This window comes from Nansenia antarctica, assembly GCF_963989245.1.
Source record: "Nansenia antarctica genome assembly, contig: SCAFFOLD_25, whole genome shotgun sequence".
In the NCBI taxonomy this organism is placed as follows: domain Eukaryota; kingdom Metazoa; phylum Chordata; class Actinopteri; order Argentiniformes; family Microstomatidae; genus Nansenia; species Nansenia antarctica.
Genome location: NW_027662493.1, coordinates 205,141 through 277,229, shown reverse-complemented (window position 1 = coordinate 277,229; position 72,089 = coordinate 205,141). Strand labels below are relative to the sequence as shown.

Below are 72,089 nucleotides of genomic sequence, written 5' to 3'. Positions count from 1 at the left end.
TTACAGATGAGCAGAGCTCCAACCCAGGTTCAGACAGCGAGCCCAGCTCCACCACATCAGGAAACCATCAACAACACAGACACTCAGGAGAGAAAACACACCACTGCTCCCAGTGTGGCAAGAGTTTCAAGCATGCAGCAAACCTGAAGACACATCAGAGAATACACACAGGAGAGAAACCATACCAGTGCACACAGTGTGGCAAGAATTTTACTCAGGCAGGATCCCTAGTTGAACACCAGAGAATACACACAGGAGAGAAACCATACCAGTGCTCTGAGTGTGGCAAGAGTTTCAATCATTCAGGACACCTGAAGAGACACCAGAGAATACACACAGGAGAGAAACCATACCAGTGCACACAGTGTGGCAAGAGTTTCATTCAACCAGGACACCTAAAGACACACCAGAGAATACACTCAGGAGAGAAACCATACCAGTGCTCCCAGTGTGGCAAGAGTTTCAAGCATGCAGGACACCTGAAGCAGCATCAGATAATACACACTGGAGAGAAACCTTACCAGTGCTCCCAGTGTGAGAAATGTTTTACTCAAGCAGGACACCTAAAGAGACACCAGAGAATACACACAGGAGAGAAACCATACCAGTGCTCCCAGTGTGAGAAATGTTTTACTCAAGCAGGATCCCTAATTATGCACCAGAGAATACACACAGGAGAGAAACCATACCAGTGCTCCCAGTGTGGGAAGTGTTTCACTCGGGCAGATACCCTAAGGACGCATCAGAGAATACACTCAGTATTTCTTCAGGGAGTTTGTTCCAGGAGCATGCAGCAGCGTGACTGAAAGCTGCTGCACCGTGTTTTAAATAAATGTTTTATTTAAAAATAAATTAAAAGGCTGTAGCCAAAAATACAGATAAAAAGGGAGACAACTCTTGTAAACTGAAATCTAAAACATAATGAGATAAAACAAAAACAATTATTTCTTACTGTAACTTGTTTAGTGAAGGCAACCACTTCTTCAAAGGCCAGTGTAGGGGCTGATTGATTGGTTGATTGATTGGTGATGAGAGTCTGCTGGGCTCCAAAAAAGGCTGCTTGGATGGGTGTGGCAGTGGGGGTGGGATTGTGATGGCGAGTGGGGAGTGTGTGTGTGTGTGTGTGTGTGTGTGTGTGTGTGTGTGTGTGTGTGTGTGTGTGTGTGTGTGTGCATGAAGCAGAACCATGCCAGAATTTCCTTCCGCCATCACACCTATACTTAGATTGGCATCCCTCTAAACCAATCAATGCATCCAATCTGGCCTTCAACCAATGGGCTTCACCGGCAAGGCCAATATAAAAAGACTGGGACATCCCCTAGCAAGCCTTTTGCTGAAAGCATGTGTTTTGTTTTTTTGCTCTAGCAATAGTTGTATTTGGGGTCTTTTTTGTGCCTAGTGAATCTAGTAAGTGCTTTTAGTTCTGTAGTTTACTTTTTAGCCATATTCTTCATTGTACCACACTTTGTAGTCTTCTAAGCCTTTGAGCACATTTCTTCTCAGACCTCTTTATCCTCTAACACCCTACATTAGAAAATAAAAAACGTTTCTTCCTTTCTCTAGCACTGTGACTGCCAATGGCACGTGTTCATATCAAAGGTTTTACTTACAAAGACTGTTGTATAGTTGGTTCACTTACTTAGACAAATGTACTTATTACAAACAGGGAAGACCCATTATGCTCAGTTTGGGCAGAAGTTTTAGTTTGGTCAGCTGTTTAGCCATTCGGCTGCTTTTACTGTTCTTTCACTTTGTATTAGGAACACATAAGAGAACTTCAAACCCAATAAAGTCTGTAAATCAAGGTGCTGCAGTTCATTTCTGTCTTTTGGGATTTGTGAGAAATGTATACAAAAGGCCTCATATGTTGAGTTTAACCAGCTGACCAGCAGCACAGTAACATTCCACTACATAATAGAAATGCAGTGGGATCGTCACCGCCCTCATGTGGACAACATCATAACCTGCAACCTGCCACCTGGGTACACTGATACTGTAGCTACAAGGAGGAAAATTAGACCTCCCAAACAATTTGGATAGAATAATGGGGTGACATAAGTTGTGGAGACCTGGCTTTAATTTCCTTAATTGGGACATGACATTGTGGGAAGTCAGCCATCTTGTTGTTTAATACCTATCCAGATTAATCTGATCTACTGCAACAATCACCAGGATAGAAACAGTTAGCAGATCGAGATAGAGAGTTTGGCTTCCCATAGACTCAATGTTAGAGCTCGATCTGCTAACTGATTCTATGCTGGTGATTGATGCAGTACAGTGTTTCCTCCCGGATTTTTCACATTAGTGGCGGAGCGCTCATTTGTCGCATAAAACGCGCACTGGTGCTCAAAACAAAGCCGAGCAGGTGACTTTATATAGAAGGTGATCAAATACCAATATATCCTACAGCTGCAGCGGAACGCGCATTACACACACACACACACACACAGAAAGATCAATATGAAGTAGGCCTACATGAGAGTACAGTCAGATGGAGCATTCGGTAAACAACAACAGAAAGGTAATGCTATCAGTTGAGTTAAAGAAAACCAACTCTTACCTTTGAGGACACCAACATGAGCCCTGCTTACCCGTACCTCCGCCGTTCTGTTCGTGGTGATTTTAGAGGCAATAGATTATTTTTGCCCCGCGCATATTACTATGAATAGTTCGAAGCTAGGTGCTTGTTATGTTATGTTATGTTAATTTTATTTATAATGCGCCCCCCATCCAACTTTTACATCGGCCCGGGGCGCAGCCCGGGTAAAGGAACAGATAAAGACAAAGACAAGGAACACAGAATCAGACACAGACGACTTAAACGTAAATCTCAGGCATACAATTCACAACAAATAGGGAGTAGACTTAGGGAATGTCATTTAGGAAGAGGTGGGTTTTTAACTTGGCTCTAAAGGAGTCCAGAGTGGGGGCAAACTTGATGGCAGAAGGGAGCGCGTTCCACAGGGTCGGTGCTATCACCGCAAAGGCACGGTCACCCTTCCTCTTGAGGTTGGTACGTGGGACCCTCAGTCTGAGTTGGGCGTCGGACCTGAGCCTGGGTCTGGGCCTTGAGGAGGTAGACTGGTCCAGGAGGTCCTTGATGTAGGGTGGGGCGAGACTGTTGAGAGCTTTAAAAACAAAGGTGCAGATTTTGAACTTCACTCTCTTCTTCACTGGGAGCCAGTGAAGGGAGATGAGGACAGGGGAGATGTGGTCCCTCATTTTGGTGCCTGACACCAGCCTGGCAGCGGCATTTTGGACTAGCTGCAGGCGGTAGATGGTCTTATCAGGAAGTCCAGCATATAGTGAGTTGCAGTAGTCGAGCCTAGATGAGATTAGCATGAGGACGACCCTCCTCAGGTCGTTGGGGGTGAGGAAGGACTTGATCTTGGCTATGATGCGTAGTTGGTAGAAACATGCCTTAACGACGGAGCTCACTTGTCGGTCAAGGTTAAGCTCAGAGTCAAAGATGACACCGAGGTTCTTGACATGTGGTCTGACAAGGGTGGACAGGCTTCCCATGTTGGTGCTGAGTTGAGTGATGGCGGTGGTGTTGCCGATGAGGAGGATTTCCCCCTTGCTCTCATTCAGCTGTAGGAAGCTCTGGGCCATCCACTCCTTCACATCGCGGAGGCAGTCCATCAGGCGCTTCAGATCGGCTGGGTCGTCAGTGTTGATAGCAGTGGAATGAGATCTTGTAGCGTTGAGGGATTAGACATAGGGGGAGCATGTAGAGGGAGAACAAGATGGGACCGAGGATGGAGCCCTGAGGGACCCCACAGGTGAGGTTGGCTTGTCTGGAGGAGCTGTCTGCTATGTGGACGGCGTAGGTTCTATTGCTGAGGTAGGACTTGAACCACGACAAAGCGGTGTCGGTGATGCCAACCTCCTGCTGGAGGCGATCGAGGAGGATGGCGTGGTCTATAGTGTCAAAAGCTGCGCTGAGGTCCAGGAGGACCAGGGCAGCACATTTCCTGGAGTCTGCGATGAGGAGGAGGTCGTTCCAAACCTTTAAAAGTGCCGACTCAGTGCTATGGCCAGGTCTGAAGCCAGACTGAAACTTCTCCAGGATGTTGTTCTGTTGGAGGTAGGGCTTTACGTTAGGTGCGAGAATGCTCGGTTAACCCATTAGCGGGAACATTATTTGTTTCACAAAATAGGCTGATTTAATTGACCATGAACATCAGAGACATACATTACGAATGTTCATTTAAAATACTCTATACTGAGCACTGGTATACATTTACATTTTTGGCATTTAGCAGACGCCTTATTCCAAAGCGACTTACAATCAATACATTTGAATACTAAGCATGTGAATCATCAGTCCACCATTCGTGGCAGGAAGAGTAATTGATAGAAGGACAAACCTTCTTCTACCACCTTCTTCTAAAACTTTTTTTTATTTTTTTATACTGGAGGAACAGAGAAACAGTACAAGGGGGACGATAGAAGTTCTTAGGGACACAGTAGAGGGGAAAGCGGACGTCTTTAGGAGACGTCTTTAGTACTGAGGGCAGAAGATGTCTCAGGAGGAGCAGTTAAGGTGTAACCTGAAGAGGTGGGTCTTCAGTCTACGACGGAAGATGGGTAGTGACTCTGCCGTTCTGACAGCCGTGGGGAGCTCATTCCACCAGTGGGGAGCCAGAGTTGTGAAGAGACGTGATCGGGCAGCACGACTGCTGTGCAGAGGTGGTGGGGCCAGTCGGCCAGCCGAGGTGGAGGAGCGGAGTGAACGGGCTGGAGTTTGGGGGGTTACCATTTCCTTCAGGTAGGCAGGGGCTGTCCCTTTAGCTGCCTGATATGCAAGCACCAGGGTCTTGAATCTGATGCGAGCTGCTATCGGGAGCCAGTGCAGGGTGCGAAGGAGAGGGGTGACATGAGAGTGTTTGGGGAGGTTGAATACCAGACGTGCAGCAGCGTTCTGGATGAGCTGCAGAGGTCTAATGGCGGAGGCGGGGAGACCGGCCAGGAGTATGTTGCAGTAATCCAGGCGGGAGATGACCAGTGCCTGGGTCAAGAGATGCGCTGCCTCTCTGGTAAGGAATGGTCGTATCCTTCTGATGTTATAGAGGAAGAATCTGCAGGAGCGAGCCGTTGCTGCAATGTTCTCCCCACAGGATAGTCGGTTATCCAGGATCACTCCAAGGTTCTTCGCTGTCAGGGAGGGGGTTACAGTAGAGCTCTCCACTGTGATAGAGAAGTCTTGGAGAGGGCAGGCTTTCCCGGGGATGAAGAGGAGCTCGGTCTTGTTAAGATTGAGCTTGAGATGGTGGTCAGCCATCCATGTTGAAATGTCAGCGAGACATGCAGAGATACGGGTTGCCACGTGTACATCAGACGGGGGGGAAGGACAGGAAGAGTTGAGTGTCGTCTGCGTAGCTGTGGTAGGAGAGCCCATGTGAAGAGATTACCGAGCCAAGAGACTTGGTGTAGAGAGAGAAGAGTAGGGGCCCTAGGACAGAACCCTGGGGTACCCCAGTGGAGAGGGTTCGTGTAGAAGACAGCGATTCTCTCCAGGTCACCTGGTAGGAGCGGCCCGCCAGGTAGGAAGAAAACCAGGAGTGTGCGGTGCCAGAGATGCCCAGTTCTGAGAGGATGGAGAGAAGGATCTGGTGATTGACTGTGTCGAAGGCAGCAGACAGGTCAAGGAGAATGAGAACAGAGGAGAGGGAGGAAGCTTGGGCAGAGTGGAGGGCTTCCGTGACAGCAAGGAGCGCAGTCTCAGTGGAGTGCCCAGCCTTGAAGCCGGATTGGTGGGGGTCTAAGTGATCCATCTTCTGGAGATAGTCAGTTAGTTGTTTAGATGCCACGCGCTCAAGGGTTTTGGAAGGGAAGGAGAGAAGGGATACAGGTCTGTAATTGTGGACAGATGAAGGGTCAAGGGTAGGTTTCTTAAGGAGAGGCTTGACTCTGGCTATTTTGAAGGCCGCTGGGACAGATCCTGTGGATAGGGAGGAGTTGATTAGGGTGGTAAGGTAAGGAAGGATGTCGGCGGAAATGGATTGGAGAAGAGGGGAGGGGATGGGATCAAGAGGGCAAGTGGTTGCCCGCTTCGATGTGATAAGTTTGAGAATCTCATCGGGGGAGAGGGGGGAAAAAGATGACAAGCCAGAGACCGAGTGTCGAGGAGAGAGTTTGGAAGGGGTGTTAGCATCGTTAGTAGGAGGAGGGAGAGGTGGGGGGGGAAAGGTGCTGCTGATGTCGTCCACCTTTTTTTCAAAGTAGGTGACAAAGTCATCGGCGGACAGGGAGGAAGGAGGAGGGGTAGGAGGTGGATTAAGGAGTGAAGAGAAAGTGGAGAACAGTTTTCTAGGATCAGAGGCAGAAGAATGTATTTTGGAATGACAGTAGGATGCTTTAGCAGCTGATGCCGAGGAGGCGTAGTTGGGGAGGAGAGAGTGATAGAGGATAAGGTCATCAGAAAGGCCAGTTTTTCTCCATTTCCTCTCAGCTGCTCTGAGCTCTAGTCTACAAGCATGTAGCGTTTCAGAGAGCCAGGGAGCTCGAGGAGAGGATCGAGCTGGCTTCAAGGTTAGTGGACAGAGGGTGTCGAAGGATGAGGTATAAGAACATGAACCGGAGAACAGCAGTAAATGCAATAACCCACAGTCGTCGCTGATGATGTTGCATTTTCGATTAGGATACGTTTACGGGATTAAAGGGACCGGCGACGGGCGAAGAGAGAAATCCAAATGTGACACAGCCCAATGAAAAGGGCTACCTGTAGGCGAAATCATTTTTCAGTTTTTTACATGTGCTTAAACTACAGATTGTAAGCTTTCAAATGATGCATCATACATTGAAATCGGAAACAAATTGAAGACGACATGAGTATTTGAAAGTTGCTACACCGGAAATCACTAAGCACATAAAATCCCCATCAAAGATAATGAATCCCCATCAAACAACAAGAAACGAAGTCATTGTGTTATAGATTACACTTATTTAATGAACGTAAAACTGTTCGGAAAAATAACGAGTGGGTACTTCACATCTTCGAGTTGAATGTTAGCTAAAAAAACGAAAATCTGAAGAAATTTTTTTTTTACTTTAAAGACGAATTTGACGTCTTTCTCATTTCCGAGAGGTGTCCAGAAACACCAGGAGCAGTCACAAATGTCCCGCTAAATTCGGACCAATCACAAAACTGTTTTGAAAGCGCGTCGCCTTGCGCCGCGCGCCTGTTGAGAGCGATTCAGTCTCGATTGCAGTGCGAACACAAACGACGAGGTTAATTGCAACATTGTAACATATTGTAACTAACTACGCCCTAAATCGTAACGAAATGTAGGTCTGGAAGCGGCCTGAATCTAGCTTCAATCTGCTTTTTTTCTGTTTTCCGGTCATAATAACTCGCTGCCTTTCTGCGCAGCCTGAATCAAAGTGGACTGTCTGAATCAATTAGTGGCGGAGGAAATTCATTGGTGGCGGGCCGCCATAAATGCATATAGAGGAAACTGCAGTAGATCGGATTGAACTGGATAGGTCTAGAGCAATGGAGGATGGCAAACACACCTGCTATTTATGAGTCTAATTGCCACCAAAAACACCTGATTGCCTTTTGATTAGATCACATGTGTCAAAGTCAAGGCCCGCGGGCCAGATCAGGCCCGTGAATGAGTTCTCTCTTGCCCGCGGGATGATATTTAATTACTATTAAAACCGGCCCGCAGTATTATGTGCCCGCAGCACCATAATACTACAAGTCCCAAGATGCATTGGCGCGTACCGAGTGCCCGCGAGCGAGCGCGATCCCGCGTCTTCTCTTCACTTCAGTACGAGTCATGAGCAGCAGCAGCACAGTCACAGTGGAGGCCGAAACATCGCCGTCAATTCCCGAGTGTTCCCGAGTACACCGTTTGCTGACAAACTCGGCATACTTGCTGCCGAATTCAGGCGGAGATTTTCCGACTTTGAAGCCCAAAAAAGCAGGCTTCAACTGCTCAGCAATCCATTTGCACTTGACATGGAAAGTGCACCAGCAAATCTCCAAATGGCGCTGATTGAGCTCCAGTGTAATGACACACTGAAGGCAAAATATGAGTCCGTGGCGCTGCTGAGTTTGCTCGTTTCATCCCCGACACAATGCCTGAGCTGCGCACCCAAATTGCTCGGACGCTAGATGTTTGGCAGCACATACGTGTGTGAACTACTGTTTTCGTTGATGAAACTAAACAAAACATCACATAGCATCTTGGGCATGTGCATCTTACCAGGGCTGGACTGGGACAAAAATTAGGCCCTGGCATTTTTGGCCCAGACAGGCCCACCCCAATCGGTCGGACCACACCCACCAGCACAAAAATACTTGCCTTACTCGTATCATATACTGTGCTGTACAGTCATATGACAAACTGTAGTATTAGTCCCCCAAACCACTACAAAGACGACTACATACAGTAAGCAATGGTACCAGTGCAAGTAGACCAGTGTACTCACTCACTCTTGACTGGCGGTGGTGGCCATGGCTCAAACATTAGGCTACATATTAAACAGAAACACACATTCAACTTAAACCGTGGGGGGCGATCCGTTACACCCCTAACAGCTACCTATATTTTCCTTACCGGGTCAACGGTTACAGGCTGACTCGGCCCCGCTTCTTCTGTATCCTCTCTATCCTCTGTATCTGTACCCTGCTCCCGCTCCTCCCTGCCAGCCTCCTCTTCAACCTGTTGCCCCTGCAGCAAACATGTCCCTAATATTTACACATTTGGCAGCATCTGCCTCGAGTTTCTTTTTGTTTTTCTCCCTAAGTTTTTCCCAGCCTCCCTTCCGTTATTGTGTGCTTTTGCGCTCCATCTCTCTCAGTATCCACTATCCAGGCTAACTAAATTTATTTTGCCGGCCGGCTCGGCCCAAAACTACCGCGAAACTGAGACGGAGGTCTGGTGCTGCGTGCGTGCGTAGGTGACCCCTGACCCCCCCCCCCCTTCTCTCTGTTGATTGGGCCAGCCCAGTGTCTGTATAGAACATTGCCCAATGGGCCGCTGTCCCCGATTTATGGGCCGTTCGATGGTAGCTTTCGGCTGAGCCGGCTGGTAAAAAAAAAAAAAAAAAAAAAATACTTTTCTTAATTTTTTTTATTTTGCCGGTCGGCTCGGCCCAAAACTGCCGCGGCCCACCGGGCAAATGCCCGGTATGCCAGATGGCCAGTCCAGCCCTGCATCTTACTGATGAACACCTTAACTCAATCCTGAGGATTTCCTCAGCTCAGAGCCTGACCCCAAACATTAATGAACATGAATGAGTATCGGGCTCAGCCTCAGACAAGTGAGCAGAAAGGACTTGGACTTGATATTTCTTTGAAGGGAATTATAATTTGTTTCTCCAGTTGAATGGACCCAGGGAAATGTTGCCTAAGAAATGAATGCAACTGTTTTGCACTTTTGCAAGTTTGCACTAACTTTTTAAATTTTATTATAAAAGACAGTCATTGGTGAGGATCAGAGTAGCACACTGATTTGTTTTTAATGCATGCTGTTTCATTTTTGCATTTATCTTGCCATTGTGCTTTGAATGAAAATAACATTTTGCTGTTACCCTAAAAAATAAAATAATAGAAAACGTTTTCAATGTATTACTGAAAGAGCCTTGAGAAAATATTGCAACTGATTTTATTTATGTTTTACTTAATTTAATTTAATGATTAATGTTAAGTGCAATATAGGCTGTGTTATTGGTATTGGTTCAATATGTGCAATAATTGCGAGTTTTAATAAACATTGAACCAGCCCGGCCCTCCACTTGTACCATTTTTAAAATGTTGGCCCCCTGTGTATTTGACTTTGACATGACTGGATTAGATTGTCATTCCATATAAAGCCTAAGCGTGCACCAGACTCCTTCTAAAGAAGTGGGAATCTCTTGATTGAGATCACTATTACTAGTTCCAATGGCCGTTCTGTTTATTTTCTCAATTCCAGTATAAGCCAAAGAAATGTATGTATTTTTCCTTCCCTTTGTCTAAGTCATACCTTTGATTTGAAGACTTTCCTTTCAAGGCTATTGTTTGCCATGTGGTTCATCATTAGCCTAACCTTTTGTATGTAAATAGTTACTAGGCTTCAGCCATGTGTAAGTTTGTTCCAAGTTCCTTTAACATTGATGTTACAACTAATCCTTTGTTTATTTTCTAGATAATCATACATCATGCCACCCTTTTACCCCAAGTCATATACCAACTCTTGGTGTGCTCGATCAACTGACCATTTATTACTGTGATGGCAACCTGAACCCAACCCAGCTCCTGAACCCAACCCAGTCCAATGTGTTTCTCCTCCTGCCCGTTGGTCTGTCTGTGTTTTTTCTCAGTGTGATTTCACAAGCAAGTTGCCAGAAAAGGGTTTGAGCTGAGCCACATGTTTCAGTCTGTTGGCCAAAGTCTCTGGGGTCTTGGCTGAATCTCCATGTGCTTTTGTAGTTTATACCCAATAAGCAGTGGTGTAGTCTAGGTGATACGCAGGACTACGCCGTATACCCACTAGGAAAGGCCAAGGATTTGCGTATACCCACTTAAAAATGCGCGAGGATACGTAACGGCGTTTTGTGACAGAACTTTCACACTTTTATTCATAAAATTCACCCCGTCTGTGTTACGAAGCACTTACTTCGAACTTTCTGACATGTTTGTTATCGCATAACCAGTCGTTCAGAATGCTCTCAGTATTTCCCCTACAATTGCCTTGGGTTGGGCGGGCCAAACCTCCACACACAGCTTCGTGCCGTGCTGGAGAATGTTTTCGTTTTGTTTTGTTTTTGCACGAGTGTGCGCGTGCGACGCGAGAGAGTTTTTGCAGGGTGAAAGCTCTGCAGAAGAAAGTAAGCAAGTTGAAACGTTAGCAAATATAATTACTGTGTTCTGACAGAGAAAGTTGGTTCAAATGAGTCGTTATTATTGTGACTAGAAAGTGTCTGTGTAGCAGTTTCTAGGCACAGAGGGAGGTTGACACAGAGGAATGGTGCAGAATAATAGTTTTATTTAGTCCAACACTGCTCAGCACCGTCACTGACGTGCTGAGCCAGTCTTTCCCCCACTCCCGCTGTCTCTCCCTTTCGGGACCCGCTAGTCCGCTCCTTGGCTGAGCCCTCGCTCCCGCCCCGCTGGTCCGCTCCTTGGCTGAGCCCTCGCTCTCGCCCCGCTATTCCGCTCCTTGGCTGAGCCCTCGCTCCCGCCCGCTAGTCCGCTCCTTGGCTGAGCCCTCGCTCCCGCCCCGCTAGTCCGCTCCTTGGCTGAGCCCTCGCTCTCGCCCCGCTATTCCTCCCTTTCGGGACCCGCTCCGTCCGTCCGGCTCCCTGCACCTCACCCCCTTTCGGGGTCTCGTGCTGGCTCGCCCGCGGCTCTCTCTCTCTCGGTCTCTCCGTGTCTCCGTGCGGCAGGTACTTCCTGCCCTACTCATCTCCCGAGGGAACAAACACACACAGGTTAAATAGACCAGTGGAACAATGAGTCTGATCATTGACACCTGTCCGTAATCAGCCCATCATAACGAGCCTGATCACTGACACCTGTCCGTAATCAACCCATCATTCCCCTCCAATGGCAGTCTGGCTCCCTCTGCAGGCCAGAACGCGCCATGTTCCCCACACATCCCCACCGCCAGTTTCGAGGCCGGGGATACAACCGGCCGATAGCCTACTCCCCCCCCCCATCACGGGAGAGGAAGTCGGCCACGACCATCTGCGTCCCCGGCCTGTGAACCACCGTGAAGTTGAAGGGCTGCAACGCGAGGTACCACCGGGTGATCCTCGCGTTGGTGTCCTTCATGCGGTGGAGCCACTGTAGGGGAGCATGGTCGGAGTAGAGGGTGAACGAGCGCCCCAGCAGGTAGTACCGGAGGGCGCCGACCGCCCACCGAATGGCCAGACACTCCTTCTCCACCGTGCTGTACCTGCCCTCCCGCTCCGACAGCTTTCGGCTCAGGTACAGCACCGGACGGTCGAATCCCTCCACCTGCTGGGTCAGCACCGCCCCCAGCCCTCTATCCGACGCGTCTGTCTGCAGAGAAAAAGGAATGTTAAAGTTAGGAGCATACAAGACTGTCTCCCCACAGAGGGCGTTCTTAATCCCATCGAACGCTACTTGGCACCGCTCACTCCATTGGACCGGGTCCGGGGCCCCCTTCCGGGTGAGGTCGGTAAGGGGGCTGGCCAGCTCCGAGAACCCCGGCACAAACTGCCGGTAGTAGCTGGCCAGTCCCAGGAACCGCCTCACGTCCTTCCGGGTCCTGGGCCGCGGGGCGGCGGCGATCGCAGTGGTTTTGTCCACCTGCGGTCGCACCTCCCCACCGCCCAGGATGTACCCCAGATACCGGATCTCCCCCCGCCCGATCACGCACTTCGCCGGGTTCGCCGTCAGCCCCGCCTGCCTCAGCGACTGTAGTACCGCAGCCACCCTCTGCATATGCTGCGGCCAGGTGTCCGCATAGACGACAATGTCATCTACGTATGCCGCAGCATACGCAGAGTGCGGCCGCAGAATACGGTCCATCAGCCGCTGAAACGTGGCCGGGGCCCCAAACAACCCGAACGGAAGCGCGGTGAACTGGAATAACCCCCGCGGGGTGGAGAATGCCGTTTTTTCCCGGGCTGCCGACGATAATGGTATCTGCCAGTACCCCTTCGTGCAATCCAATGTTGTGTAATATTTAGCCGTGCCAAGCCGGTCCAGGAGCTCGTCGACCCGGGGCATAGGGTAGGCATCGAATTTAGACACCGCGTTCACCCGTCTATAGTCCACACAGAACCGTACAGACCCATCGCGCTTTGTCACCAGCACGATGGGGCTGCACCAGTCGCTATGCGACTCCTCGACCACGCCCAGTTCTAGCATAGAGTCTAATTCCCGGCTCACCACGTCTCGTCTGTGAGCCGGCAGCCTGTATGGCCGCGTACGTACCGTAACCCCCGGTGGCGTAACTATCTGATGCTCTATGAGGCGAGTACGACCGGGTATAGGGGAGAACACGTCTGCGAACCTATGTTGCAACCGATCAACGTCCGCCCGCTGGTTCGCCGAGAGATGGTCGCCTACGCAGGCCGGGGCGCTAGTACTCGTTTTTGGGACCTCCGGCCCGAACTCATCCTGCTCGGGAAGTAGCGTCACCAGGGAAACAGGGACCACGTCGTTCCATTTTTTTAGTAGGTTGATGTGGTATATTTGCGTGCAATCCCCTCTATCCGACCGCACTACCTCGTAGTCTACATCCCCAATTCGCCGTGTGACCACGAACGGCCCTTGCCACTTGGCGAGTAATTTAGAGCTAGACGTGGGCAGTAATACGAGGACTTTGTCTCCCGGTGCGAAATTGCGTAGTCTAGTCCCTCTGTCGTACAGCCGTTTCTGCCGCTCCTGGGCCTCGAGCAAATGCTCCCGTGACATAACCCCCAGTGCGTGGAGCTTTGCTCGTAGGTCCAGGACGTATTGTATTTCGTTCTTACTGTCACTAGACCCTTCCTCCCAGCTTTCCTTAATCAGGTCTAGGACGCCCCGTGGCTTGCGCCCGTATAGGAGCTCAAAGGGGGAAAACCCCGTGGAAGCCTGGGGTACTTCCCGCACTGCGAACAACAGAGGGTCTAACCACTTATGCCAATTACGACTATCTTCGTGAATGAACTTACGGATCATTGACTTAAGCGTCCGATTGAACCGCTCACACAGCCCGTCGGTAGCTGGGTGGTACACGCTCGTTCGGACCGCCTTAATGTCTAACAACCCGTAGAGTTCCCTAAGTGTTCGTGACATAAAGTTAGTGCCTTGGTCGGTGAGGATCTCTTTCGGGATCCCCACCCGGGAGATGACCTGGAATAACGCCTGTGCTACGCTCTTTGCAGAGATAGTACGAAGCGGTATTGCCTCGGGGTATCGAGTCGCGTAGTCTATGAGGACTAACACGAACCGATAGCCCTGTGAGCAACGTTCAAATGGCCCGATTATATCCATCCCAATCCGGTCGAATGGTGCCTCTACCAGGGGAAGGGGGCACAACGGTGCCCTGGGCACGGCCGGGGGATTGACTAATTGGCACTCGCGGCAGGATGCACACCACAGATGCACCTCCGCCCGAATCCCCGGCCAATAAAATCGAGCCATTATCCGGTTGAGTGTTTTGTCGTATCCTAGGTGGCCTGCCATCGGGTTATAATGCGCCGCCTGAAATATAGCTTTCCGGCGGCTCCTAGGTACCAACAACTGGGTCGTTTCCTCGTCCCTGCGAGTGTCACGACTCACTCTATACAGTCTGTCCCTAATCAATACGAAATACGGGTGGGCGCGCACAGCGTCTGGCCGTACCAGCACACCATCAATACTGATCACCTGGTCATAGGCGGAGCGTAGAGTGGCGTCGCGAGACTGCTCGAGGGGGAAGTCGGCTACTGGAGGGAACGCAGGCGGCGGATCTGCGGGTGCCGGACCCACCGCCTCCTCCGGCTCCTCGGCAGCGTCGGACGCCCTCGCATCAGCGCAGAGCACTGCGCACGCCTCACATTTCCCTGTCGGTCGTGCACGCACCCCCGTGGTTTCCCCTAATACCTGCGGAAACCCAGCCCAATCTAAACCCAAAATTAGGGGGTGCATGAGGCTCGGACTAACCGCCGCCTTGACACTATACTTTTTCCCCCCATAACGAATTTCGATGGGGACCACCGGATACTGGTGACAATCCCCATGCACACACAGTATCCCAACCCGCGATGCCTCTAACAATGCCCCGGGTCGAACCAGGCGCTGGTGGATCATGGTCTGTTGGGCGCCAGAATCCAACAGCGCCTGGTGCGTCTCACGCTGTACCCTTACTGGGATGTAAAACGCCTGTCCTGGACGCGAGGGAGGGGTCGGACTGCCGACGACGCGGATTACCTGACCCACCTCCATCTCGGGGCATTCCCGGCGGAGGTGGCCAGGCTGTCCGCATCGCCAGCATCCCTCCTCCACCGCTCGTGGGGCCGTCTGTGGGGTGGAGGTTGGCCCCCCGTGTGTGTTCCTCCCCCCGGTGTCCCGCCCCGTCCTCCGGGCTGGCGTTGGTGGCTCCCGCCGCGGCTCCACCCTAGGCCGTACCCCAGGCCGCGCCCCGCCGGCCCGGAGCCGGGGTCGGGGTAGGGCGCGGGCCCGGGGCTGGGCCCGGGGCTGGAACCTGCGGTCGAGGCAGGTGGTTGTCGGGGGAGGGGTCGAGAATGGCCTCCGGCGCGTCCCGCACCCCCCTCCTCTGGGCCCGAACCGGTGGCTCGGTGCGGTCCAGTAGCTCGCGGAGCATGGCCCGCTGCTCCGCCTGTCCCCGCATCAACTCCGCCGCCATCACCTCCTGCGCCTGTAGCATCCGGGCCAGGTGTGCCACCACCTGGACCGATGAGTCCATGGTCCTCTGGGCGTGTGTGCCGACCCCCTCTCTGTGCCCCACGTTGGGCGCCAGATGTAGCCGTTTCTAGGCACAGAGGGAGGTTGACACAGAGGAATGGTGCAGAATAATAGTTTTATTTAGTCCAACACTGCTCAGCACCGTCACTGACGTGCTGAGCCAGTCTTTCCCCCACTCCCGCTGTCTCTCCCTTTCGGGACCCGCTAGTCCGCTCCTTGGCTGAGCCCTCGCTCCCGCCCCGCTGGTCCGCTCCTTGGCTGAGCCCTCGCTCTCGCCCCGCTATTCCGCTCCTTGGCTGAGCCCTCGCTCCCGCCCGCTAGTCCGCTCCTTGGCTGAGCCCTCGCTCCCGCCCCGCTAGTCCGCTCCTTGGCTGAGCCCTCGCTCTCGCCCCGCTATTCCTCCCTTTCGGGACCCGCTCCGTCCGTCCGGCTCCCTGCACCTCACCCCCTTTCGGGGTCTCGTGCTGGCTCGCCGCGGCTCTCTCTCTCTCGGTCTCTCCGTGTCTCCGTGCGGCAGGTACTTCCTGCCCTACTCATCTCCCGAGGGAACAAACACACACAGGTTAAATAGACCAGTGGAACAATGAGTCTGATCATTGACACCTGTCCGTAATCAGCCCATCATAACGAGCCTGATCACTGACACCTGTCCGTAATCAACCCATCATTCCCCTCCAATGGCAGTCTGGCTCCCTCTGCAGGCCAGAACGCGCCATGTTCCCCACAGTCTGATTATAGTTTCATGGTGTGAATAATACTGTCAAAGAACTAGCAAGCTAGCTAGCGTGCTCAGAGGTGATTAGATGAGCTAGTCTGCTGCACACATGCCAGCTAAAGAGCTAACTGGAGGCACTTTATTATTTTACTTAAAGTAGATATACAATCTTTCTTATTCTGCTAGAATTGGGCTTTATGGTAATACCATAATGGTATATTTACAGTACATGGACAGTGGATTGAAGCATTGGAACAAACCCTCACTCGTTGGAAATGTCTGTTTTTTGTAGTTGGACATACGATTTTCTTACAGGTGAGAGAGTAAGTAAAGACAGTATCTGACTGCATTGCCCACAGCAACCCAATATTCAATTAGAATGATGTTATGATTTTATATGAATTCAATGTATACCTCTTATTAAATTATAAATACTCTGGTTGTTATATTTGCCTTTTGGGTGACAGCAAAAGAGGGAGAGAGGAGGATAGAGAGGGAGAGAAGGAGAGAGAGCAGGATGGTGTCGGCACACCAGAGAGAGAGAGAGCAAGAACCAGGTGAGAAAGTGGACATGTAGTCAAGACCACGTAAGTAGCCTTGAGAACAGATGGTTCTCGAGCCTAACGGCCCTTAGGGGGCAGGAGCCTATCTCCTGTTTCTGTAGCGTGAGGCAGCTTGATGTACAAGTACAGTCCATGCCACCACCCCCCCCCCCCCCCCCCCAAGGCAGCAAACACTGGTGTAGATGCATACTGTATGCATAAGTGAGTGTGGTGGTGCGTATGGGGTGTCGCTACGGGACAGGTGTCGCTCTGACTGGGAGGGCAAAATCACAGTATACCCACTAGAAAAAACTAGACTACACCACTGGTAGCTCCCCCTGTCAGTCACCATCATTTATATTTGTATAGAATTACATAATTGATGGGCTGAGGCTAGTTATGTTACAGTATGTATCAATTCAATTCAATTCAATGATACTTTATTTATCCCCGTGGGGAAATTCATTCTGCCACGCCACTCCACTAAAAACAACACATAACAACACAACATAAAGGACAGACAACAACACTGAGCCAGCCATATACGGTATATAAAAAAACAGCGAGATCACGATAAAAAAGTGGATAAAAGAGATGGCTATAGTTATTATATCAGGGCAGTCTCTGTGCTCACCACTTATATTGTATTTAGAGTCTTGTCCTGTGTTATATGACGATATATTACATGTATTGTTGGCCTGTGTATAGTACTGTGAAATCAAATCCCCCCTGGGACATTAAACAAACTTAGTTAGTTAGCGTTACATCTTAGGATAGATTTGAGTCATGTTCTGTATACATACATACTACCATAAGGGCATACTTAATGTGGTTACTCCATGTTTACTAGCTGTAACATTAACGTTACATCATTCTTTTTCACTTGTTACTCAGTCAACCAGAGTACAGATATCAAAGACTATCAGCCTGTTATTCACTTTATTTGTATAAGTATTATCCTTTGTTTGATTTCTTACCATGTACCGTAACAGTACCTTGCTATGTTTCATTTTCATTATAACATAACGTTATGTTATGATAGCCAGCTAGCATTAGCAAACCGGAAAAGTAGTGTCAGTGAGTCAGTCACCTTTCTAATAAGATTCACAAACCTGAAACATCATCTATGTCATTACTGCTGGTGATGTCATTGTTGTCAGCTGCTGATACTGCTGCTGCAACAAGGCGCTTGTTTTGTTGAAACAACTTTGGGATATCCATCCTTACAATTTTGCAAGTCAGGCACTGATTGAGATCACTTCTTCTTCAGGGCAGGGTAGGCTACCCAGTACGCAGGCTAATGTCGCGCAGCTGCTGCCTCTCTGTTGGACTCCGGTACTGCACGTTACTCACGAGTTTTTTTTTTTTTTTAAGTAAAACATTCGGGGCTTTTCAGAAAACATCCGGGGCTTGAGCCCCAGTAGCCACCCCCTAGCGCCGCCCCTGGACGACTCCTTGTTCCAAACATGAGCAGATTCGGCCAGAGCAGAGGGAGAGTCGTCAGAGGTGTGTGATAAAAATATATACAAAGGTGGAGAAGAGCATTTTGTGAACGCAAACCTGGTCCTAACCATTTGTTCCTGGTCAAAACAATGCCACGGCATGTGATGCTGAAGCGAAAAAAGCAGAACTTAAAGGAGTGTTTCACCGCTGGGAAGATGGTCTTTCACTGAAACTGGCCTGTCTATGGAGTAGAAAGGTGTAAATATACTTGAAATTAGTGCTACCTGACCAGATATCAGAGTAAAAGCGTGGCAAAATGCCCTTTTACAGAAATGGCAGAAAAAATACAACACCCAGAATGCAGTGGGGTTCTCCCCCTTTCCAAGGCCACTCCCCATGCCTCTTATTGGACCAGAGCAGAGCACCCACAGGCCACTCTGATTGGACCAGAGCACAGCTAGTGTGTATAACATTATTATTACCCATTTAAAACCTAAAATGTAATGATAGAAAGCTGGTTGAAAATGGGTGAAGCCGTCTTTTAACTGCGAGGGCAGAGTAGCCTCCGCACTATAGTCTCACCAAACAAGAGAAAATCTACTTCAAAGCCCATTGCACACCGTTTCACACCACTTTGAGGAAACATGCAAGTCATTAATATCTGTATTTTTCCGATTGCAGATACAGCATGTTCAATGCTCTCAAGAAACGGGCCGAGAGGAAGATCCTGCCAACCTCCACAGAGGCTGAAGTGAAAAATGTGGTTCAGAGAGCCACCAAGCTTGCTTTCAAGCATATGGGAGGGAACGGGAGGGAACTGAATGAGTCGTGCCACAGCATGACAGACGTTTTTCTGTTGGCGTGGCACAAGGCAGTGCAAAGTGATAAAGATGCACAGACCGCAGCAGTTAACGCTGTTAAAGACAATGATTTATGATTTTACTTAGATTTTTGTACAGTTTTTTTATTATTTGTTACATAAACGGCTGTCATGCTGTGGCATGACTCGTTCAGTTCCCTCCCATATTTTATAAAAATGAAATTGTATATACCGTAATAATTTAATATATTTAATAATATAATATATTTGTTATATATTTATTATATTTATTTAATTAATATTTATTATACTATTTACTTGTTCTAATATTTAATGATTTGTTACATATTTAAAAAGATAAAAATGAAATTGTATATAATAATTTAATATATTTAATAATATAATATATTTGATATCTATTTATTCTATTTATTTAATTAATTAATATTTATTATACTATTTACTTGTTTTCATATTTAATACACTGTATTTACTTGTATTAAACTATTTTGTACTTTTCTATTTAATTGTACTTGTATTAAATGTTTTATCAACTTCCCAGAGATGTCACTCGTTGTTTATGCTCATCGTGTTGAAAACACTTAAACTTCACAGTTAATACCTTTTATCCACATGACATGCATTTTTTTGTCCTGGGACACACCAATTGAATTATTATTAACTAATTAATAATGTAAAATATATAATAGGATAATTCATTATTATACTTGAATTATTCCAATTGGAACAAGATCGCCTGACTGTCTTAAGACATTGATATTCAGTGGATATTCATATTCCAAATATGGCTCTTATGCTCCATGTCTTAAGTGAGTGAATGAGTGCATGTCTTCAGGTTAGGTCTTAAGACGACTTAAGACATCTTGACAGACAAAATGTCTTATTTTGGTTAATTAAGACATCTTAAGACATCTCAAGACAAGGTGATGGCTGGGTATGTTTTGCCTAAAGCTCTTCAAAATAAAAGTCACCGATATCCTATTCAAACAACATATGAATCACATAACAGAGCAGTTTACAAATATATGGCAGGTTAATCAACATAAAATAATAACTTTTCTTGGGGTTCTTTACAAGGCTACTTGAATAATTTCCTTTGTCTACCAGTGTAGGCTACTTGAATGGTCCTGTAATACGCGATTCATGTGGCCAGAGATTATTTTGGGCGACAGTGTTAAAACGCGTCTTTGGCCAGAGATCAGATCCGTAAGTGTGTAGAGTTGTGTAGGTATACTATTCTCACACGTTTTCATGTGCATTGGTCCTAATGTAGGTGTAACCAGTGGGGTTAATTGGTAAATCACGCCCACTTGGCATATTCTCTATAAATAGCCTACCTGTGACAAGTGCCTGTGTCTTGCTCCCCTCCTCCTCTGTTACCAGCTGTGGCCTCTCCTACTGATTCCACACGGCTACATTCTGACTACAGGTATGCAGCGTCTCCCTTGGTTTCCCAGTCGGCAGTGTGCACATGGTTTAGTAGGCTAATGTTTGTTTGATATACATCCATGCATTGCAGATATCCTGCAATATAGCACTGGAGTGAGTGATTGTGTGTGACTTCCTCTTGCATGTACTTATTTAGTGGTTTCATATAGAGTGCTGTGTGTGGCATTGCCAGTGAATCTTCTAATGTGTGCTATTGTCTATTGCTACTAGTACAGTAGGCTATTATTGTGTGCTCCACTATTGTGTGCCCTATACTGGGTTGTAATACCCCTTTATCTCCAGTTCCCCTAGATACTAAGTGGCAGTCGCTCCCAGGGGTTGGGTCATGCTACCTGGCTAGCTCCATTTATACTGTGTAGTGGGTGTTTTAAAAGATGTATTTGTAATAAAGTGATCTTTTGTATACTTTTCTAAAACCGGGTCTCTGACTATTCTGTGGCCTGTACCTGCAAGAAGGGAATCCCTGTTCATGATAATCAGCCCATAGGCTTACCATATGACTAGATTCTTACCATATGACTAGGCTTACCATATGGCTAGATTCTTTAGGTGAAAGTCCTAAGGTGGCGTTGTCACACCTTGTAATTTTAGGCCCCCAGTTGGCCGGGTTACATATTCCCACACACTTAATCAGGTGCATTGGTCCTAATGTAGGCTATTGTCAATTTGTCATCATTACTCACTCGCGCGCATTATGCTACTTCAAGACTTCACTGGCAACTGCAAGATTGGAGAGAGAGAGGAGGGAGGCACACAGCCTAAATGAGAAGTCCGACATCAATATCAAGCTTTCTGTCAAACAGTTATGCTCTGCCCAAATTGTGTGTGTGTGTGTGGAGGTGTGGGGGAGGGGTGGCTCAAATATAGAACGTAGCCTAGTAGGCAGGTGCAGCTCATTAACACATTCCTCAGCATTTGATGCGCCTGTTGTAGTGTAATCCAGGCCTATAGCTTTATATTGCACTGTGCTGTTTTCTCAAAACCGGCTAATGGTCTCTTGATAAATGTGATGAAATTCTCAATCATATTACATTTATATTATTATTTAATTTCATTAGTAACCACTAATAAACTGCAGTCAGCAAGTCATATCAAAACATAATCTAGGGATGTATAGGAATACAAAAAAACACAATTAGAATTTGCCTAATTGGCAAATACATTTATAGCCTTGTTACGACCCCCTAGATGGTCTATGGATTAGCGGGGGTAACAATTAAATAAACCGGGGTGACAAGAATGAGAGGAGAAACGGTAATATAAAATAAACAAGATTTATTGTAGAATATAACAAACTGGTTTCCGTGAAACTCTCGAACTTAGAACTACTCTATAAAACAAAGAGCTAATTAATCTATAATAGTAATAATAAAGAATAAAGTATCTAACTGGCCAAGGGGTAGACAACTACCAGACATCAAATACAAATAAGACTAAAGTGACACAAACATAAGATTAACAAACACAACCTACTAAGCTACACAATACAAAACTACAGCTGTACTAACTAAACCAACACAAAACAACTCTCAAGTTGTAGTCTGGCCCACTGGCACCATCACTGTGTCTCTCCCAGGCTTTTCTCCTCCCTCCACCCTTGATTGATGATTGAGCACAGGTGTGCCCATTCCACGTGATCAGTCCACTTTGATTGAAGAAGAAGAACAACACGCACATGAACTCACATCACGGATCCGTCTGCATCGAAGCCATCATAGGTAAGAACTAGTAGTTAAGTGAATATTGGAACACACAATGTAATGCGGGGTACACACATAAGGATATTTTGATATTTCGGATGTCTGAAAACGACAGAAAACGCCCGATTATCAGATGGCTCTTAACATTTTCCTATAACAGAATCCTGGGGTGTGAGGTGGGTTAACACTAGGAAAGCAAACAAAATTCTACCATTGCACTCGATCAAATGTCAGGACCCTCCTTTCATGACTTTTCCTAGATATGTGCGTTCTACCACCCAGCATCTTTACATTTTCAAAATCGAGTTAGTATAAAGCGATTTTGCAGTTCTATATCGTGGAGCTCCGCCCCATAGGGGAGCTCTGCTCCTATTGGTTTACCCGCTACCTAAAGTAGCCAATGACTGAATTTTTCAATGCCTGCGCCCGCCTGGGGTGCTATATAAAGGGGCGTACTTCGCTCCATCATTCTCCCAAAAAGTTCAGCACGGGTTTATATCTGAAGACTGAGAAGGACGACTACTAAGACTGGAGGACCCGCCAGACTTTTCCCTTCAAGATGGATCGTCCGCCGCCTATGGAGAAGTTCCTCCGGGACGCCTGCCGCTGCGACTTCCAAGCAGCGGAGGAGACTTTTCAGCGGAGGAGACTTTTCCCTTCAGCGATGGATCGTCCGCCGCCGACCACGAAGAAGTTCCTCCGGGACACCTGCCGCTGCGATTTCCTAGCAGCGGAGGACAAGCACGACTTCTGCCACGTCTGCCTCGTCCCCGAACATGCCGAGGCGGCGTTGGCCGCCTCCCCCAGCTGCCTCCCCTTCCACCTCCTTTCCGTCGCGGAAAGGCGAAAGGGGATGGCCTGGTTCAAGGAGAGCGTTCCCCTGGCGGGCGCTATCTCGGGGATGCTATCCGACTCGAATAGCTCTGCCGATGATGCGTCCGGACAGGCCCCAGAGCGGCGTTCTGGGCAGGCACCTCCCCAAGTAGGGATGGTCCCGCCCGCTCAGCCGGCCCTGACATCACGCCGCCCTCACCCAGCTGAGTGGTCGGTGCCGGTGTCAGAATCAGAAAGCTCTGATGAGCTCGGTGCGCAGGCGGCGGCGGCGAATAACATCGCCGTGTTTAACGCCGCCATTGCGAAAATCACAACAGACCGACCCAACGGTCTATCTGCAGCGGAGGCGGAGTTTCTGAGCAAGCTCAGTGCCGCGACGATGTACCTGGTCCACCTCTTCTTCTTCCGCGTGGTGACGACTAGGCCGTCAACGGCTGCGAAACGGAGTTTTCGGCGTGATGCGGCACTGGCTCCACTACCGACGGAGCCATGCCCCACTCGGCATCCCCAGCCCCCGCCGCTGACCACTGGGAGGGCCCGCTACGGCCCCCCACGGCAGCGTGACCCGGTTTCACTGGCGGAGGGGTCGGTAATGACCCCACCACCGTTTTCCTCTTCATGACTGCTACCTCATAAAGAGGCAAAGGAAGGAAAATCCCCACCTTACTTTTTCAGTAAAGGTGATTTTCCCATGTTATCTACCAGAGCGGAGACCCGCCTGCCTTGTCAGGGCGTGGTCCAATCGCTACCGGTTAGTAACAAAGCGGTGACTAGCCCAGCTTACCAGCGTGTGGCCAGCTCTCTGCCTAGCGGACTAACCCCTATCACGACACAAAGGGGGTTAAACACCCCTGTCTGTAGCCGTATGGAGACACCGTTATTTACATCAAAAACTCCTCCATGTCTATCAAGACCTGGCCCAGCTCATGAGCGTGCAGCCGTTTTTTTGGTTATCAGGCATAATAAACCTACGTCGATAAAGGGAATTGTTACTCAAAACAAACACTCTTTACAGACGGCAAACCATCCCTAAGGAGGATTTTCCATGGTATCTACCAGAGCGGAGACCCACCTGCCTTGTCAGAGTGTGGTCGAATCGCTACCGGTTAGAAACAAAGCGGAGACTGGCCCCGCTTACCGGCGTGTGGCCAGCTCTCTGCCTAGCGGACTTACCCCTATCACGACACGAGGCGGGTTAAACACCCCTGTCTGTAGCCGTATAGAGGGACCGTTATCTACCAGAGCGGAGATCGACCTGCCTTGTCAGAGTGTGGTCGACTCGCTACCGGTTAGAAACAAACCGGAGACTGGCCCAGCTTACCGGCGTGTGGCCAGCTCTCTGCCTAACGGACTTACCCCTATTACGACAAGTAGTATAGAGGGACCGTTATCTACCAGAGCGGAGATCGACCTGCCTTGTCAGAGTGTGGTCGACTCGCTACCGGTTAGAAACAAACCGGAGACTGGCCCAGCTTACCGGCGTGTGGCCAGCTCTCTGCCTAACGGACTTACCCCTATTACGACAAGTAGCGGGTTAAACACCCCTGTATGTAGCCGTATAGAGGGACCTTTATTTACATCAAAAACCCCTCCATGTCTATCAAGACCTGGCCCAGCTCATGAGCGTGCGGCCGGTTCTTTGATTATCAGGCATAATAAACCTGCGTCAATAAAGAGCATTGTTACACATAACAAACACTCTTTATAGACGGCAGCCCATCCCTTTCGAAATGACCCCACCTTGGGCTGTGCCACCTCCTCGGTGTGCAACGGCGGCTGGGATCATACAGAAATTCAAGTTTTTTCTGTCGACTGCACCACAACAGACGGTCCAGCCGCTGTCGTTGCGTTATGCAGAATGACTAGAAGGGGCAGGTATTCTGTCGGGCTGGCTAGACAGGACATTGAGGAGGGGATATGCACTACAGTTCATTCAGCCTCCTCCGCCCTTCAGGGGCGTGAGAGAGACTGTTTTTTGTCCTGCCCGATAAAGACACGTGCGCTCCAGGAGGAGATTACGAATCTCCTAACAAAGGGCGCAGTGACATTGGTTCCGAGGGACCAGTGGGACATGAGATGGTACTCCCCGTATTTCCTTGTCCCAAATAATTCGGGAGACATGAGACCCATACTAGATTTCAGGGTCCTCAACGAGAGAGTGGCGAAACGCCCCTTTCGTAGATACCTGAGGGTCGCGTATTTCGTGTGCCAATCACAGAGTGGCACAGGAAATTCCTACGTTTTGCTTTCCAAGGGAAGGTTTACGAGTACACGCGCCTGCCCTTCGGGTACGCGCTTGCTCCTCGTTTTTTCTCCAAATGCGTGCAGACAGCACTCGAACCACTGAGACGAAACGAGATACGCATATTAGCATATCTCGACGACCTACTGGTTTTGGCCCAATGCCCAAATCGAGCCATTCGGGACGCAACCTCACTGGTGCAGCACCTCACTCAGCTGGGGTTAGCTGTAAACTGGACAGAGAGTGCTCCGTGGCCGGCTCAACAGTTTCCTATCTAGGCATTCAGTTGGATACTGCCGAGATGAGGGCCAGTTTATCGGCACCACGGAGAGCGACACTGACGTCAGCTCTCCGGGTGTGTCGAGTGACAAATACAATCACCGCTCTGTCAAGGATGTCCTTACTAGGACTGATGTCTGCAGCCCATGTAGTGGTCCCCTTAGGCCTGTTACACATGCGCAGACTGCAGAGGCGGTTCGCACGACTGCGACTGGTTCCAGTGAGACGCCGTCGCAAGTTGATTGTAATACAGAGATCGGTCAAAACCGACCTGAGCTACTGGAGAGACCCGCGCGTCATCGCGCGCGGAGTCACCTGAGTTCGCTGAAAGCTCTCCACATTCCAGGTCTGCTCAACGAAGGAGCAGATCTGTTATCACGGGGAGGCCCGAGGGACGACGACTGGAGGTTAGCACCCTCCATTGTGTCGCTGATTTGGGCACGGTTCGGGCAAGCAGAAGTGGTTCTGTTTGCGTCACGGACGAATGCGCAGTGTCACCTTTGGTTCTCCCTGCGCGAACTTGACAACCCGCCATTGGGAGTCGATACATTCGCACACCACCCATGGCCGAGGGTCCTGTTATACGCGTTCCCACCCCTGACATCTATCCTCCCACTGTTGGCACGAGTGAGGTCAGAGAGGCTAGAGTTAATTCTTGTAGCCCCGGACCGTCCCGGAGCCCCGTGGTTTCCGGAACTGATGGAGATGTTGGTAGAGGGTGTATGGCCCATACCTCATCGACAAGATGCACTCTCTCAAGCCGGAGGCTTGGTGAAGGGGCTGCCTATGAGGGGGGGCCCCTCATGGCCTGGTTACTGAGAGGGATTGTTAGAACGCAGGGGTCTGACAGACGCGGTCATTCAGACCATTCAGAGTGCGCGCGCGCAATCCACTGCAAAGGGATATGCGGCGCGCTGGCGAGTTTTACACAGTGGTGTGAGGGACAGGACGTTGACCCTGTCTGTTGTCGGGTCGAAACGTTCTTGTGCTTCTTACAGTCGCTGTTGACAAGGGATTGGCGGCGGGAACTATTAAAGTTTACGCGGCTGCCATCTCAGCTTGTCATGAGGGTTTTGCGACACCGACACTGGTTTTTTCAGTCATTCGCTGGTTAAGCGTTTTTTGACTGGAGTGTGTAGGCTTAGACGCCCTCATAGGACTCTAATGCCAAAATGGGACCTGTCGATTGTGCTAGAGGCGCTGTGCGTGCCCCCATTCGAACCCATTGTCACTGTGTCGTTGCGTTTTATTGTCTCTCAAGACGAGTCTACTCCTCGCCTTGACTACGGCTGAGCGAGTGAGTGATTTGTGCGCTCTCTCGTCACGGGCAGATTGTTTGATCATATCTGATGACGAAACAAAAGCTGTATTACGCCCTAACCCGGCTTTTATCCCTACGGTTAATCGTGGGTTTAGGGTTCAGAGCTGTGCTCTGAGCGCCTTTTTTTCCTCCTCCTCACGACGGAGAGAGGGAGAGGCGTTTTACATTGTATTGTCCGGTGCGCGCGTTGGCACAATATGTGAAGCGCACGGCAGGACTGAGATCTTCTCCCCGGCTTCTGATCTGCTATGGCGGACAGAAAGCCGGGACACCACACTCGAAGCAGAGGCTGTCCCTTTGGATTTGCGAGGCTATTAGCCTCGCATACGAATCGAAGGGGCAGCCCGTGCCGACTGGCATTCGGGCTCATTCCACCAGGGGCATGGCCACATAAGTGGCCATTCTCAGGGGAGTGGGAGTGGAGGAGATATGTGTGGCGGCGTCTTGGTCGTCGCCATTACTTTTTATACGATATTACTTGAAAGATATTTCTTCCTTATCTTTTTCTCATTCTGTCCTCAGTTTTGCTGATGACTGATGTAGTAGGGAAGGCACTTGGATTGCCCTGGTCATGGGGATTCTATTCAAGTGCTGTCAGGATGAATACGGATGTGCCTGGGGAAGGGACCCTCCTCCAGGACATGTTCCGTTAGATCAACAACCCTACGTGCTCACGTAAGGGTTAGGTCAGTGATATTCTTCCTCAACCTTTCTCATTCTGTCCTCAGTTTTGCTGATGACTGATGTTGTGGGAAGGGCACTTGGATTACCCTGATCATGGGGATTCTATTCAAGTGCTGTCAGGATGAATACGGATGTGCCTGGGGAGGGGACCCTCCCCCAGGACATGTTCTGTTAGATCAACAACCCAACGTAAGGGTTAGGTAAGTGATATTTCTTCCTCATCCTTTTCTCATTCTGTCCTCAGTTTGCTGAGGACTGATGTAGTGGGATGGCACTTGGATTACCCTGGTTGGGGATGTTATTCAAGTGCTGTCAGGATGATTACGGATGTGCCTGGGGAGGGGACCCTCCTCCAGGACATGTTCCGTTAGATCTACAACCCTGCGTGCTCACGTAAGGGCTAGATCAGTGGAGCAGACTCGGTGTGGGTTGGGCCAACTTTTTAAGGTTGTCTTGAACCAACATCAGTGGTCAGCTCCGGGTGCCGCTGAGATTGTTTTCGGATTAATAGTCTCAGTGGGGGTACATTTGGCCTCGCTCGCTCCGCCTAAACCAATAGGAGCAGAGCTCCCCTATGGGGCGGAGCTCCATGATATAGAACGATAGTTATGGAGATAGACTCCAGTTCTATGAGTGGAGCGGAGCCCCATAGGGCTGCTGGCCCACTTCGACTCGTTCAAACCCGGCTGTTTTGTATGTATGGGAGAATGATGGAGCGAAGTACGCCCCTTTATATAGCACCCCAGGCGGGCGCAGGCATTGAAAATTTCAGTCATTGGCTACTTTAGGTAGCGGGTAAACCAATAGGAGCAGAGCTCCCCTATGGGGCTCCGCTCCACTCATAGAACTGGAGTCTATCTCCATAACTATCGTATTTCTGTGTGTGCCTGTGTATTTGCCTTGGGATTCGGCTGCCATCTTTTTCTCCAAGGCTGCAATTCTCTTTTATATCAGCAGAGGTAGCAAGGGGACACACACTGTGCTCAACCTTTAGGCTTCAGTGCTGAATTAGATACAGTGGATAAGACTGATATTTGTAACATAATGTGTTTATATATAGGCTATATATAGCAATAGTGATACATAAGATATGTATATGTACAGACAGTTATGAAAATGATAAACTGTACAGTTGTCTCCCAATCCCTTCAGATTTGTTGGAGCTGAGTTTTTTTTTTCACAGCGGGTTTACCCAAGTTCCATGCAATAGTGATAAGATATTATGATATGTGTAGCCTATGTACAGTTATGAATGATACACTGCACAGTATGTACCTATCAAGTTGTGTGGTGCATGCATAGCTACTGCAGCAAAGTAATTGGAGTAACCTACGTTTGATTATGCATGTACTCATCAACGAATATTATATAACGAACAGATATTTATAATATTGTATATCATGTTTTTTTTGTATATAATGTTATTGTATAATGTTTTTTTCTGAGTGGGGCAGTCCCACTCATAGTTTTTATGTTATTGGACTGATATAGTGAAGACAGACAGGAAAGTAAGGAGAAGAAGGGCCGACATATGTGTGCACGACCATGGTGCTAGACCACTGGACCATGTTAGGACACCAGTATATTGATAATTGATAATAAGATATTGATCATGTATTTCGCTGCCGCAGAAAGTCAATCAAAATCGTGTGAAACGACGTGTGTTGTGCATTGAATGACACTATTTAGCCTACAGCGCTGTCAATCTTCAAATATTGCAATAGGATATATATATATGAATTTACAGAAACACATCATCATGAATGGAAACACGCAAGAGCGTGTATTACACGCTTACAATGCTTACAAGCTTACAGCAGTCGCCGGGCTGATGTTACGGCCGGCGTGAAGTTCACGACAAATAAACACGACAGGTTTGTGCATCTCTGTGAAGCTCATAATTATGATAACACAATATTGCAATATTTATTACTATTATTTTTGTATAATAATAATCAACCATCATTCGTTAGTAATGAAAACTCCCGCAGTCCTGATCAATCTCCTCTCCACTTTACACATTACATAACCAAGATCTCTTTTGACCTCACAACAATGTCAACACAATCACAACAGAATCTTATTTTATCCAACCAGGTTTTATATTTTGATTATGACATCATGTCTTTCAACATTGTCACACTTTTCATTACACACATTAGCGGCATCAAAAATGATGGGCTGGGTGTGCGAGGGAGCGTGCTTATTCTGGCAGATTGTGAAATATTAAAACCAATAACATTCTGAATGATTTATCATTCTGTAGGCTACTCTTTCTCTCCTTTCTTTCATGTATTTTCTTTCAGCTCTTTTAGGTGAAACTAACTATAACAGGTTGCGGCACATGAACGCTCCGTGCAGGTAGGCTACGCGCTCCTGTGAGATCATTCAAGTTTCAAGTTTATCTGTCATTATACCAAATACAATTATATAATGTAATAAAAATAACAAGAATGAACATATTCAGCCATTCCGTATAATCACATGTGAGCAGTTGCAGGGGCACGCTGACGTTACCGGTGAAGTTCACAACAAATAAACAGACTTTATCACTGTGAAGCTCATAACTATGATAACACAATATTGCAATATTTATTACTATTCTTTTTTAATAATGATAATCAACTTTCATTCATTAGTAAAGCTCCCGCAGTCTCAATCAATCTCCTCTCCATATATAGCATTTAATCTGTTCGCAACCCTTCCAATCTCATCTACCCACCTTTTTCTACTGACCATGACTTTATCGCCGCAGGCGGTCTCTGGAATTGCCAGTCGGCGGTCCGGAAAGCTGACGCTATCTCAGCTTATGCATCTCTTATGGCCCTCGATTTCCTTGCTCTCACTGAAACCTGGATCACACCAGAAAACACAGCTACACTGGCAGCCCTCTCTGCCGCCTACTCCTTTTCTCATTCCCCTAGACCCTCTGGTCGAGGGGGAGGCACAGGACTCCTCATCTCGCCCAAGTGGTCACATAATGTCCTTCCCCTGGCACACTTGTCTATATCCTCCTTTGAATTTCATGCTGCTTTTGTCTCCTCCCCGGTCAAACTCCACATTGTTGTCATCTATCGCCCCCCAGGCCAGCTCGGTGACTTCCTAGGCAAGATGGATGGCCTTCTCAGCTCTTTCCCTGATGATGGCACTCCGCTCGTACTACTAGGTGACTTCAATTTCCAATCTGAGAAGCTTCTCTCATCTGGAGTACTTGACCTTCTCCTCTCCTTCGGCCTTACCCTGTCCCCCTCTCCTCCGACTCATAAGGCAGGCAATCAGCTCGACCTTGTCTTCACCAGATCTTCCCACACTTCCAACCTTACCGTTACCCCTCTTCCAGTTTCTGATCACCACTTTATATCCTTCTCCCTTCCCCTCAAAACTTCCTCTTCCCTCTCAGCCTCTAACCACTTAAGACCCTCTCGTCGTAACCTACTTACCCTGTCCCCCATCACCCTCTCTTCTTCTGTCCTATCCTCCCTACCCTCTGTCGAATCCTTCTCCCTTCTATCCACTGATGCGGCATCCTCAACCCTCCTGTCCGCTCTCACCTCATCCTTCGACACCCTCTGTCCACTAACCTTGAAGCCAGCTCGATCCTCTCCTCGAGCTCCCTGGCTCTCTGAAACGCTACATGCTTGTAGACTAGAGCTCAGAGCAGCTGAGAGGAAATGGAGAAAAACTGGCCTTTCTGATGACCTTAACCTCTATCACTCTCTCCTTGCCAACTACGCCTCCTCGGCATCAGCTGCTAAAGCATCCTACTATCATTCCAAAATACATTCTTCTGCCTCTAATCCTAGAAAACTGTTCTCCACTTTCTCTTCACTCCTTAATCCACCTCCTCCCCCTCCTCCTTCCTCCCTGTCCGCCGATGACTTTGTCACCTACTTTGAAAAAAAGGTGGACGACATCAGCAGCACCTTTTCCCCCCCACCTCTCCCTCCTCCCACTAACAATGCTAACACTCCTTCCAAACTCTCTCCTCGACACTCGGTCTCTGGATTGTCATCTTTTTCCCCCCTCTCCCCCGATGAGATTCTCACACTTATCACATCAAAGCGGGCAACCACATGCCCTCTTGATCCCATCCCCTCCCCCCTTCTCCAATCCATTTCCGCCGACATCCTTCCTTACCTTACCACCCTAATCAACTCCTCCCTATCCACAGGATCGGTCCCTGCGGCCTTCAAAATAGCCAGAGTCAAGCCTCTCCTCAAGAAACCTACCCTTGACCCATCATCTGTCCACAATTACAGACCTGCATCCCTTCTCTCCTTCCCTTCCAAAACCCTTGAACGCGCGGCATCTAAACAACTGACTGACTATCTCCGGAAGATGGATCACATAGACCCCCACCAATCCGGCTTCAAGGCTGGGCATTCCACTGAGACTGCGCTCCTTGCTGTCACGGAAGCCCTCCACTCTGCCCAAGCTTCCTCCCTCTCCTCTGTTCTCATTCTCCTTGACCTGTCTGCCGCCTTCGACACAGTCAATCACCAGATCCTTCTCTCCATCCTCTCAGACCTGGGCATCTCTGGCACCGCACACTCCTGGTTTTCTTCCTACCTGGCGGGCCGCTCCTACCAGGTGACCTGGAGAGAATCGCTATCTTCTCCACGAACCCTCTCCACTGGGGTACCCCAGGGTTCTGTCCTAGGGCCCCTACTTTTCTCCCTCTACTCCAAGTCTCTTGGCTCGGTAATCTCTTCACATGGGCTCTCCTACCACAGCTACGCAGACGACACTCAACTCTTCCTGTCCTTCCCCCCGTCTGATGTACACGTGGCAACCCGTATCTCAGCATGTCTCGCTGACATTTCAACTTGGATGGCTGACCTCCATCTCAAGCTCAATCTTAACAAGACCGAGCTCCTCTTCATCCCCGGGAAAGCCTGCCCTCTCCAAGACTTCTCCATCACAGTGGAGAACTCTACTGTAACCCCCTCCCTGACAGCCAAGAACCTTGGAGTGATCCTGGATAACCGACTATCCTGTGCGGAGAATATTGCAGCAACGTCTCGCTCCTGCAGATTCTTCCTCTACAACATCAGAAGGATACGACCATTCCTTACCAGAGAGGCAGCGCAACTCTTGACCCAGGCACTGGTCATCTCCCGCCTGGACTACTGCAATGTACTCCTGGCTGGGCTCCCCGCTTCAGCCATTAGACCTCTGCAGCTCATCCAGAATGCTGCTGCCCGGCTGGTATTCAACCTCCCCAAATACTCTCATGTCACCCCTCTCCTTCGCACCCTGCACTGGCTCCCGATAGCAGCTCGCATCAGATTCAAGACCCTGGTGCTTGCATACCAGGCAGCTAAAGGGACAGCCCCTGCCTACCTGAAGGAAATGGTAACCCCCCAAACCCCTGCCCGCTCACTCCGCTCCTCCACCTCGGCTGGCCGACTGGCCCCACCTCCTCTACACAGCAGTCGGGCTGCCCGATCACGTCTCTTCACAACACTGGCTCCCCGCTGGTGGAATGAGCTCCCCACGGCTGTCAGAACGGCAGAGTCACTACCCATCTTCCGTCGTAGACTGAAGACCCACCTCTTCAGGTTACATCTTAACTGCTCCTCCTGAGACATCTTCTGACCCTCACCACTACGTCTCCTAAAGACACCCGCTTTCCCCTCTACTGTGTCCCCTATGACTTCTATTGCCCCCCTTGTACTGCTTCTCTGTTTCTCCAGTAAAAAAAAAAAAAAAAGTTCTAGAAGAAGGTGGTAGAAGAAGGTTTCTCCTTCTATCAATGGCCCCGGGCCTGAGCTGGATTACTCTTCCTGCCACGAATGGTGGACTGATGATTCACATGCTTAGCATTCAAATGTATTGATTGTAAATCGCTTTGGAATAAGGCGTCTGCTAAATGCCAAAAATGTTTTAATCTGACCACTAGATGGCGACAAAGTTTGACTATAAACCAGTGTAGACTCACTTTCCCATGATTCCATTCACTCGACTCCTTGAGTAGGAAGTCAGCGCTCGCTCTCCATGTGATTGGATTGTTGCGGGTATGTAAAACATTTACAATGTAACTGTTGATTTATTCAATATAATTATAATATATATATATATTTATTCATATGTCAAGTTAGAGACAATGTTAGTTAGAGTTATGCGCGCATGAATGCAATATGTTACTGTATGACGGCTCGTTGTCACATGGATGTTTCCGGACAGTTCCGTGATCTTGCCTGCGATGTCATTGTAACTGCAAATAATCTGGACTTGCCCGCCTGTTTTAGCAGGATGAACAATGTTATCCACAGAATTTAAAACAGTTCATTATAGTCTAGCTTCGGTATGGCATCTCTGAGTCAGCTGCCAACCACAGGCACCGAGCCTCAGTCCTGTTAGACCCAGACCTGCAACATGGTTCTGTTAGACCCAGACCTACAACATGACTCTGTTAGACCCAGACCTACAACATGATTCTGTTAGACCCAGACCTGCAACATGACTCTGTTAGACCCAGACCTACAACATGATTCTGTTAGACCCAGACCTGCAACATGATTCTGTTAGACCCAGACCTGCAACATGATTCTGTTAGACCCAGACCTGCAACATGATTCTGTTAGACCCAGACCTGCAACATGGTTCTGTTAGACCCAGACCTACAACATGACTCTGTTAGACCCAGACCTACAACATGGTTCTGTTAGACCCAGACCTACAACATGACTCTGTTAGACCCAGACCTACAACATGACTCTGTTAGACCCAGACCTACAACATGACTCTGTTAGACCCAGACCTGCAACATGATTCTGTTAGACCCAGACCTACAACATGATTCTGTTAGACCCAGACCTACAACATGACTCTGTTAGACCCAGACCTACAACATGACTCTGTTAGAGCCAGACCTACAACATGACTCTGTTAGACCCAGACCTGCAACATGATTCTGTTAGACCCAGACCTACAACATGACTCTGTTAGACCCAGACCTACAACATGATTCTGTTAGACCCAGACCTACAACATGATTCTGTTAGACCCAGACCTACAACATGATTCTGTTAGACCCAGACCTACAACATGATTCTGTTAGACCCAGACCTGCAACATGACTCTGTTAGACCCAGACCTGCAACATGACTCTGTTAGACCCAGACCTACAACATGACTCTGTTAGACCCAGACCTGCAACATGACTCTGTTAGACCCAGACCTGCAACATGATTCTGTTAGACCCAGACCTACAACATGACTCTGTTAGACCCAGACCTACAACATGACTCTGTTAGACCCAGACCTACAACATGATTCTGTTAGACCCAGACCTACAACATGACTCTGTTAGACCCAGACCTACAACATGACTCTGTTAGACCCAGACCTGCAACATGACTCTGTTAGACCCAGACCTACAACATGACTCTGTTAGACCCAGACCTACAACATGACTCTGTTAGACCCAGACCTGCAACATGATTCTGTTAGACCCAGACCTACAACATGATTCTGTTAGACCCAGACCTGCAACATGACTCTGTTAGACCCAGACCTGCAACATGATTCTGTTAGACCCAGACCTACAACATGACTCTGTTAGACCCAGACCTACAACATGACTCTGTTAGACCCAGACCTACAACATGATTCTGTTAGACCCAGACCTACAACATGATTCTGTTAGACCCAGACCTACAACATGACTCTGTTAGACCCAGACCTACAACATGACTCTGTTAGACCCAGACCTGCAACATGACTCTGTTAGACCCAGACCTACAACATGACTCTGTTAGACCCAGACCTACAACATGACTCTGTTAGACCCAGACCTGCAACATGACTCTGTTAGACCCAGACCTACAACATGACTCTGTTAGACCCAGACCTACAACATGACTCTGTTAGACCCAGACCTACAACATGATTCTGTTAGACCCAGACCTACAACATGACTCTGTTAGACCCAGACCTGCAACATGACTCTGTTAGACCCAGACCTGCAACATGATTCTGTTCACTACAGCAGGTTTGAGATCATGTACTGTGTTACTTGCCAAATAGCTACTGCTGCTGTCGGCACTTTGACAGCCGATGTTCAAACTATTAACCGCGGCAGTTGTCAACCAGAACCAGTTACACTGCAAGAAAAACTGTTTTTACACCAGAAAACTACGGATGAGTATTAGGATGAGTATTAGGATGAGTATTAGGGGCCATCAACTGATTCAGTTTTTCCTCCCGAAAGGGGGGAAGCTTATATTCTGAGTTTAAAGTTAGAATTTCTGATAAGAATTTCTGAAATTATTAGGAAAAAAGTCAGATTAGTGTTTATTTACTGGTTATATGGATGACATTAATGCTCTTATCAAGCTGTCCTTTGGAATTAGATTTGGAAGTTGTACTTTGGAGTTATTTCAGACTTTTCTCTCAGAAATTCTGACTAAAAAAATCTGAAACTCTTTGGGAGGAAATAAAAAACCAAAAGTTGGTGGCCCCCTCAGTTTTACATAGAAAACCCTGTTATACACCACTACTGAACAGTTCAGCTGATGTCATTACAGTAGTTTATTGGTGTGTCCTCACATTACAGTGGGCATTTCTGTTAGGGATGCACCGAACATTCGGCCACCGAATGTATTCGGCCGAATATCGCAAAATAAAGCACATTCGGTATTCGGCCGAATGTTTACCACCGAATAGTGGGCGTGTTTTGATGATACTTGCCAGGTCATTCTTAGGGAAGAACTGACGATGAGTGAAGGGAAGTCCAGGGTAGATGTAGACAGAGGGTTGATTGGGAGTGGAGACAGAGGGTTGATTGGGAGTGGAGACAGGTGTGCAGGTTTGGCTGAAGATCTAATTAGCGGGGACAAGCCTCAGCTGCGGCGGAGAGCACGCTGTGCTCGAGCTGTGGGGGCGGGGGAGGGTGTGTGAAGGCCCAGCCGTAACACTATGTCATTGAACCATACGGACATCAATACTTAAGCCACAACATACAGAATTATCAAAATCCTGTAGCATCTCTTTAAAGAGAGTTCACCTAATTAGTTAACTTGCAATCTTCCAAAGTATTTTGTAATAATATTATCATGGCACATCATTCTTGTTAACACAAGTCATGAATAAAGCTTCGGCCTACATTGATGAACCATTTTCTTTCAGCAGCTATTCAGGGAAAACAAAAACATTTAATTTGACTGATTTATTTTATTTATTGTGCTTTGTTGGTATAGACTGATGTCTGCTGGAATGTTCAATAAAAGTTATTTTTTTTCAATCTCAATTTCTTTCTTTGAGAAGCATGAATAAAAAGCAAAATGTATTTAGTTTATGCAATGATAAAATTAAAAACTGCCGATACACATTCGGTATTCGGTATTCGGCCAAGTGTTTCCTTAAATTCGGCTTCGGCCTCGGCCAGGAATTTTCATTTCGGTGCATCCCTAATTTCTGTATCTTAATCTAATGAAATTAATACAATAAAACTGTCTTTAAAAAAGCAGTGCAAATAAAATTTAAAAAAACATGGTGCAAAATAAGGACAGGAGACAAGATCAAGAAAGGAATGAGGTAGTTTACAACGTTCCACCACAACAAGTATTCAGTATCGTAGCATTCAGACTGGTTCTGTTAGACCCAGACCTACAACATGACTCTGTTAGGTACTGTGATTCTGCTGTAAGGGTATTCAGTATCGTAGCATTCAGACTGGTTCTGTTAGACCCAGACCTACAACATGACTCTGTTAGGTACTGTGATTCTGCTGTAAGGATATTCAGTATCGTAGCATTCAGACTGGTTCTGTTAGACCCAGACCTACAACATGACTCTGTTAGGTACTGTGATTCTGCTGTAAGGGTATTCAGTATCGTAGCATTCAGACTGGTTCTGTTAGACCCAGACCTACAACATGACTCTGTTAGGTACTGTGATTCTGCTGTAAGGGTGTTCAGTATCGTGCGCATTCAGACTGGTTCTGTTAGACCCAGACCTACAACATGACTCTGTTAGGTACTGTGATTCTGCTGTAAGGGTATTCAGTATCGTAGCATTCAGACTGGTTCTGTTAGACCCAGACCTGCAACATGATTCTGTTAGGTACTGTGATTCTGCTGTAAGGGTATTCAGTATTGTAGCATTCAGACTGGTTCTGTTAGACCCAGACCTACAACATGACTCTGTTAGGTACTGTGATTCTGCTGTAAGGGTATTCAGTATCGTGAGCATTCAGACTGGTTCTGTTAGACCCAGACCTACAACATGACTCTGTTAGGTACTGTGATTCTGCTGTAAGGGTATTCAGTATCGTAGCATTCAGACTGGTTCTGTTAGACCCAGACCTACAACATGACTCTGTTAGGTACTGTGATTCTGCTGTAAGGGTATTCAGTATCGTAGCATTCAGACTTGTTCTGTTAGACCCAGACCTACAACATGACTCTGTTAGGTACTGTGATTCTGCTGTAAGGGTATTCAGTATCGTAGCATTCAGACTGGTTCTGTTAGACCCAGACCTACAACATGACTCTGTTAGGTACTGTGATTCTGCTGTAAGGGTATTCAGTATCGTAGCATTCAGACTGGTTCTGTTAGACCCAGACCTACAACATGACTCTGTTAGGTACTGTGATTCTGCTGTAAGGGTATTCAGTATCGTAGCATTCAGACTGGTTCTGTTAGACCCAGACCTACAACATGACTCTGTTAGGTACTGTGATTCTGCTGTAAGGGTGTTCAGTATCGTAGCATTCAGACTGGTTCTGTTAGACCCAGACCTACAACATGACTCTGTTAGGTACTGTGATTCTGCTGTAAGGGTATTCAGTATCGTAGCATTCAGACTGGTTCTGTTAGACCCAGACCTACAACATGACTCTGTTAGGTACTGTGATTCTGCTGTAAGGGTATTCAGTATCGTAGCATTCAGACTGGTTCTGTTAGACCCAGACCTACAACATGACTCTGTTAGGTACTGTGATTCTGCTGTAAGGGTATTCAGTATCGTAGCATTCAGACTTGTTCTGTTAGACCCAGACCTACAACATGACTCTGTTAGGTACTGTGATTCTGCTGTAAGGGTATTCAGTATCGTAGCATTCAGACTGGTTCTGTTAGACCCAGACCTACAACATGACTCTGTTAGGTACTGTGATTCTGCTGTAAGGGTATTCAGTATCGTGGCATTCAGACTGGTTCTGTTAGACCCAGACCTACAACATGACTCTGTTAGGTACTGTGATTCTGCTGTAAGGGTATTCAGTATCGTAGCATTCAGACTGGTTCTGTTAGACCCAGACCTACAACATGACTCTGTTAGGTACTGTGATTCTGCTGTAAGGGTATTCAGTATCGTGGCATTCAGACTTGTTCTGTTAGACCCAGACCTACAACATGACTCTGTTAGGTACTGTGATTCTGCTGTAAGGGTATTCAGTATTGTAGCATTCAGTCTGGTTCTTCAGGTCATTCTTGTGAATAGGTCTTTCAGGATGCTGAAGAGGCCAAAAAAAAAAGACAGAATATACTGTATAGTTACAGAACTTCTAATACGGTACTTGAAGATAGAAATTGATAGTGTGTGGTCCATAAGTTAAATAATGTAAATGTAAACAATGTAGAAAAGCAATGTTTTAAAAGCTAGAGAGGGGTAAATAAACTGTATTACAGGATAAGCTTGTTATGTAGCCTGTGTGAATAAATATTAGCATGTGGTGATTCACATTAAGTCAATAGGAGAGACATTCACCAAGGAGAGCTTGTACCTTTAAGAGTGGGTGTTAAAGGGGCTATGGTTTCCGGTTCCGGATTATACTAGTATTGTTACTATGGTTACAGTTGTTACTTACTGAGTGTATGTTTTGCATGTATCTAAAGTGAGGAGAAGTAAACAACCTCGACTCCAACCTACGTCTGTCGTCTCATTGTTACAACTCCCACATTGGTGACCCCGACGTCTCATTGTTACAACTCCCACATTGGTGACCCCGACGTCTCATTGTTACAACTCCCACATTGGTGACCCCGACGTCTCATTGTTACAACTCCCACATTGGTGACCCCGACGTCTCATTATTACAACTCCCACATTGGTGACCCCGACGTCTCATTGTTACAACTCCCACATTGGTGACCCCGACGTCTCATTGTTACAACTCCCACATTGGTGACCCCGACGAAAGCGAACGAGATGTCTGACAACGAGAACGCCGGTGACGACGCCGCGTTGCCCACAGCGCCCGCACCGGACTATGCTAACATACATGCTAACATACATGCTAACATACATAGTATATATATATATGTCATAACATCTACGCTGCAACCGTCAGGCTGCCCGACTTTTGGCAGTAGAACCCCCTTGTGAGCTGTTGGAACTAGAGAAAGCAGACCGCCTGCTGTCACTCAACGGCCTCGGCGACGGCAAGCCGTCGGAGTTGATGGAGAGAATGTTGTCTGTGCTGGGATCAGCTGATCCCTCGTTCCTGTTCACACACATTTTTCTGCGGCAGCTCCCGGCGCCTGTGCGCACAGCAATTTCCTGTACTTTGATGGTACTAAGAATTCTGCTGTTGAGTTAACAGGCTAGCTGTCAGATGTTCAACTTTCTGCTCTGTAGGACTGATGTTTCGTTTCGTACTGTCTTCGAACATTATAATCTTTCATCACCGCTTCAAATTCCTTGAAAACCAAACAAACACACTTCCACATGACTTCTGTGTGTAAGTATTCACTTTCCCACCGTGCCTGCAATTTTCTGCACTCACTTGCTATTTTTTGCCTTTTTGCTTCCACCATGTTCGACCCTTCATGGGATTTTTACAAACGTTTTCAAGATAGGATCATTGCAACGGTCGGTCTAGTCGTTCTGAAAAATGGTAGTGACACCTAGTGTTGAAACTAAGAAGTCCAATGCACAGACAGTGCAATTTATTTTCATAGACTATTTTCTAATGGGCCATATTCCATTTTATTAAAAAAATGTGCAGTACAGGTCATAGTTTGGCCACCACTAGTCTACAGTGAAGGCAACATGGAGGTTGTAAGAAATGTTTTCTAATATCTCTCTCCCAGGTTGTCTGATGTTCTAGCATGGGGGTGCACGGTCTGACCAGCTACGTGGAGGGGGACCGCTCCTTCTTCCAGGACCTGAGGCTCAGGGACAGTCGGCTGGTGGTGGACGGCTGTAGCCTGTTCTTCAAGCTGTATTTTAACCACGGTCTGGAGCAGCAGCATGGGGGGGACTACGACATGTTCGCTAACCTGCTCTCTCAGTTCCTCTCTGCCCTGGCAGCCTGCGACATACAGCCCTACGTGGTGCTGGACGGAGGTACGTCCAGGTCCTATGTATGGTCTATGTATGTCTGTGTGGTCTATGTATGTCTACCAATGTTTTATTCAAGCCTTATGTATCTTGTTGATGTCTTATGTCATGTCCTAGCCAAGGTTTTTTTCGTCACAGATTTTGGCTCTGATGTGATTTCAGTGTTTGTTGGTTAGAGCTGAAATAAACGGGCATAGTCCTACCTGCCTTGTAGAATACCAAGACAAATCCCCATCAACCTAGAATCACTCACCAAGAATGTCAATAGCATTTATTTTATTTGTATGTTTATTTGAGGCTTGTGTTTGTGAGGCATGGACTCCAGGGGGGTATTACATCAATATCGAAATCAGGAAAATCCAGGGTTATCCAAGTCTTTTAAGTCTTGCAAGATTTATCAAAATAAGCCTGGATTATTTTATAAGTGCATATAACCTCTCCTACCCCTAACCATCTCCCCTGACCCTGCCACCCCCCTCCTCCCCTGGACATTGTTCTATGTGCTCATGTTATCTGTTGCTTGTTGTTTCTGTGTTTTCTGTTTTTCCCATATTGTCAGCGTCTTTGAGCCCCAGAAAAGCGTTATATAAATACAATGAATTATTATTATTAAGTATTGTGAGACTTATCAAAATAAGCCTGGATTTTCCTTTATTTATTTATTGTTTTGTTTATGTTTTTGAGGGATGGACCCCAGCAACAAGAAGTTTGCCACTGTGAGGCAGCGCCTGCAGAGTAAGATCAAAGAGGCGGACTCTCTCTCCCATGGTCGGCGCAACTGTGTCCTCCCCCTCCTCACACGGGATGTTTTCATTCAGGTCCTCTCCCAGCACGGCGTGCCGCTGGTCCAGTGTCCCGTCGAGGCGGACTGGGAGATTGCCTGTCTGGCCAGTCAGTGGCGCTGCCCTATTCTGACCGATGACAGCGACTTCTTCATCTTTGACCTCCCAGGTAGGGCGACCCGCATACAGACCTAGAAGCATCAGATGTGCACAATTCCGTTTATTTATATGAAAATGTGCCGAAAATACAGATAAAATACAGATAAAACACAGCTAAATTCACTATAACACTTTCACGGTCGGTTTTGCTTAACGATGTTGTTGGCGAGCCAAAGATAGTTCACTCTGTCATTACTAGACGTATAGTTTAACACTAGAACAGCCATGAGGGGTCATTTGTGAGTAAAGAAAAATGTTATATCTTTGCACTCAATCAAATTTCAGGACCCTCCTTTCATGACTTTTCCTAGATATGTGCGTTCTACCACCCAGTATCCTTACATTTTCTAAATCACATCAGGATAAGCTAGTATAAAGCTATTTTGTAGTTTTTCTGTGTAGGAGGCAGGCTAATATACAAGTGACCAACTAGTGGTCGTTGTGTGTAAATAGCAGCTTGAGCATTGTAAAGAGGGGCTCTTTTAGTAGTTACTTTTAGCTGTTCTAGTGTTAAGTTGCCTTGAAATGTTGATATAATGGCGCGGCCAAATTCACAGCGTGGCGCAGCGCGACTCTTACATTATTTGGGGGGAGAACCCTGATCGACAGGGTTCCCACCGGTCCTTGAAAGTTTGTGAATTTTGAGAAAAAAAATCAAGGTCTTAAAGGTTTTTGAAAATAGACATGGGTCATTGAAAGTGCTTGAATTCCCCTCTCTCTCTCTATATATATTTTTTTTTAATATATATTTTTAAAAAGTTTTTACGTTATTATAGTAGATAAGTCTCTGTATTGCTTAACTTAACACAGTAACTTATATATCACAATATATTGTTTTGCTCTGCTGTGGTAGAAGGCAAGTATTCAAGCCTCTACATTCAATTCTACATCTTTTTAATTGTTGTCTGTGAGCGGATAGTTCCTATTATATAAATTCTCATCTAGAACTGTCTCAAACTATGCCGTGTTGGGTCCTTGAATTTGAGGGAATTAAGTCTTGAAAGTCCTTGAAAAGTGCTTGAATTAGATGTTTCAGAAGGTGTGGGAACCCTGGATAGATCACTAAGTTCTTCAGGAAGTAAACTTCCAAATGGAACCTGTGTTTGCGTGCGATGGACTGGAGCAGTCTCCTGGTCTCATCTCTCATCTTTTCCTTATTTATTATTATTTAGGATTTTCACACACGCGATAACAAAAGGAATCTTCATCTTCTTCATCTTCTCTCATCCTAGGGGGTTACCTGCCGTTCAGTTCCTTCCACTGGAAAGGCCTTTGCGGGAAACCGGGAAACCAGTACATCCACACCCGCTGCTACACGGTGGCTGGTCTGTGTCAGCGGTTCGGGGGCATGAACCAGCAGCTGCTGCCTCTGTGTGCCGTGCTGGCGGGCAACGACTACGGCACGCCCAAGGGCACCGCCACCCTCCTCTCCATGCTGGACCGGACCTGCCCGGGGGGGAGAGGGGGGAAGGGCAGGGACGGGGGAGGGGGAGGGAAGAGTCCGCCCTCCCGCATAGAGGGTCTCCTCCTCTGGCTCTCCTCCTTCCCTGGACCAGAGGAGGCGCTGGCGGAGGTGGGGAGGATGATGGGAGGAGGAGGAGGAGGAGGAGAGAACAGTCTCTGTTCCCTCCTGCGGGCGCGCATGCAGGACTACCACCTCGCCCCTCAGAGCTCTCTGGTTGGCTGGTTCTCTGGAGGCTCCACGGCGGCACCGGAGGGGGGGCAGACGGCCGTTCCCAGCCCGCTGCCGGAGTGCCTGTCCTGGGCCCTGGGGCGGGGGGCTCTGGCCCCTCTGGTCCTGGACGTCCTGGTGCTCCGCAGGGTCATGCTCATTCCGCAGGTGGAGAACAGCAGGCTACCCAGCAGCCACCGCTGCGCCCTGCCCATACGTCAGGCTCTGTACGGCATTCTGCTGCACGAGAAAGGGCCGGGGGAGAACCAGGAGCAAGGGATGGATAGTAGTGTACAAGGGGGTAGTGGACAAGGAGGTAGTGTACAAGGAGGTAGTGTACAAGGGGGTAGTGGACAAGGAGGTAGGGGACAAAGAGGTAGTGGACAGGAGACTCCAGGCCAGTGGAAGAGGGGGAGGGACCGTGGGGAAGGGAGGGGGCAGGAGGGTGCAGGGGGGGGGCCAGGGAGCAATAGCAGACCAGCGGGCGGGGCAGCGACGGAGCAGGGAGAGGCAGGGAGAGACGTGATGGGAGAGGAGGGTGCCTCTGGCGCCCCCGTGGTCGTGGAGGAGTACGACAGGAACTTGCTGGCGCTGAGAAGCGACCAGACGGAGCCACGTCCACCCTGTACCACGCTGCACCTGGACACACTCGGCCAGGTAACCATAGCAACCACCTGTCAGCATAGCAGCCCTTTTTTCTCTAGGATTCTGTATATTTCATTTAATAATAATCATAATAATTCATTGTTTTTATATAGCGCTTTTCAAAGACGCTGACAATATGGGAAAAACTGAAAACACAGAAACAACAAGCAACAGATAACATGAGCACATAGAACACAGAGTTAACGAACAGGGAACAATTAACACAGCAGTGTCCAGGGGGGAGGGGGGTGGCAGGGTTAGGGGAGATGGTTAGGATTCGTTTTTAGTTTGAATGTATTAGCTGAAACACTGTCATTACCCTCTGATCACATGTCCACATTGTCGTCGTCCCCCCTCTCTGCCCTAGGCCCCACTTGCCGTGCGTCTGGGGGTCCTGTTGGATGTTCTGGGGGTGAAGGAGGCTGCTCTAACCCCCGTGCCCCCCCACCTCCGCCTGATTGTGGGGGTCACAGCCTTCTGGCTGGGAAGGGCCAGGCCAGCCCCCTCCCCACCCCAGCTACAGGCTCTCCTGCTGGGCATGGTCTACGGAGAGCTGGCCCGCTCAAACCTGTCTAGAGCTACACACAAGCAGGACACAGGTCAGCTACAGAGTGTGTGTGTGTGTGTGTGTGTGTGTGTGTGTGTCTCTGAACGTGTGTCACATTGGGCAGCTAACCCTTTTTACTTGTCTTCATATAATGCGAAACACTTCATGAATGGCAATTATAGTTACTATATATAATAACTAATAATTATAGTTGTCTTTTTTACTAGTAATTCTCCATGTTTCCATGGTGTTCTCTGATAGGTCCTGAGGCAGACGGGGCTGCAGAGCGCAGCGTGGGGGTGGGGCTGGACAGACAGAGGGTGCAGCCGGGGCAGAAGCAGCATATGGATGTCGTAGTGGCTCACGGTTTCAGCCAATGGCAAGCCTGCGTCTGGAGCGTGCTCTGTCTCAACCAACTGCTGTTACTGCCCCTGCCTGAACCATACACAGCATGGTAATACACACAGACACACACACACATACACTGCTTCATTTACAATTGACCTATTATGCTGTTTCTCCTGAAAGGGGTTTGACTTGTCCTTTATTTATCCTCCCTCTCTCCCTCTCTCTCTCTCTCTCTCTCTCTCTCTCTCTCTCTCTCTTCCTCTCTCCCTCTCCCTCTCTCTCTCCCCCTCTCTCTCCCCCTCCCTCTCTCCCTCTCTCTCTCTCTCTCTCTTCCTCTCTCTCCCTCTCCCTCTCTCTCCCCCTCCCTCTCTCCCTCCCTCTCTCTCCCCCTCCCTCTCTCCCTCCCTCTCTCTCCCTCCTCCTCCCTCTCTCTCTTCCTCTCTCTCTTCCTCTCTCTCTCCCTCTCCCTCTCTCTCCCTCCCTCTCTCTCCCTCCCTCTCTCTGTCTCTCAGGTTGTTCAGTGGCTCGCTGGTACACGGGCTGGTCAGGTCTCTCAGAGGGGGGCGCACTGCCGAGTCCCTCGTGGCTGGAGGTCCTCTCTCTGGGGAGCTCTACCGCTCCCTGCTGGCCGCCGTGGAGAACTGCAGCCACCGCAAAACTCAGCCCTCCTCCTCGTCATCTGCAAGGAGGAGGAAGAGGGGGAAGAAGGGGAAGGGAGGAGGAGGAGGAATTAAAGTCCCATCCACTCAGGGTATCAACAACCGATTTGCAATACTGATGAGTGAGGAAGAGGGCGAGGAAGAGGATGAGGAAGAGTAAGAGAGATGATCAGGTGGGATTTTACAAACCGGACATTCATGGCGCTCTTCCACTAGAGGCTCAGGCCCACCCCTCGGGCCCAGCCCCCCCACCCCCCCCCACCCCTCGGGCCCCCCCCACCCCCCACCACCCCAGACCTTTTTGAGCCCAAGTACTGTTGTTTGTTTCGGTGCGTTATGTTTCCACCCCCCAGGGTGTTTCTACGGAGGAGATCTAGCACATCTAATGATCTAGCGAGTGTCACCCACAAAATCCAGCACCACGACTCGTCACGAATAACAAATAAAGTCCCGAAAACTTCCCCAAGGACCCAGGCCTGGGCTTCCTTTGGGCAGTTTTTTCGAAGATGACCACCGTTGCCTATAGCGACAGTGGAAGAGCGCCACCATTCCAATGTTTTTAAAACAGCTCAGGGATTGCCAACGGGAGATGCAGGGAAGAGGGGGGGTTTTAACTGTCAGGGTTCGTCTCAATCGTCTAAAGTGGTTTCCTCCCCTTGCCTCCTCTCCTTGTCTCCTCTGCTTCCACTGCACTGATCTATGTGGACGGGACGGATGAAAGCAGCACTCTCCCAGACAGTCTGTTCTGTCTCTGCTTACATCTGTGTCAGTCTGTGTCAGTCATGGGATAGTGAAGGAGTTCTTTTTTTTCTTCTTTTGGTTTTATGCTCGCAAGGTTTTGATTTGAAATCAAACAATTACTATGAGGTAAAAGTAGAGATTCTCAGCTTTTATTTGATGGTATAATGTTTACATATCGGTTTCACCGAAGATAAAAAAAAACAGTTGTTGTTGTTTTTTACGTCCCTGTCCCATGAATCATGCAGGGTGTAACTGTATCTGGTGTGTTTCTACGAGTGCAGCTGAGGGAGAGGAGAGGTCACTGTTGACTGTTGGGATGCATTTCTAAACCTTTTCACAGTTTGTACAGCGGTACCTACTCTGTTCCCAAAGAGAACTTCGCCTGTTCCTTTATATACACTATACAGTATGTGTATAGGATTTCAGAATTGGTTCTAACAAGTTAAAGTTAAGGGTAAATGGGATCCTATGCTGAAATGCTATATAGGAACAAGCAGAGTTGGGGAACAGAGGATGTCCTGTCATTTTATGTCACAAAGACTGCAGTCACGATAGTGCCTATGTACCAATCGATTGAATAAAATGTTTTTTTTATATTACAAAATGTGTAAAATCCATATAAATGTTGTAACCAAAGAGAATGTGCCTGTGTGTTGACGAGTGCTTTTTCTGCTCAGAACATTCTGGAACACTGTAACCCTCTCACACTCCAGACAGGTACTGAGACACACGTGAGTTGCCACAGATAAGTGCTTGAAATGTCTCGTTCAATTATCTCTAGTGTATACTCAGGGGTGCAAACTGGTGATGACCCAAAAAGGTGACACTTATTTTTTGTACTAAGACAAATTATCAATGCGCGGATAACATTTTTGTTGATGGGGGGGGGGGGGTGGAAAGCGCTAGCACTAACGGTGCTAAATGGATAGCGCTAAATAGCACTAATGTTGGTCTCAGCAGCGGTCCTAACCTTAACACCCACATAATTATGTTGAAAACAGGTTGCTTCTGTGACTGTCCTCCACACTGTCTAGAATTGTACCTAGCTGCATCAAGCTAAAAGTTATTTCAACAGCAGCGGAGTTTAGCAGACAGGAAGTGTTAGTTAGAAGAATGTGACTTTGATGAGACGTAGACCCCTCCCAAAATATTTTCGGGGCAGATCTACATGATTCGCGTGGATGACCTATTTTGAAGTAAAAACGGCTAATTTATCAGAAAGGTGACAAGTTTGCACCCCTGATACTCCTTCTGTTGATACTTCTGCATATCTGTCTCTCACTTGAGAGTTACATACCAGGGGCCTCATTTATAGAAGGTACTTAGATCGCATTTTGATCTTACCCGTGTCGTACGTAGAAAACCACGTCAACGTAGTGATTTATACAATTTCAACGTGAGTCGTAGCTCTACATCGGGTATTGACCTTGCGTACGCCCATTACCTACTGGTTATGCGGAGTTATTACAGCCATGTGAGCCGCACTGCCTAGTGTAATTCATGCAAGTGGCTCGTAATAAAATTAACGATGTTGTTATCAGCCGAGAAAATGAGTTTAATTCAAGATTTAAAAGGAACTGATGTTTATGATTGTATTTCAGTCTTCCTTTATATCCCTGCGGAGCTGTCTATCTCCCCTTCAACATGCCTAGTGCGTTCCACAACGGACCTTGCCCGGCCATGCGCTAAATTATACTGGATTTTCTCCGGTGTCTGGGAGTGAGCAGCCATATAAGAATAAGACCACCTGATAAGAATAAGACCATTATATTATTACAGTATAAGCAGCACTTGAGTTGAGGGGGGAAATAAACAGTCAAAAACTTCTAAAACGGCCATCCCCCCTTTCCATATTTTGTCATTTTATCAATGAACGTGGTATTACTGCTATTTCAAGGTGCGAGGGGGCACGCACACATGCAATGACATTTTTACCAAGTTACTGACACTGAAGTCACTGACGCTGAGGGGATGCTAAAATTGTCCTCATATGATAAAATCCACCACCTCCCCTGATTTTCTTTTACAACTTGAGTACTGAGTATAAGCATGTGTCTGGTTAGTTGTCATGATCAAATGTTACAAACGCAACTTACCGAGAAGCCACCCTTCTCTGCCCTTTCCCGCTTCCAGACGAACGCCTACCCTATATTATAGCACTTGGCTTAATTCTATGGAGATAGATTTATATCATAAATACACACGTACGAAAGTATAATCCGCAACCTTGTTTTGCTATCCATCCGCACACATCTCTCGAGTCGTGTGTCGTAAAAAGAATTCATCCGTGCGTGAACAGATCCACGCAAGCGTGTTTTGCTATCGACCCGCAAATATCTCTCCATTCGTGAACCATGTTTTGTGAACCGTGTTTTGCTCTGCTTGGATTTACGTATGTATTTTTGAGACAAACATTTCCCTGTTTTGCCGTCTCGATTCGTAACTCGTAATATTCATTAGCTGATTATAAGGCGCTATCTGATTGGCCGGACGGCCAATCATTCTAGGCTGGAAGTGCAGGTTGTTTGAAAAGTAATCAAGGGTACGCCGGTGTTGTGCCGTATTTATCCCCCCTCACATGTATTGTGGTTAACCTACATGTTTTGCTCACTGCACTTCTTATCCACCACTGATGTAAAAACCGAACAATTTCAGAATGTTTGCTTTTATAATATAGACTACCCACTTCAGTCACCTACACCACTGCTAGAAAGCACATGTTTGTAGTTGGAACAGGGAGCATTTTGAGGGAGGGGGTCAGAATATGGCAGCCTGCCTTTCATGTCTTTAGTTGGAACAGGGAGCATTTTGAGGGAGGGGGTCAGAATATGGCAGCCTGCCTTTCATGTCTTTAGTTGGAACAGGGAGCATTTTGAGGGAGGGGGTCAGAATATGGCAGCCTGCCTTTCATGTCTTTAGTTGGAACAGGGAGCATTTTGAGGGAGGGGTCAGAATATGGCAGCCTGCCTTTCATGTCTTTAGTTGGAACAGGGAGCATTTTGAGGGAGGGGGTCAGAATATGGCAGCCTGTCTTTCATGTCTTTAGTTGGAACAGGGAGCATTTTGAGGGAGGGGGTCAGAATATGGCAGCCTGCCTTTCATGTCTTTAGTTGGAACAGGGAGCATTTTGAGGGAGGGGTCAGAATATGGCAGCCTGCCTTTCATGTCTTTAGTTGGAACAGGGAGCATTTTGAGGGAGGGGGTCAGAATATGGCAGCCTGTCTTTCATGTCTTTAGTTGGAACAGGGAGCATTTTGAGGGAGGGGTCAGAATATGGCAGCCTGCCTTTCATGTCTTTAGTTGGAACAGGGAGCATTTTGAGGGAGGGGTCAGAATATGGCAGCCTGCCTTTCATGTCTTTAGTTGGAACAGGGAGCATTTTGAGGGAGGGGGTCAGAATATGGCAGCCTGTCTTTCATGCTTTCATTCTGACCCCCCCCCCCCTTACCAAGTCACAGTGACCTTCTCTGCCTCAGCCAGGGTTGCCAGATGGGATTGACAATTTACAGCCTAACCAGTCTATAACCGCTAAATCCAGTAGCCCATTCAGCGGTATCCCGCCCCATCTGGCAACCCGGGCCTCAGCCAGGACGTTGGACCGTTCTCGGATAAGGAGAGTGTATTCCCAATAATAATAATAATAATAATAATAATAATAACAACTTTTTATTTGTATAGCGCTTTTCTTGCAAACGTTGCAGCTCAAAGTGCTCCAATCATTATATAATCATAATTTAATTATTTAGTAGGCATTTAAAGGCAATATTAAAAGATGGGTTTTTAGTCTTGACTTGAACATAATTTGCTGAGGTTGCAAATAACACATTTATTTACCCAATAACCATTCATACAAAAAAAGGGCACATTTATAAGACACATAATTAAAGTATTATTGTTTACGAATATATGTAAGATCACTAAGGATGTTCCACCACAAGCTGCTCTCAGGGGCTCTCGTCCAGGAGCCGTACGGAGGGGCAGGTACCTCTAGCAGAGGGGGGGGCAGGTACCTCTAGCAGAGGGGGGGGCAGGTTCCTCTAGCAGAGGGGGGCAGGCTCCTCTAGCAGAGGGGGGGGGCAGGTACCTCTAGCAGAGGGGGGGGCAGGTACCTCTAGCAGAGGGGGGGGGGGCAGGCTCCTCTAGCAGAGGGGGGGCAGGTACCTCTAGCAGAGGGGGGGCAGGTACCTCTAGCAGAGGGGGGGCAGGTACCTCTAGCAGAGGGGGGGGGGGGCAGGCTCCTCTAGCAGAGGGGGGGCAGGTACCTCTAGCAGAGGGGGGGCAGGTACCTCTAGCAGAGGGGGGGCAGGTACCTCTAGCAGAGGGGGGGCAGGCTCCTCTAGCAGAGGGGGGGCAGGTACCTCTAGCAGAGGGGGGGCAGGCTCCTCTAGCAGAGGGGGGGGCAGGTTCCTCTAGCAGAGGGGGGGGCAGGTACCTCTAGCAGAGGGGGGGGGGCAGGTTCCTCTAGCAGAGGGGGGGCAGGTTCCTCTAGCAGAGGGGGGGGGCAGGCTCCTCTAGCAGAGGGGGGGGCAGGCTCTTCTAGCAGAGGGGGGGGCAGGTACCTCTAGCAGAGGGGGGGCAGGTACCTCTAGCAGAGGGGGGGGGGCAGGCTCCTCTAGCAGAGGGGGGGGGGCAGGCTCCTCTAGCAGAGGGGGGGGGCAGGCTCTTCTAGCAGAGGGGGGGGCAGGTACCTCTAGCAGAGGGGGGGCAGGTACCTCTAGCAGAGGGGGGGGGGGCAGGTACCTCTAGCAGAGGGGGGGGGGGGCAGGCTCCTCTAGCAGAGGGGGGGCAGGTACCTCTAGCAGAGGGGGGGGCAGGTACCTCTAGCAGAGGGGGGGGCAGGCTCCTCTAGCAGAGGGGGGGGCAGGCTCCTCTAGCAGAGGGGGGGGCAGGCTCCTCTAGCAGAGGGGGGGGCAGGTACCTCTAGCAGAGGGGGGGCAGGTTCCTCTAGCAGAGGGGGGGGCAGGTACCTCTAGCAGAGGGGGGGGCAGGTACCTCTAGCAGAGGGGGGGCAGGCTCCTCTAGCAGAGGGGGGGGGGGCAGGTACCTCTAGCAGAGGGGGGGCAGGTACCTCTAGCAGAGGGGGGGCAGGCTCCTCTAGCAGAGGGGGGCAGGCTCCTCTAGCAGAGGGGGGGGGCAGGTACCTCTAGCAGAGGGGGGGGCAGGTACCTCTAGCAGAGGGGGGGCAGGCTCCTCTAGCAGAGGGGGGGCAGGTACCTCTAGCAGAGGGGGGGGCAGGCTCCTCTAGCAGAGGGGGGGGCAGGCTCCTCTAGCAGAGGGGGGGGGGGCAGGCTCCTCTAGCAGAGGGGGGGCAGGTACCTCTAGCAGAGGGGGGGGGGCAGGTACCTCTAGCAGAGGGGGGGGCAGGTACCTCTAGCAGAGGGGGGGCAGGTACCTCTAGCAGAGGGGGGGCAGGTACCTCTAGCAGAGGGGGGGCAGGTACCTCTAGCAGAGGGGGGGGCAGGTACCTCTAGCAGAGGGGGGGGCAGGCTCCTCTAGCAGAGGGGGGGCAGGCTCCTCTAGCAGAGGGGGGGCAGGCTCCTCTAGCAGAGGGGGGGGGCAGGCTCCTCTAGCAGAGGGGGGGCAGGTACCTCTAGCAGAGGGGGGGCAGGTACCTCTAGCAAAGGGGGGGGCAGGTACCTCTAGCAGAGGGGGGGCAGGTACCTCTAGCAGTGGGGGGGCAGGCTCCTCTAGCAGAGGGGGGGGGCAGGCTCCTCTAGCAGAGGGGGGGCAGGCTCCTCTAGCAGAGGGGGGGGCAGGCTCCTCTAGCAGAGGGGGGGCAGGTACCTCTAGCAGAGGGGGGGCAGGTACCTCTAGCAGAGGGGGGGGCAGGTACCTCTAGCAGAGGGGGGGCAGGTACCTCTAGCAGAGGGGGGGCAGGTACCTCTAGCAGAGGGGGGGCAGGCTCCTCTAGCAGAGGGGGGGGGCAGGTACCTCTAGCAGAGGGGGGGGCAGGTACCTCTAGCAGAGGGGGGGGCAGGTACCTCTAGCAGAGGGGGGGCAGGTACCTCTAGCAGAGGGGGGGGCAGGTACCTCTAGCAGAGGGGGGGCAGGTACCTCTAGCAGAGGGCGGGGCAGGCTCCTCTAGCAGAGGGGGGGGCAGGTACCTCTAGCAGAGGGGGGGGGCAGGTACCTCTAGCAGAGGGGGGGCAGGTACCTCTAGCAGAGGGGGGGGCAGGTACCTCTAGCAGAGGGGGGGGCAGGTACCTCTAGCAGAGGGGGGGCAGGTACCTCTAGCAGAGGGGGGGCAGGCTCCTCTAACAGAGGGGGGGCAGGTACCTCTAGCAGAGGGGGGGCAGGTACCTCTAGCAGAGGGGGGGCAGGTACCTCTAGCAGAGGGGGGGGGGGCAGGTACCTCTAGCAGAGGGGGGGCAGGTACCTCTAGCAGAGGGGGGGCAGGCTCCTAGCAGAGGGGGGGCAGGTACCTCTAGCAGAGGGGGGGGCAGGTACCTCTAGCAGAGGGGGGGGCAGGTACCTCTAGCAGAGGGGGGGCAGGCTCCTCTAGCAGAGGGGGGGCAGGCTCCTCTAGCAGAGGGGGGCAGGCTCCTCTAGCAGAGGGGGGGGCAGGCTCCTCTAGCAGAGGGGGGGCAGGTACCTCTAGCAGAGGGGGGGGCAGGTACCTCTAGCAGAGGGGGGGGCAGGCTCCTAGCAGAGAGGGGGGCAGGTACCTCTAGCAGAGGGGGGGCAGGTACCTCTAGCAGAGGGGGGGGCAGGTACCTCTAGCAGAGGGGGGGGCAGGTACCTCTAGCAGAGGGGGGGGGCAGGTACCTCAAGCAGAGGGGGGGGGCAGGCTCCGCTAGCAGAGGGGGGGCAGGCTCCTCTAGCAGAGGGGGGGCAGGCTCCTCTAGCAGAGGGGGGGCAGGTACCTCTAGCAGAGGGGGGGCAGGTACCTCTAGCAGAGGGGGGGGGCAGGTACCTCTAGCAGAGGGGGGGCAGGCTCCTCTAGCAGAGGGGGGGGGCAGGCTCCTCTAGCAGAGGGGGGGCAGGCTCCTCTAGCAGAGGGGGGGGGCAGGCTCCTCTAGCAGAGGGGGGGCAGGTACCTCTAGCAGAGGGGGGGGCAGGTACCTCTAGCAGAGGGGGGGGGCAGGCTCCTCTAGCAGAGGGGGGGCAGGCTCCTCTAGCAGAGGGGGGGGGCAGGCTCCTCTAGCAGAGGGGGGGGGCAGGTACCTCTAGCAGAGGGGGGGGGCAGGTACCTCTAGCAGAGGGGGGGGCAGGTACCTCTAGCAGAGGGGGGGCAGGTACCTCTAGCAGAGGGGGGGCAGGCTCCTCTAGCAGAGGGGGGGCAGGTACCTCTAGCAGAGGGGGGGCAGGCTCCTCTAGCAGAGGGGGGGGCAGGTTCCTCTAGCAGAGGGGGGGGCAGGTACCTCTAGCAGAGGGGGGGGGGCAGGTTCCTCTAGCAGAGGGGGGGCAGGTTCCTCTAGCAGAGGGGGGGGGCAGGCTCCTCTAGCAGAGGGGGGGGCAGGCTCTTCTAGCAGAGGGGGGGGGGCAGGCTCCTCTAGCAGAGGGGGGGGGGCAGGCTCCTCTAGCAGAGGGGGGGGGCAGGCTCTTCTAGCAGAGGGGGGGCAGGTACCTCTAGCAGAGGGGGGGGCAGGCTCCTCTAGCAGAGGGGGGGGCAGGCTCCTCTAGCAGAGGGGGGGGGGGCAGGCTCCTCTAGCAGAGGGGGGGGCAGGTACCTCTAGCAGAGGGGGGGGCAGGTACCTCTAGCAGAGGGGGGGCAGGTACCTCTAGCAGAGGGGGGGGGGCAGGTACCTCTAGCAGAGGGGGGGGCAGGTACCTCTAGCAGAGGGGGGGCAGGTACCTCTAGCAGAGGGGGGGCAGGTACCTCTAGCAGAGGGGGGGCAGGTACCTCTAGCAGAGGGGGGGGCAGGTACCTCTAGCAGAGGGGGGGGCAGGCTCCTCTAGCAGAGGGGGGGCAGGCTCCTCTAGCAGAGGGGGGGCAGGCTCCTCTAGCAGAGGGGGGGGGCAGGCTCCTCTAGCAGAGGGGGGGCAGGTACCTCTAGCAGAGGGGGGGCAGGTACCTCTAGCAAAGGGGGGGGCAGGTACCTCTAGCAGAGGGGGGGCAGGTACCTCTAGCAGTGGGGGGGCAGGCTCCTCTAGCAGAGGGGGGGGGCAGGCTCCTCTAGCAGAGGGGGGGCAGGCTCCTCTAGCAGAGGGGGGGGCAGGCTCCTCTAGCAGAGGGGGGGCAGGTACCTCTAGCAGAGGGGGGGCAGGTACCTCTAGCAGAGGGGGGGGCAGGTACCTCTAGCAGAGGGGGGGCAGGTACCTCTAGCAGAGGGGGGGCAGGTACCTCTAGCAGAGGGGGGGCAGGCTCCTCTAGCAGAGGGGGGGCAGGCTCCTCTAGCAGAGGGGGGGGGCAGGTACCTCTAGCAGAGGGGGGGCAGGCTCCTCTAGCAGAGGGGGGGCAGGCTCCTCTAACAGAGGGGGGGCAGGTACCTCTAGCAGAGGGGGGGCAGGTACCTCTAGCAGAGGGGGGGCAGGTACCTCTAGCAGAGGGGGGGGGGGCAGGTACCTCTAGCAGAGGGGGGGCAGGTACCTCTAGCAGAGGGGGGGCAGGCTCCTAGCAGAGGGGGGGCAGGTACCTCTAGCAGAGGGGGGGGCAGGTACCTCTAGCAGAGGGGGGGGCAGGTACCTCTAGCAGAGGGGGGGCAGGCTCCTCTAGCAGAGGGGGGGCAGGCTCCTCTAGCAGAGGGGGGCAGGCTCCTCTAGCAGAGGGGGGGGCAGGCTCCTCTAGCAGAGGGGGGGCAGGTACCTCTAGCAGAGGGGGGGGCAGGTACCTCTAGCAGAGGGGGGGGCAGGCTCCTAGCAGAGAGGGGGGCAGGTACCTCTAGCAGAGGGGGGGCAGGTACCTCTAGCAGAGGGGGGGGCAGGTACCTCTAGCAGAGGGGGGGGCAGGTACCTCTAGCAGAGGGGGGGGGCAGGTACCTCAAGCAGAGGGGGGGGGCAGGCTCCGCTAGCAGAGGGGGGGCAGGCTCCTCTAGCAGAGGGGGGGCAGGCTCCTCTAGCAGAGGGGGGGCAGGTACCTCTAGCAGAGGGGGGGCAGGTACCTCTAGCAGAGGGGGGGGGCAGGTACCTCTAGCAGAGGGGGGGCAGGCTCCTCTAGCAGAGGGGGGGGGCAGGCTCCTCTAGCAGAGGGGGGGGGCAGGTACCTCTAGCAGAGGGGGGGGGCAGGTACCTCTAGCAGAGGGGGGGGCAGGTACCTCTAGCAGAGGGGGGGCAGGTACCTCTAGCAGAGGGGGGGCAGGCTCCTCTAGCAGAGGGGGGGGGGGGGCTCCTCTAGCAGAGGGGGGGCAGGCTCCTCTAGCAGAGGGGGGGGCAGGTACCTCTAGCAGAGGGGGGGGGGGGGCTCCTCTAGCAGAGGGGGGGCAGGCTCCTCTAGCAGAGGGGGGGCAGGCTCCTCTAGCAGAGGGGGGGCAGGTACCTCTAGCAGAGGGGGGGGGGGCAGGTTCCTCTAGCAGAGGGGGGGGGGGGCTGGCTGGGTCTCCCCCCTGGTTAGCTGTGCCAGGTCCTCTGGTGTGCTGCCCCCCAGCAGGTGTGGGGGCGGCTGTGGTGCAGGAGGTAGAGCCGCGGTCTAATGATCGCAAGGTTGGCAGATTGGCGGTTCGATGTGTGTGTGAATGGGTGAATGAGAGGCGTTGGAAAGCGCTATATAAGTCAGTCCATTTACGCTGATTGGCCCGGGCGTGCTCCCTGCCGATTGGCCGATGTGGTGCTCCAGGGCGTGGAGGTAGTGTCGGTGCTCCCCGACCCCCCCAGGTGCCCGTCCGTACGGCTGTCCGTGGTGCTGGCGGTCGCTTTTCCCCAGTCGAGGGCACGGGTCGCCACAACGCGCACACACATATACACAGTTTATCACGCAAAGCCACACTCCGCAAATGTGTTAAACATTTAATAGTTGAAATAATCGTAGTAATAGTTCAATAATACATAAAAAAGCATCACACACACACAAGCGTACACAAACACACAGACAGGTGTCACAGGCTGGACTCTTGCCGTCAGACCAGGACTGTGTGTGTGAAGGTCGTGACTGGCCGCTGTCTTTTCCGTTTCGGTGGTCCGGCGGAGCCTAGGTGGCGTTGTCAGACACACACACACACACACAACTGAGCACACCTCATGTTGCTGTCGATGAGGATGATGATGATGATGATGGAGAGATGGTGTCTCCTGACTGTGTGTGAGCGTGTATGTGTGTGGACCAGATCTATCTCCTGTTCGTTGGCTCCGCAGGTGTCCACCAGACAGATCAGACAACTGGTGACAGGAAACGCTCTCACTTTACTGCAGGTCACCCACCTGGAACACACACACACACACACACACACAGAGTTACTTACAGAAAGAGATTACTCTCACACACACACACACTCTCACACACACACACACACACACACACACACACACACACACACACACACACACACACACACACACTCACTCTACACTGAGTGAGTTACTTACAGAAAGAGATGTCACACACACACACACGAGTTACTTACAGAAAGAGATTACTCTCACACACTCACACACTCACACACACACACACACACACACACACACACACACACTCACTCTACACTGAGTGAGTTACTTACAGAAAGAGATGTCACACACACACACACACACACACGCACACACACACAGTACCCAGTCCGCTCTGCCCGCCCACAGCATAGATCCTGTTGTTGACAAACACCAGGCCGTGGTTCTTCCTGGCTTCCCTCATCCCACACAGCTCTCTCCATCTGCAGAGCGAGGGGGGGGGGGGAGGAGGAGGGGGGGAGAGAGGGGGGGTCAGACTCATCTACGTCTGCAGAGCTGACCCAGAAGACATCTGAAGAGTCTGTGTGTGTGTGTGTGTGTGTGTGTAGGGGGGCTGGACACCGAGTACTATGTGTGTGTGTGTGTGTGTGTGTGTGTGTGTACTTGTGTGTCTATGAGTACACGTGTGTGTGTCTATGTGTACGTGTGTCAATTTAGTATAGGTAAGGTTTTGCCCTCTCTGATGGTACCCATATCTGGTCTGTCCCATAGACTATCAAGGAAAACCCCCATTTCAAAGATACAGGGCCTGAACATGTTGTAATCTGTGTATCTGTAATCTGTTGGTTTTCATCTCTAGCTTTTGCCCTAATCAGCAAACCTAGAGGTTACAAATGTAACACAGGTTCTCTGTAGGAGATAAGGGAGACCCTCACAATGGGACACGCATTCTGTATACCTATTCACTGAAACCCTCAGAAACCCTCTTCACTCACACCTGGACAAGCTGAGGAAGCCTGTAGGCACGTAGCCCCACCTAGTGCCCAGCCTATAAAGGCTTATGCATAACTCATTTAGATAGATAGATAGATAGATAGATAGATAGATAGGTAGGTAGGTAGGTAGGTAGATAGATAGATAGATAGATAGATAGATAGATAGATAGATAGGTAGGTAGGTAGGTAGGTAGGTAGATAGATAGATAGATAGATAGATAGATAGATAGATAGATAGATAGATAGATAGACAGACAGACAGACAGACAGACAGACAGATAGATAGATAGATAGATAGGTAGGCAGGTAGGTAGGTAGGTAGATAGATAGATAGATAGATAGATAGATAGATAGATAGATAGATAGATAGATAGATAGATAGATAGATAGATAGATAGGTAGGTAGGTAGGTAGGTAGGTAGGTAGGTAGGTAGGTAGGTAGGTAGGTAGGTAGGTAGGTAGGTAGATAGATAGATAGATAGATAGATAGATAGATAGATACACAAATGGACAAAAGTATGTGGACACAATTATCATCTGGGGCTGTTTTCATGGTTTGGACTAGGCCCCTTAGTTCCAGAGAAGGGAAATCTTAATGCTACAGCATACAATGTGATTCTACAGAATTGTATGCTTCCAACTTTGTGGCAACAGTTTGGGGAAGGCCCTTTCCAGTTTCAGCACGACAATGCCCCCATACACAAAGTGAGGTCCATAATGACATGGTTTGCCGAGTTTGGTCTGGGAGAACTTGACTAGCCTGCACACAGAGCTCTGACCTCAACCCCGTCAAACACCTTTGGGATGAATTGGAACGTTGACTGCAAACTAGTCCTTCTCGCCCAACATCAGTGCCCGACTTTATTAATGCTCTTGTGGCTGAATGGGAGCAAATCCCCGAAACCATATTCTAAAATCTAATAGAAAGTCTTCCCAGAAGAGTGGAAGCTACAGTACAAAGGGGGGGAGTAGACTCTTAGGAGACACAGTATAGGCTAGATCCTCACAAGAATCAGATAATAACACACAAAATGTGATACGATGTAGCCTACGTCACGTATAGGGTCTATACTTCCTCAACATGTCTAAATGGTTTACTGCTGCTTTATTGACTGTGCGTCATTGTGCTTTGACTGTGTAGAATGACCTTGGAATATGAAATATGAAGACAAAAGCTCTAGTGTCGTATTGATTGGATCCTCTAATGAGCTCCTCAGTCTGGATGTGTTTTACCTGGAGTTGTAATTAACTAAACACCGTTAGGCGACAGGCCCACTCTCAAGAGTCATGGTCATTATTATCCCCCTCAAACAGATCAGGCATCTCAGTCCAGTTAGGGTGTAGTAACATTATTCTACCACTGAGTGGCGCTGTCACCCTACAATGATAATAAATCTCTCAGCGACCCACGCAATAATGTACAGGTGCACACAGGGCCATTGCGTTGCGTTGCGTTGCACCGGAAGTCATTCATCTCAATGGGGCCGTTGCGTTGATCAGTTGCGTTGCTCTGCATTGCGTTTCTTGACCGTCAGGGTGCGGCAATCAGCCAAAAAAATGTCAGCTTTTTGCGTTGCGTTGGATCCGTCAAAACAACCGGAAGTAGTTTCTTGCCCTGGAGCTCTCGTCTCAGATTTTCAATCCTCAATTTTGGCCGCCATTGGCTAAAATCTGTAATTTGGCTCTACAAGTGTTAATATGTCATTTTATGAAGTTTTTATATGTTTTCAGGCGAGAAAGTAACTATATATTCACAAAATGTGTCCAGTTTATCAAAATAACCCGTTTATATATCTGATCTGACCTTTTTTTCCCCACTTCTGTGGGAAACTTCGCTAGCAACACGAGTAGAGCTTACCGTCTGCATCGCACGTTGAAGTACGTCAAGTCCATCCCACCAGGTTGCGCAACGCAACGCAATGGCCCTGTGTGCACCCGGCGTGATCAGAAGTTCTGATTCAGAACGTATCACTACATAATCTTGTAGTCACAATGTTTTAACATTCCGCACATAGTCAAGTTCACTCACAGAAGTTTTGACCTGCCAGAATATACTCGACTCTCTAGCGAAATCCGTTTGTCACTGCGTTTTATTAGTATTCACAAGTATTCACGATCAATAACCATTATTGATTGTTCTTCATTAGGTATTTATTCCTCCAATGCATCAGAAATTACATGTTCAGTATAATATTTTTGATATGTGTCTATATTTTATAGTTACTTGCTGTTTTCACTCGTTGGTTTTTCATGTTTCTCCCTCCCTTATGTTACCATGACCACAGTTAATATGGAGGGTGGTTATGATTATGAAGCCCTATTCCACGGGGAGGTAACTTGAAACAATAGTCAGGCACAAATGCACAGGAGATAAACTGTTAAAACTTTAATGTGTGTCTCCCTCTTTTGCAGAAAAAGCTCATGAAGGCGTTCATGTTGCTGAAACATCCGGTGGAGGTCCCCTCCTATATAACAGCTAAGGACATGAGGAACTGGCTGTTAACGGAGAGGCCCTTCCTGCTGGATGAGTGAGTGATTTCTTTTTTTGTGATCAATTTTTTATTATTATTTCAGGGAATAATACAAGGGAGTGGTAACAAAAACTTAAACTCAGGAGAGAAATACAATGACAAAATTCAAGTACAAATACAAAATTCCCATAAACCTGCTGGCTATGTCTATGAAGTCTAAGATCCACCTCTGCATAATCAAAGATGAGTGAGAGATGTTATCAAACTGTATAGATAGGTTGATATATTCTATGGATAGCAGTCTGATACATTATCAAACTGTATAGATAGGTTATTCTATGGATAGCAGTCTGATACATTATTTTATTCACATGAAGGTATGATGACATGGCAGAGAAAGAGCCCAACTTACAGCTCCATCTCCTTGAACTTGTAAGTAGCCTACTAGGACAACACATGAACATGTTTACTGACATACCAAGCAATAACAGGCAGTAAATTCATTTTATTAACATATTAGTGCCCTGACTCTCCTGCAAGAAATAATGTGGAATGTTGTGCACAGCTCTGGAGAGCCGAGAGGCTCCTCTGAATGGAGAAGATGGAGGAGGAAGTCCGCAGGGAGATCCAGGATGAGCACCGCCTCTCACTGCTGATGGGCAGAACGGTATGACAACACAACACACAACACACTGCTAGACAAACCTCAAAGTGCTTGCTTGAGTCAACTCTCTGTCTGTCACATGAAGGTAACCATGGAGGGGATGGACCTGTTCCTGTGCAAGACCCGACCGGCTGCGGAGGAGGCGGTCAAGAAGATCCTCCTTCCTGTCCTCGCCTCACTCCTGAAGGAGGTCACTCTCTCCAGGGTATTTCGATTGGTTGGAGATCTCTCCCCAGAGATCGTAGAGCTGGCCTATGAACATCTCCTGGCTAGGTAATACAGAAGCATCATGCCTACTGTAAATGGACTGCACTTATACAGTGCCATATTCCAAAACGCTTTACAATGGCCTCTCATTCACCCATTCACACACACATTCACACACCAATGGCGGCAAGGTACCATGCAAGGCGCTGGCCCGCTCACTGGGAGCGATTTGGGGTTCAGTGTCTTGCCCAAGGACACCTCGACACGTGGCCAATCAGAGATTGAATCTCTGAACCGGCAACTTTGCGATCATTAGACGCCGGCTCTACTTCCTGAGCCACAGCCGCCCCATACTGTAAAATCTTATTTCACTTAAGAATGGCATCACAGAACAAGGCATCACATTACTGCAGTTAGGATTTTAGATAACAACATACAGGCATATATTATATTATTAAATATTATTTATTATAGATATTTTATTTTTATTTTATAGAAGTGACCTAACCGTAACCCTAACCCTAAATCCTTAACAGAGAACAGGTCAGAGGCCAAACTGAAGACCTCCACCATGGAGAAGACATGGGAGGCTGCTGCTGCCAGGGACATCAGTGGGCTGATGGAGAATGTAACTGCCTCTTTTCTCTCCCAGTCTGGAGAGGAAGTGCCTAAAAATGATGTTCTCTCTGCCATCACCAAGGCCATGGCCCAAAATAATTAAGACAACAAAATTCTGTTATGAAAATATAAAATCAGTGCCCTTTGCAGTGACGAGATGATGCATTAAAGTTAAGTGTATTTCAAATGAGCCACGATCACAATAACATTAACGTTTTCCTGTGTAAGACAATACAGGAAATAATGTGTTGCTGTTCCTACTCTTAGACTGCTCTCCTCTGTTTGTTTACAGCCCTCAGAGCTCATGGCTATTGATTCCAGTGGTACGTTACTTTTACTGTTAATTTTCTAAAATCGCAACAAGTTAACATCATAAAACAAAAACCCTCACACCAATCATTGTGTCTAAAGTAACAGTTGCATTAATCATTTAATAAATGGAAGAACACTCAAGTATCTTGTCCTTCCTTCACAGAGGATAAAGCCACCAAACTGAAGACGAAGAAGATGGGAGGAGTTCGGAGGTTCTTCAGACGCGTTTTCAAAATGATTACGTGCATAGAACAAGAAGACCACTGAGACAGCCCCCCAACACACACACACACACACACACACACACCACACACACACACACACACACACACACACACACACACACACACACACACACACACACACACACACACACACACACACACAGTGGCTGTTAGAACAGGTGGCATAATTATAATGAATTAAAGAATGCTTAAAAAAATATTGTGAACTGTAGCTACACGGACAGTTCTTCACCCTTTCACAGTTGTCACCCTTTTTACATAACATATAGTTAAAAGTCCCAGTGCTGTTATACTGTATATCGTAACTCATGGAATGCCTCTTGTCCAATCAAATTACCGTACTTGGTCGGAACTAACTGTTGTATATATTATTATCACTTTGGTTACAGTCACAGATATTTAGATTGTTGTATCTAAGGCAAGTAGAGAAAGGCGATTGGTCAAAACAGGTAATCCCACATCTGATTGGACCAGAAGGTAATCTCATCGCTGATTGGACCAGTAATAACCAGTAGTAATTCAGTCTTTGTCAACAGCGGAATCTCCTCACTCGCGGACTTTCCTGAGGGGATTTAGGAGAATCATCACATAGTTTGAAACCCGAATAATTAATTCCGAGATAGCTACCGACCAACCCCGTTTCCTTTGCAACGTTGGCACTTTTGTGAGAGTGAGGAAATGTTTTATTATCCTAATGTTCTTCGACGTCGCAGTGGCTGCTTTTCCACCATTTGGTAAGTCCATGACAACATGTAGCTAGCTAAGAGTTTAGCTTGATGCTAACAAGTTACCTCTGTAGCTCGCTTCTGATAAAAACCTCACTGATCTAGCTCATATAACTCAACTGGAAACTAAAGCCTGCACCTTTTCAGTTCAACCTGTGAGGAATAGCTGGATATGTATTTGTATGTAATACCGCTTACATTCTTTGGGAAGAACCCTGATGTTACAATGCTGTTGGCTGTTCCATCTAGTTAATGTGATGTTTCTAGTGTATTCTGAGGTAATGTAACATAGTTAATGTGATGTTCCTGGTGTATTCTGAGGTAATGTAACATAGTTAATGTGATGTTTCTGGTGTATTCTGAGGTAATGTAACATAGTTAATGTGATGTTCCCGGTGTATTCTGAGGTAATGTAACATAGTTAATGTGATGTTCCCGGTGTATTCTGAGGTAATGTAACATAGTTAATGTGATGTTGTTGGTGTATTCTGAGGTAATGTAACATAGTTAATGTGATGTTTCTGGTGTATTCTGAGGTAATGTAACATAGTTAATGTGATGTTCCTGGTGTATTCTGAGGTAATGTAACATAGTTAATGTGATGTTCCTGGTGTATTCTGAGGTAATGTAACATAGTTAATGTGATGTTGTTGGTGGTATTGTGAGGTAATGTAACATAGTTAATGTGATGTTCCTGGTGTATTCTGAGGTAATCTTCTTCTTCTTCGGCGTATGGGTAGTTGTTTTTCCTCTCCACTCCACCAGGCTCGGGGCCGAGGGGCTACCCTTTTACCACCCCGAGACCTGGTTGAGGGGCTCACCCGGGCTATATTTCTGGACACCCCTCCAGAAGCCACGTCATCGTCTCGTCATCTAATACCGACAGACCATGCATCCCGTTGGGTGGGTGGTACACCGGGCAATCCAGGGTAATATGGTCTGCGGTTTGGTCCTCTGCGCCACACTCGCACGACGCATTTGGGGCCAAGCCCCATCTGTGCATTGATGAGCGGAAACGCCCGACGCCGGTCCGGAGACGATTGAGCCTCACCCAGGATAGCCTTGGCAAGTCCATCCCGAGGGGCTCAGCGCCGGCGACTGGGATGTGGTCGCGGAGTTTGGAGGTGTTAGCCTCCCACTCCGCGCGCCACATATAATCCGCCCATCCTGCCGCACTGATGTTGAGATCTCTGCATTGCTGCCTGAGATCCTGTGCGGCAGGCACAAATGGGTGTCTCGACTTGAGACGCCGGGAGGGCTCCGCTGTTATAGTGAGCCTATCATGGAGCAGATGGTTATTAAGCTCTGCGGCCCGGCAGGCGAGACGTGCTGTGGCTCCCATGCGGCGGAGGCCTGCGGGCTGGATGCCTGCTAGGATGGGAAGGTTGTCCACGGGGGTAGGACGCAGGCATCCTGTCACAATGCGCAAGGCTTCGTTTATAGGCGAGTCGATGAGGCGGGTGTGGGCACTGCGACACCATACTGGGGCGCAGTATTCACTAGTTGAATAAACGAGGGCTAGGGCTGCCGTGCGCAAGGTCCTTGCGCCGGCGCCCCAGCCCGAGCCAACCAGTCGCCTCATCAACGCCACACGAGCTGTTAACTTCTTGCGCAGTGACTCGAGGTGTCGGCGAAACGTGAGCGTCCTGTCCAATGTCACGCCGAGATAGATTGGCTCAGCGGAACATGGCAGGGGAGTTCCATCTAGGTGTACTCTAAGCTCACGTTTAGCCTCCCTGTTGTTAAGGTGGAAGGCAGCCGACACCGTCTTTGCCTCGCTAAGCTTCAATCTCCATTTCCGGAAGTATGCCACTAGTGTCTGCATGTCCTGGCTCAGAATCCCCTCCACACAGACTGCCAATTTCCAGCAGAGTACACCACTGCGAGGTCATCTGCGTAGGCGTACTTCCGCGAGAGTGTGTTGGGCAGGTCATAGGTATAGATATTATAGAGGAGGGGGGCCAGGACCGATCCCTGAGGGACGCCGTTCTTAAGGCGTCGAAGCCTGCTTAGCTGTCCGCGACCGGTGGTGAGGGTAAAGCTGCGGTTACGGATGAGCTCCATGATCATTCTGACCATGTGCCTGTCCGGCAGCAGGCGGAGCAGCTTGCAGGAGAGGCCGCGATGCCATACGGTATCGTAGGCAGCCGTCAGGTCTATAAAGACGGCCCCGGACTTCTTTTTTGCCGAAAAGCAATCCTCGATGTCTTGAGTCATAAGGGTGACTTGATCTACGGTCGACCTCCCGCGTCGGAACCCGGCCTGCTCACGTGGGAGCAGCGGGTCGACAATTGGTTCGATGCGGGCGTAGATGAGACGCTCGAGGATCTTGAAGGGGATGCATAACAGAGAGATGGGACGGTAACTCTTAGGGTCCCCTTCAGGCTTATTCGGTTTAGGGATCGCAACAACTAGGGCTCTTCGCCAGATTTTGGGGATCTTGAGTTGGCGCAAACAGGAAGTGAGGAACGCTCTCAGCCAGGACTTCAAGGCGGGTGCGGCATGGAGAATAAGCTCCGGGCAGATGGAATCAGGCCCCGGAGCTTTCCCTGGCTTTAGATGCTGGAGGGCAGCAGCGAACTCCTCCGGGGTGAATTCACCGGAGATGTAGTCACTGCTAGGTGTTGGGGCCCTCCAGAGGTCTGACACTTCTTTTGCCACAAGTCGAGACGACTCGCGGTCTTTGCCCTCGTATGACCCACTTTTCACAAATTGTGATGCGATTTCATTTGCAGAGATGGGGCAGTGACGGGGGGAGTGTCTGGACCTACCAGTGAGATTGTTCATGATACTCCATGCCTTACGGCTGGAGTGCGAGAAGTCGATGGAGTCAATGGCCTCCTCCCAGCGCTCCTGTCTTTTACGGCTGAGTCTTGACAGCAAGGCTGTTGCGAGCCTGTCCGACTCAGCTCCTGCAGGGGCCTGGAGGAAAGCACAGTGGAGCTTCTCACACTCCTCATCCCAACACGGTTTGTAGCTAATGCGACGTCCGCGTGGGATGGATTTTTTTGCCGCTTTCACCAACATGCCACAGAAGTCCCGGTACGCCTCATCCACGTTGTTAGAGTTAGGCGATGGGAGGTGCCTTGTGGATTTGTTGGTAAGGAGGCGGAAGCGTTTCCAGTCGGCCTTTCGGAAGTTCCACCGTTTCACTGGCTCACTCGGAACAAGGTTCACGAGTTTGGCCGTTGTTATCAGTGAGGGTCGATGTTGAGACCTCGGGAACTTTCCTAGCACACGTCTATCGGGGAGCCGGTTGTCAGCGCTGGCACTCGCGAATGCCAGGTCAGGGTTCGTCCCAGTGTTCCAGCGACCGGAGCGGAAGCTGGCTGCGCCCTTGGGGTCGTACAACAGGGCCAGGCTGTTATTAGCTGCCCAGACAGCCAGGTTCTCTCCGTCGGGTGAGTTGGTGCGGTAGCCCCAGTCTTCATGCTGGCAATTGAAGTCACCAGCATAGATACAGGGGTGGGGGAACACTGGTAGACACACTGGTGTGATTCGCGAGGGTGGAGGTTTGTAGACGTTGATGATTTTTAGACCGGCAACGTCCACGCACAGCCACTCAATCTCCGAGTCAGCCGGGGATTGGTCAGCGAGAGTCCAGCTCAACCTTTGTTGGACAAACGTGGCGAGGCCATGCTTCCTGCTCAGGGTAGACCCAGCTAGCTCAAAGTTTGGTAGAACTAGCTTGTCTGCTGATATGCAGTGGGTCTCCTGGAGGAGAATGACGAGGGCCTTGGTGGTATTGGCCAGGTGTTCGATGACGTCGATCTTACTGGGGGTTAGTCCTTCGGTGTTCAGCTGCAGTATTCTGGGTTCGAGGTCAGCAGACCTCTCCCCCGGCTGCTGCCGAACACCAGCCCGGGTGAGGGGCCCTGGTTGGCAAACTTTGTTTCGCTTCTTGCTTTTGGCAGTCATTAGCTACTTACGGGGGGCACCACGAGAAGGTGTTTGCCACGCCACATCAACATGCACGGATGCTGAGTGTTCTCTATTCGCTTGTCTGGCTTTAGAGACTGAGGTAATGAAACATAGTTAATGTGATGTTTCTAGTGTATTCTGAGGTAATGTAACATAGTTAATGTGATGTTCCTGGTGTATTCTGAGGTAATGTAACATAGTTAATGTGATGTTCCTGGTGGTATTCTGAGGTAATGTAACATAGTTAATGTGATGTTCCTGGTGGTATTCTGAGGTAATGTAACATAGTTCATGTGATGTTCCTGGTGTATTCTGAGGTAATGTAACATAGTTAATGTGATGTTCCTGGTGTATTCTGAGGTAATGTAACATAGTTAATGTGATGTTCCTGGTGTATTCTGAGGTAATGTAACATAGTTAATGTGATGTTCCTGGTGGTATTCTGAGGTAATGTAACATAGTTAATGTGATGTTGTTGGTGTATTCTGAGGTAATGTATTCTGAGGTAATGTAACATAGTTAATGTGATGTTCCTGGTGTATTCTGAGGTAATGTAATATAGTTAATGTGATGTTCCTGGTGTATTCTGAGGTAATGTAACATAGTTAATGTGATGTTCCTGGTGTATTCTGAGGTAATGTAACATAGTTAATGTGATGTTCCTGGTGTATTCTGAGGTAATGTAACATAGTTAATGTGATGTTCCTGGTGTATTCTGAGGTAATGTAACATAGTTAATGTGATGTTTCTGGTGTATTCTGAGGTAATGTAACATAGTTAATGTGATGTTCCTGGTGTATTCTGAGGTAATGTAACATAGTTAATGTGATGTTCCTGGTGTATTCTGAGGTAATGTAACATAGTTAATGTGATGTTGTTGGTGTATTCTGAGGTAATGTAATATAGTTAATGTGATGTTGTTGGTGTATTCTGAGGTAATGTATTCTGAGGTAATGTAACATAGTTAATGTGATGTTGTTGGTGGTATTCTGAGGTAATGTAACATAGTTAATGTGATGTTTCTAGTGTATTCTGAGGTAATGTAACATAGTTAATGTTAGGGATGCTCCGATCTGGATTTTTGGGGCCGATACCGATCACCGATTTTTTTCCTCAAGATCAACCGATACCGATTTTTTTAAAAATACATAACTGTAGGCCGACTGACTGGATAGCCTACATATTTTTTGCTTTTTAGACAAAAGTTTTGATCCATTAGGCACCAAGCAAACGCAGACCCATTTGTATGGCATAGTAAAAGTCTGGCCTATCACCCAGTTAGGGCCTGAAGCCCAAGTCAGTCGATATGGCTGTATAAAAGACATCATAAACGTGGCCTTCATGGTTTACATACTGTTACGTCCTCCTATGTTTTCTGTTCAGTTATCTGTCTTCCCCAGAAAAAAAAAAAAAAAAAAAAAAAAACGTTTTTTGCGATCGGCCATTTTTGCCGATCACCGATCGAGTCATTTGGAGTGAAATCGGCCGATTTAAATCGGTGGCCGATAAATCGGAGCATCCCTAGTTAATGTGATGTTCCTGGTGTATTCTGAGGTAATGAAACATAGTTAATGTGATGTTCCTGGTGTATTCTGAGGTAATGTAACATAGTTAATGTGATGTTCCTGGTGTATTCTGAGTTAATGTAACATAGTTAACTACCTGGTGGGCTGATTTAATCAGCCCACCAGGTAGTTAACTAACCAGAACCATGGCATCATGGGTATGCATGTATGGCTCTGGCTATAACTACACAGTTTGCTTGACTCTAGTCAGCTGAGCTAACCAATCCTGCCCTCCTGCTTTCTTAGTGAGCCAGGAACAGGAGAGCACTAGAAACAGTAGCTAGCATCCAATTAATACTAATACACCTTAGCTAGATATGAGGTGGCGCAGTTAGCTGCTGGGGGACAGACATGCATGGGTCTAATATCATTCTTGTCATCCGAACTATTGACTGACTCAAGTTATTTGTTTACAGGATTTCTACAATTGGCCCGATGAGTCATTCGAGGAGATGGACAGCACTCTGGCTGTGCAGCAGGTGGGACTCAAATGTCATATGGGACTAAAAATGCAACTTGAGCAATTTGTGGTGGATACATTTGGTAAATTCAACAAGGCCACTATCAGTGACTACTCAAGCCGCAGTCTGCTCTCAGCTCTCTCTCAGTTGTGGATTAAAAGGATATTTTGGCAACACATTTTTCTACTTAACCCAGTCAGATGTACTCATGATTGATCCCATTTTTATATGTCTGCATGCTGCAGTTTGAAGGTTTTTGCAGAGCCAACCAACCACCAAGCTTTGGTGTGGTTAGAAGGTCTATTTCCCTGCTTTTGAGAGGAGCTAGCTAGTTGTTCCTGAAGACTTCCATTCATTATGCATTTAGCAATGGCTCCGTAACTACCTTCAAACTGCACGCAGACATAAACATGGTATCGATGCGGTAAATACTCTGGGTAAATAGAAAAAAATATATGGCAGAAATGTTAAACTATCCCTTAGTTTTTTTGCTTAATAGCTCTACAGTTAGCACAAGTTTTCATTCTGCCACGGAAGTTTCTGATGTTGAATTACAATGCTATTGTGGTATTTTGTGTATCTGCCTTGTCTTAAAAATGTAGTTCTTGTTCTTCTCAGTACATCCAGCAGAACATCCGGACAGACTGCTCAAACATTGACAAGATCCTGGAGCCCCCTGAAGGTCAGGACGAAGGGGTCTGGAAGTATGAACACCTCAGGTAGTGGTTGACATTAAACACTTCCAAAAAACCCATAATGTGCACTGGTACTGGGAAAGTCAAATCTCATTGTGGTCTTTGACTCATTAGAAGGAATACCAGATGTTTTTGCTATATAGGGAATGTCGTTCACCCTTCTGTGACCTCTCTTTCTCACGATGAAAGCCAATTTTAACACCCAAACTGTTGTCTCTTGTTGTCTGTTTCAGACAGTTCTGTTTAGAGCTGAATGGACTTGCAGTGAAATTACAGGTATACACTAACTTAAATGATTGGCCGCTTGGAAGATAGCCCCATTTTTGTCTGAGTGGTAATTAATTTGCAAGTCTAACATAATGCTGCGCCATAGGGAGAATGCCACCCAGACACATGCACCCAGATGACTGCAACAGAGCAGTGGATCTTCCTCTGTGCTGCCCACAAGACCCCCAAAGAGGTATGTTCCACTCTCTACCGATATCGGCTGCTTATTAGAGGCAGATCAGTGGTTCAGTCCTTACAACCTTTCCCTAGTCCTTTAGCCCCCAAACATTCATGTGCCAGTTATACATTTCTAACTGTGTTATACTCATTATTTCAGACTGATATTAAAATGTATGTTGTTTCCTACAGTGTCCAGCCATCGACTACACCAGACACACTCTGGACGGCGCTGCCTGCCTCCTCAACAGCAACAAGTATTTCCCCAGCAGGTGAGGAGTTGTGTGTATGCTTCCACTAACGTTGAACACTTACATCCTTCACTCTGACATCTGTTTTGATTGACTGTACTTGTTCACCGTCTAGTTCACTAATACTCCACCTCTCATACTGTATTGACTGATATGTTTACCTCCATTTGATGGTTGCTGTAAACAGAATGCTGTTCCAGTATGTGTGAATGGTGACATTTTCTCAGTAAATGACTGGTTCCTTTTTTGCAGGGTGAGTATTAAAGAATCATCTGTAGCGAAGTTGGGTTCTGTTTGTCGGCGGATCTGTAGGATATTCTCCCACGCCTACTTCCACCATCGCCAGATCTTCGACCATTACGAGGTAAACCGTGTCTGCCATCTCTCCGCCATCTACCCTCTCTCTCTATATACCATCACTGAGATTTGCCAGTGACTACATACGTTCACTATCATTGTTGTTAAAATGTTTCGTTGACCTATTTTTTTTTTTTATATGGATAAAAGCTAAATTAATTCCCTTGCTTTCTCCAGAACGAGACGTTCCTGTGTCATCGGTTCACGCGATTTGTGATGAAATACAACCTGATGTCAAAGGATAACCTGATAGTGCCCATAATGGAGGACGAGGTTCAGAATGAAGCAGAAGGAGAGAATGAAGCCTGAGACTATTACACCGTGCCAAACGTACAATGACATATTCACACATGCTGTTCCCCCACTAGACGCACACAAAGCAAAACCACCCATTATTTTATCCTATTAGACCCAAGAGAAACGGCACTGAAATCGCCTATGCTAGCTTAAGTAGACTGCTTTCATTAATTATAGTCCATCCTTACTTAGCTTGAGCTTTTCAGAGAACATGACAGTGTTGTGATGTGTATGGGAGATGGACAGTGTACCATTGGTCTTTATCGGACCTCAACCGAGCTTAGCTTCCTGTCAGTCCTTAGTTGTTTTCACAGGGTCAGCGACTCTGGTCTTGTAGAGCCACATCTTATGCAGGTGTACCTAATACAGAACCATGGAACCACCACCAGGTTTAGATGTGGATGTACATGATTAGTGAGTTGTTGACTTGAACAAAAAACTGTCCGATACTGCCACTGTATGCGTCTACTCACTGGACCGGAGTCTCTGCATCTTCATTTCTTACTGTATAAGGGTCTCTTTCCTTATTGTTACTATAGAGTGGGGATGCTTTATGACAATAGCATTCAGGACAATAGCTTATTATTCACTGTATTTATTTTCAAGAGAGTAATTTGTTGTCATTATATGTGAATAATAATGACAGCTATTCAGAACTGCCTTAGGTTTTCAAAGCAAGAGTGTGTCTCATTCAATTTCTATATTCATGTCAAATTATGAACTATTTCTCAAACAACACAAAAAAACAATCTATTGATTGTGTTGTCTTTTTGTCCCTGGTGGATATCCATTCTCATTTTCTTATTAAAATATCAGATATATTTACAACCATGTGTCAAGTATGTTTCCATTTCTCATCTTTTTATTTTGATCCACATTGCTAGAACAACAGTCTCAATACAGTTACTATCTCAGAACAACCCATTACAGTGAATGTTAGTCCCACTTCTTCATAACGTCAGCTGTCTATAGCACATACTATACTAACTTGACACTGATGTTTTGTTCACTACCTATAGTTTAATTTGTATATCTTATTAAGAGTTAACAAACAGTTGTGCCTACAGCGAAATCCAGTTCGTTACAAAAACATGCAGATAATGTTATGTTTCCAGTGATCATTCTTTATGAAAACCACATATAAAAGTCAACCAGTTATAGGACACAATTCCTAGGTATTGCTCAGTGTCTTCAGTAAGTATCACCCCCCCACCCCCCCCGGGTCTTTTTCTACATTTTGTTGTGTTACTTTAAAATAGATTTAATAGATTTTTTGGCACTGATCTACCCAAAATACCCTATAATATCAAAGTATTACATGAAGAACAATATGTCTGAAACCATGGTTG

The 72,089-nt window shown here is 48.8% G+C and overlaps 2 protein-coding genes across 2 annotated transcripts; both read left to right on the top strand.

Moving 5' to 3' along the window:
* Nucleotides 1-40,467: 40,467 nt before the first annotated feature.
* Nucleotides 40,468-60,039, top strand: LOC308175595 (single-strand DNA endonuclease ASTE1-like; the record flags this gene model as incomplete). Its single annotated transcript, XM_080551232.1, has 7 exons — nucleotides 40,468-40,705; nucleotides 41,384-41,650; nucleotides 42,873-43,969; nucleotides 44,325-44,556; nucleotides 44,766-44,958; nucleotides 45,365-45,533; nucleotides 59,920-60,039. The coding sequence occupies 7 exons, from the start codon at nucleotides 40,468-40,470 to the stop codon at nucleotides 60,037-60,039; spliced, it is 2,316 nt and encodes a 771-aa protein (XP_080407358.1).
* Nucleotides 60,040-68,654: 8,615 nt separating this feature from the next.
* LOC308175589 (MOB-like protein phocein) lies at nucleotides 68,655-70,752 on the top strand (the record flags this gene model as incomplete). The annotated part of the gene is made up of 7 exons (XM_080551227.1): nucleotides 68,655-68,714; nucleotides 69,315-69,415; nucleotides 69,625-69,667; nucleotides 69,765-69,851; nucleotides 70,028-70,107; nucleotides 70,339-70,450; nucleotides 70,621-70,752. Exons 1-7 carry the CDS (start codon nucleotides 68,688-68,690, stop codon nucleotides 70,750-70,752), a joined length of 582 nt encoding a protein of 193 aa, XP_080407353.1. The 5' UTR covers nucleotides 68,655-68,687.
* Between the last annotated feature and the right edge of the window lie 1,337 nt (nucleotides 70,753-72,089).